This window comes from Oncorhynchus kisutch, linkage group LG27 (assembly GCF_002021735.2).
Source record: "Oncorhynchus kisutch isolate 150728-3 linkage group LG27, Okis_V2, whole genome shotgun sequence".
NCBI classification, from domain to species: domain Eukaryota; kingdom Metazoa; phylum Chordata; class Actinopteri; order Salmoniformes; family Salmonidae; genus Oncorhynchus; species Oncorhynchus kisutch.
The window spans coordinates 4,004,115-4,076,203 of NC_034200.2; the positions used below are offsets into that span (position 1 = coordinate 4,004,115).

General features: G+C 43.9%; 2 protein-coding genes across 2 annotated transcripts; both read left to right on the forward strand.

Annotated features, from left to right (window-relative positions):
- Nucleotides 1-9,391: 9,391 nt before the first annotated feature.
- On the forward strand, nucleotides 9,392-29,493 carry eeig2a (EEIG family member 2a). Its single transcript, XM_020462930.2, has 11 exons — nucleotides 9,392-9,801; nucleotides 13,644-13,764; nucleotides 14,033-14,062; nucleotides 17,035-17,151; nucleotides 18,735-18,781; nucleotides 21,085-21,197; nucleotides 21,370-21,465; nucleotides 21,664-21,907; nucleotides 22,272-22,408; nucleotides 25,743-25,806; nucleotides 26,020-29,493. The coding sequence occupies exons 1-11, from the start codon at nucleotides 9,656-9,658 to the stop codon at nucleotides 26,060-26,062; spliced, it is 1,158 nt and encodes a 385-aa protein (XP_020318519.1). The 5' UTR covers nucleotides 9,392-9,655; the 3' UTR covers nucleotides 26,063-29,493.
- Nucleotides 29,494-33,399: 3,906 nt separating this feature from the next.
- On the forward strand, nucleotides 33,400-48,850 carry LOC109871681 (pre-mRNA-splicing factor 38B-like). The gene is made up of 6 exons (XM_020462643.2): nucleotides 33,400-33,928; nucleotides 34,518-34,586; nucleotides 41,663-41,814; nucleotides 44,894-44,954; nucleotides 47,462-47,679; nucleotides 47,766-48,850. The coding sequence occupies exons 1-6, from the start codon at nucleotides 33,704-33,706 to the stop codon at nucleotides 48,460-48,462; spliced, it is 1,422 nt and encodes a 473-aa protein (XP_020318232.1). The 5' UTR covers nucleotides 33,400-33,703; the 3' UTR covers nucleotides 48,463-48,850.
- The last annotated feature ends 23,239 nt before the right edge of the window (nucleotides 48,851-72,089 follow it).

A 72,089-nucleotide genomic window follows, 5' to 3' on the forward strand; every position in this document is an offset into this window, starting at 1 on the left:
AGTCCCTCCTGCAGCAAAGCACCCCCCACAACATGATGCTGCCACCACCATGCTTCACGGTTGGGATGGTGTTCTTTGGCTTGCAAGCCTCGCCCTTTTTCCACCAAACATAACGATGGTCATTATGGCCAAGCAGTTCTATTTTTGTTTCATCAGACCAGAGGACATTTCTCCAAAAAGTACGATCTTTGTCCCCATGTGCAGTTGCATACGGTAACCTGGCCTTTTTATGGTGGTTTTGGAGCAGTGGCTTCTTCCTTGCTGTGCTACCTTTCAGGTTGTCGATATAGGACTCATTTTACTGTTGATATAGATACTTTTGTATCTATATCTTCCAGCATCTTCACAGGGTCCTTTTGTTGTTGTTCTGGGATTGATCTGCACTTTTCGCACCAAAGTACGTTCATCTCTAAGAGACCGAACATCTCCTTCCTGAGCGGTATGACGGCTGCTTGGTTCCATGGTGTTTATACTTGCGTACTATTGTTTGTACAGATGAACCTGTTACCTTCAGGCATTTGAAAATTGTTCCCAATGATGAACCAGACTTGTGGACGCCTACAATATTTTTCTGAGGTCTAAGCTGATTTCTTTTCATTTCCCCATGATGTCAAGCAAAGAGCCACTGAGTTTGAAGGTAGGCCTTGAAATACATCCACAGGTACACCTCCAATTTACTCAAATGATGTCAATTAGCCTATCAGAAGCTTCTAAAGCCATTACATCATTTTCTGGAATTTTCCAAGCTGTTTAAAGGCACAGTCAACTTAGTGTATGTAAACTTCTGACCCACTGGAATTGTGATACAGTGAGTTATAAGTGAAATAATCTATCTGTAAACAATTGTTGGAAATGCACAAAGTAGATGTCCTAACCGTCTTGCCAAAACTATAGTTTGTTAACAAGAAATGTGTGGAGTGGTTGAAAAACAAGTTTTAATGACTCCAACCTATGTGTATGTAAACTTCTGACTTCAACTGTAAGTGCTCTCTCTACAAGCAAATATGTATCCCATGTAAAGTGTATTGCATTGGGGGCTATGGAGGGGGCAGAGTGAAAAGCTAGCAGCAGGCCGTGTGACACAGTCCTCCCCCAAAATCTAACATTATTTGGTTAGTAGAGACCCAACTGAGTATTTCCCACCCCAGTTGATACGAGACAGGTTTTTTCTTTACAAACCAATAAGTATCCCATATACAGTGTATTGCATTGCAGTGAATGGAGTGGGCAGAGTAAGGACCCACCAGCACTGTGAATTAAACCCTTTGCCCAGCACAAGAGACCGATTTACATCATGACTCTATTTAGAGTAATTCCAATAACATATATTTGTATATTATTAAAAGTGTACTTTAAATATAGCCTACACATTGGCTTTCAACATACCAGTAAAATACATAAAGTTATCAATTTATTTGTTAAAAGGTGGTAGCAATGCTGTGAAAAAAACTGGTACTGCACTAGATTACTAAATTCCCAATTTAGCGTATCTTTGCAGGGAGATTCTTATTTGAGATAAAATGTAGTCGCGATCGTGCTACCAGCATAACATCCTGCTGCTTGGAGAACGGTAATTTAGAAGACACGCAAAGGCTGAGGGTTGGCACACCGCTTTATGTAGTGAGAGCCCCTGGCTGTGCAGTGCAATAAGTAGGCTAATAACCTGTCAACGTTAATAACGTGTTTTATAACTAAGGTGGCCTTTACAATAGCTTGCACTGTGCAGGATGCGGTTACTTTGTTAGGGGCGTTGGCTTGGTGGTCTGGATTGAGCAGAGACCTTTTATTTTAAAACATGTAGGTGTCAAATTTCTAGCTGCCTTTCACGCTTTGAAAATATTGCTCACTAGGTGGCGTTTTATGCTTGGATCGCCTTAGATAGACTGAAGCTGGAACCTCCAATGACAGAACATGGATTCACTGTAGTAAATATTCTGTAGGCTTTGAAATGGATAGGCTAATGAAGTAGATATTTTTTTGTCATTTTACGTCATTATTTACAATGACTTTACATTGTTCTTCCGGACTAATTGTACACTCTATTTTCTGTGATTTGGACCCACAATCCACATAACCCTCAAATAGAGTGGGCCAACAATACAAATGTAAACAATTGAGCAAATGTATCATAGGTGTTTTGGTAATGATAAGGTAAGACAGTTGTACTAAACTCAGCAAGGTGTTATTCTTTAAATTCAAAGGACATGCACTACCGTTCAAAAGTTTACTCAGTAAAAAAAGAAACGTCCTCTCACGACAAAACCTTGACTCGTCATAGACAAGCACTTTTTGCCAGTCCTGTCTGGTCCAGCGACGGCAAGGCACTACAGAGGGTAGTGCGTATGGCCCAGTATATCACTGGGGCCAGGCTCACTGCCATCCAGGACCTCTATACCAGGCGGTGTCAGAGGAAGTCCCTTAAAATGTTCAAAGACTTCAGACACCGATGCACCAAATCTGGAACCAACAGGACTCTGAACAGCTTCGACACCCAAGCTATAAGACTGCTAAATATTTAACCAATAGCTACCCAGACTATCCGCATGTATCCTTTTTGCACTCACTCTTTTGACTCACCACATGTCCTTGGTTTTGAGAGAAAAGCACATTTTTTGTCCATTACAAATAACATCAAATTTATCAAAAATACAGTGTAGACATTGTTAATGTTGTAAATGACAATTGTAGCTGGAAACGGCTGATTTTTAATGGAATATCAACATAGGTGAACAGAGGCCCGTTGTGTTAGCTAGTCCAAGTTAATCATTTTAAAAGGCTAGTTGATCATTAGAAAACCCTTTTGCAATTATGTTAGCACAGCTAACAGAACAGCTGTTGTTCTGATTAAAGAAGCAATACAACTGGCCTTCTTCCGACTAGTTGAGTATCTGGAGTATCAGCATTTGTGGGTTCAATTACAGGCTCAAAATGGCCAGAAACAAATACCTTTCTTCTGAAACTCATCAGTCTATTCTTGTTCTGAGAAATGAAGGCTATTCCATGCGAGAAATTGCCAAGAAACTGAAGATCTCGTACAATGCTGTGTACTACTTCCTTCACAGAACAGTGCAAACTGGTTGTAACCAGAATAGAAAGAGTGGGAGGCCCCGGTACACAACTGAGCAAGAGGACAAGTACATTAGAGTGTCTAGTTTGAGAAACAGACGCCTCACAAGTCCTCAACTGGCAGCTTCATTAAATAGTACCCCCAAAACACCAGTCTCAACGTCAACAGTGAAGAGGCGACTCCAGGATGCTGGCCTTCTCGGCAGACTTGCAAAAAAAAAGCCATATCTCAGACTGGCCAATAAAAATAAAATAATAAGATGGGCAAAAGAACACAGACACTGGACAGAGGAACTCTGCCTAGAAGGCCAGCATCCCTTTCAAATCAAATCAAATGTATTTATATAGCCATTCGTACATCAGCTGATATCTCAAAGTGCTGTACAGAAACCCAGCCTAAAAGCCCAAACAGCAAGCAATGCAGGTGTAGAAGCACGGTGGCTAGGAAAAACTCCCTAGAAAGGCCAAAACCTAGGAAGAAACCTAGAGAGGAACCAGGCTATGAGGGGTGGCCAGTCCTCTTCTGGCTGTGCCGGGTGGAGATTATAACAGAACATGGCCAAGATGTTCAAATGTTCATAAATGACCATCATGGTCGAATAATAATAATCACAGGCAGAACAGTTGAAACTGGAGCAGCAGAACGGCCAGGTGGACTGGGGACAGCAAGGAGTCATCATGCCAGGTAGTCCTGAGGCATGGTCCTAGGGCTCAGGTCCTGCCAGAGAGAAAGAAAGAGAGAAAGAGAGAATTAGAGAGAGCATACTTAAATTCACACAGGACACCGGATAAGACAGGAGAAGTACTCCAAATATAACAAACTGACCCTAGCCCCCTGACACATAAACTACTGCAGCATAAATACTGGAGGCTGAGACAGGAGGGGTCAGGAGACACTGTGGCCCCATCCGATGATACCCCCGGACAGGGCCAAACAGGAAGGATATAACCCCACCCACTTTGCCAAAGCACAGCCCCCACACCACTAGAGGGATATCTTCAACTACCAACTTACCATCAGACAAGGCCGAGTATAGCCCACAAAGATCTCCGCCACGGCACAACCCAAGGGGGGTGCCAACCCAGACAGGAAGATCACATCAGTGACTCAACCCACTCAAGTGACACACGCCTCCTAGGGACGGCATGAAAGAGCACCAGTAAGCCAGTGACTCAGCTCCTGTAATAGGGTTAGAGGCAGAGAATCCCAGTGGAAAGAGGGGAACCGGCCAGGCAGAGACAGCAAGGGCGGTTTGTTGCTCCCGAGCCTTTCCGTTCACCTTCACACTCCTGGGTCAGACTACATTCAATCATACAAAGACTCGATCAGGGACAGGTTGAAAATGTCAATGAAGACACTTGCCAGTTGGTCAGCGCATGCTCGGAGTACACGTCCTGGTAATCCATCTGGCCCTGCGGCCTTGTGAATGTTGACCTGTTTAAAGGTCTTACTCACATCAGCTACACAGAGCGTGATCACACAGTCGTCCGGAACAGCTGACACTTTCACGCATGCTTCAGTGTTGCTTGCCTCGAAGCAAGCATAGAAGTTATTTAGCTCGTCTGGTAGGCTCGTGTCACTAGGCAGCTCGCGGCTGTGCTTCTCTTTGTAGCCCTGCCACATCCGACGAGTGGTGTAGTACAATTCAATCTTAGTCCTGTATTGACACTTTGCCTGTTTGATGGTTCGTTGGAGGGCATAGCAGGATTTCTATTAAGGGTCCGGGTTAGAGTCCCGCCGCTCCTTGAAAGTGGCAGCTCTACCCTTTAACTCAGTATGGATGTTGCCTGTAATCCATGGCTTCTGGTTGGGGTATGTACGTACAGTCACTGTGCGACGTCATCGATGCTCTTATTGATGAAGCCAGTGACTGATGTGGTGTACTACTCAATGCCATCTGAAGAATACCAGAACATATTCCAATCTGTGTTAGGATAACAGTCCTGTAGCTTAGCATCTGTGTCATCTGACCACTTCCTTATTGAACGAGTCACTGGTACTCCCTGCTTTTAGTTTTTGCTTGTAAGCAGGAATCAGGAGGATAGAGTTATGGTCAGATTTGCCAAATGGAGGGCGAACCAAAGTTTCTCTGCATTAAAGTCCCTGGCCACTAGGAGCACCGCCTCTGGTTGAGCATTTTCTTGTTTGCTTAAGGCCTTATACATCTCAATGAGTGCCGTCTTAGTGCCGGCATTGGTTTGTGGTAAATAGAGAGCTACGAAAAATATAGATGAACACTCTCTTGGTAAATAGTGTTGACACGGCTTCTGCCGAAGTCGATGCCTGTCCTTGTTCGGGCAGTGCTCGGCGGTCGACGTCACCGGTCTTCTAGCCATCATTGATCCATTTTTTATTTTCCATTGGTTTTGTCTTCCTACACACCTGGTTTCAATCCCATTCATTACCTGTTGTGTATTTAACCCTCTGTTTCCCCTCATGTCTTTGTCAGAGATTGTTCATTATTGTTTGGTGTTGTTTGTATTAGGGCGTGACGGGTCCTCGTAGCCACTTTGTTTTGTTTATTTTTTCATGGTTTTGGAGTTATGTTTTTTAAAAGTTATTAAACTACTCCATTTTACCAAGTTTGATTCTCCTGCACCTGACTTCCTTTCCACCTACAGTGTATACACACGCCTATGACAGAATCCTTGACGCAAATATGAAGTCAGCAGAAGGTACCCCGGCCATGGAGGTGGAGGAGCGCGTCCAGGAACATACTGAGAGGATTTACCATCTGAGCGCCACCATGGATCGCGTTGTCCAGAATATGGACCGCTGGGAGAAACCAGGAGTTTTTCCGGCGCCTCCGCCAGCACAACCGGGGTCTATCGAGGGAAAGAGTCATAATTCCCATAATAACTACAACCTAAAACTTCTTACCTGGGAATATTGAAGACTCATGTAAAAAGGAACCACCAGCTTTCATAGTGTAATGAAACAGCAGGGAGCAGGTCTCGAACCCTCGACCTTCTAGCCCGAGGTCCGGCGTGCTACATGCTTTTGCGGCAGAGTCGATTTCCGCGCTTATAAACCCAGGGTCGTTACAATATGTTCTCATGTTCTGAGCAAGGAACTGAAACGTTAGCTTTCTTACATAGCACATATTGCACATTTACTTTCTTCTCCAACACTTTGTTTTTGCATTATTTAAACCAAATTTAACATGTTTCATTATTTACTTGAGGCTAAATTGATTTTGTTGATGTATTATATTAAGTCAAACTAAGTGTTCATTCAGTATTGTTGTCATTGTCATTATTACAAAAAAGAAAAATCGGCCAATTAATCGGTATCAGCTTTTTTGGTCCTCCAATAATTGGTATCGGTGTTGAAAAATCATAATCGGTCGACCTCTAGTTTGTAGTACATCATAAAGCAGGTCTTGTCTTATGTGAGCTAAAGGACTGCAGACTCATTAACACTGCACATGAATCAGAGCAAATAACTAATCGGTCTGGCTTCCTCCACCTACTGCAAGGCCAACAGTATGGCCATCTGCTCCGCCGTATATACAGCCAGAGGATCTGTAATACGTTTCCTGATTGCCACCCCACATTCCTGCACTACAAATGCTGACCCAGTACGTTCTGTCCTTTGATCTTTTGAACAATCTGTGTAAATGGTCACAAAATCCTGATATACAGTATCCAGACATCTATTAAACAAATCAGATGGATCAACACCCTCCCTATCTTTCTTTAGTCTCTCCAACACATCTAGATTAACTACTGGAGGCAGGAGAAGCCAAGGTGGATTTCCGCCCTGAACTACTACTTCTTCTTTGGTGGGGTTTATCGGTGGCAACATCAAACGTTATGGTGCATTACCGCCACCTACTGTACTGGAGTGTGGGCCAGAGACAGGGAGAAACTAAATCCTACCTGCCAGCCCTGTTGCTCTTAAAAAAAGATAAAATATTTGAGACTATATCTAATGACTTTCTACTCAATATACTCTTTAAAAAAAAAAAAATCCTGTATCCCTTTCTCCCTCATTATAGATCTCAGCCTCTCTTTCCCTCTGATACTGCCCCCACTAACACTGTTCTCACCCAGTTATTCATACCATTCACATCCCCTCTCATATCCACCCGAGCCATCACCTGCTCACTCAGCTCCTGAAACTGATCCCACTTTGCCCTTCCAAACACCCACCTGTCTACTCCATCCACTGACACTTCCTCCTCCCCCCAGCCTACTGTGCATACTATACCTCCCACTCACAGATTCCTGCCATCGCACTAGATACCAGAGTGAGGACCAAGGCAGACTCTTTCCCTGTGGCCACATCAAACCTGGTCCCTCTGCCATCATTCTGGCACACCAGATCTTTAATTTCTATCAGATTTTCCATCAGTTGCCCATTTCCATCCATCTGTTCCCCTCCAGCGCGTGTTGTGGGCATTAAAATCCCCACACCACAATACCTTGCTTATATTCTTGCCCTCAACCCTCTCCAGCACTTCAAGATCCAATATGACAGGGATTATAGTAGTTCACTACAACTAGCACCAATCCTCTGAATCACACCTCCACCACCACATATTCCTGTTCAATACCTTCGCCTAGCATCCTGTAGGGAAGTCCTTGCTTTATTAAGGTGACCCCCACCAACACATCTCTGTCCCTCCAAACCACTATATATCCCTGTATGATAAACTCCACATTCGATTTGAGCCATGTTTCCTGCACACAAATCACATCAGGCTTGGCTTGCATATCTACAATGAACTGCTTGAACTCCTGCTCATTAGCCAACAGGCTTTGAGCATTCCATTGTAGTATTACCACTATAACTAAGATCCAGTAATGCATGACTCCACCCTCAGCTGACTGAGATAATCTCAAACCTCTTTCATGTCAAACCTTTCATCCTCAGATGTCTCCCAGCAGCTTCCACTATTAGCTGAATCCTCTCTGTTTTAGACTCTACTTTAGCAGTGCTATTGATAGCTCCTGCTATGAGCGTCACCAGCTTTCTCTTATCTATGTATACCATATCGCCTCCTACCTGCCCCGTAATCCCCGGTTTAGATGCTCCTAACCCTCTCTCCCTTGGACCTGCATCTCCCTGTACCTGGAGCACCCTCACTTCCTCAACATGACACCCTTCTCTCCACTCCACAATATGAGCACTCCCACAGCTGCAGCACTTTGGTTGTACACCCTCCCCACACTTCCCATACTCATGCTCCCCTCCACACCTGGCACACCTCTTTTTCTCTTTACAGGCTGTTGCCACATGCCCAAACCTCTGGCAGTTATAACACCTTAAAGGCTTCGATATATAAGCCCTCACATAATAATTACTATATGATTGTGGACTTCAGGAAACAGCAGAAGGAGTACACCCCTATCCACAGCAGAAGGAGTACACCCCTATCCACATCGACGGGACAGCAGTGGAGAAGGTGGAAAGTTTAAGTTCCTCGGCGTACGCATCATGGACAAACTGAAATGGTCCACCCACACAGACAGTGTGGTGAAGAAGGCGCAACAGCAACTCTTCAACTTCCGGAGGCTGAAGAAATTTGGCTTGTCACGTCAAACCCTCACAAACCTTTACAGATTCACAATTGAGAGCATCCTGGCAGGCTGCATCACCGCCTGGTACGGCAACTGCACCACCCACAAACGCAAGGCTCTCCAGAGGGTGGTGCGGTCTGTACAAAGCATCACCGGGTGTAAACTACCTGCCCTCCAGGACACCTACAGCATCCGATGTCTCAGGAAGGCAAACCATATCATCAAGGACAACAACCACCCGAGCATCTGCCTGTACACCCAACAACCATACAAAAGGCGAGGTCAGTACAGGTGCATCAAAGCTGGGACCAAGAGACTGAAAAACAGCTTCTATCAGACTGTTAAACAGCCATCACTAACACAGAGAGACTGCTGCCTACATACAAACTTGACATAATTGTAATAAATTGATCACAAGTCACTTTAATAATGTTTACATATCTTGCATCACTCATCTCATATGTATATACTGTATTTTATACCATCTATTGCATCTTACCTATGCCACTGTCATTGCTCATCCATATATTTATATGTATATATTCTTATTTAATTTCTTTACTTAGATTTGTGTGTATTAGGTAGCTGTTGTGGAATTGTTAGATTACATGTTAGATATTGCTGCACTGTCGGGAACTAAAAGCAGAAGCATTTCGCTACACTCGCAATAACATCTGCTAACCATGTGTATGTGACCAATAAAATGAGATTTGATATCCGATGGTCATTTATTTGTCAGTATCCGGTTCTAGAAGTGCAACAGAGTAGACCGGTAATCTACCCTAACTCCACCCCTCGTTACTTGCATTCTTTGAACATGCACTAGAACGCCTCCTCTCAAATGGTCGCTTGTCGCTTTAGTGTTAACACTCACTGCGCCGTGTCGCTCTGCTACTCATCAACCCTAGATATAGGTACGGGGGCGAGAAGTATTTGAACTCAACGTCAAACGCTAAATGAACTCAGACAGCCAGTGACAAGTGGGAGAAGTGACAGTCAAGAAGCTCGACCTTTGGCTAGCTATATATACTATTATAATTAGGCACCAAGTTACTTTAGCATAATGTCGTTCATTATGATGAAGAAAAAGAAATTCAAATTTAAGGTAGATTTCGAGTTGGACGAACTATCTTCTGTTCCCTTTGTTAACGGGGTCCTGTTCTGCAAAGTACGACTGCTAGACCGTGGCTTTACAGAAGAGTCCTCTCGGTAAGAACGCCTTTCCTATTTTAAGCAGCGTACGGAGGTGAGAGCGACAACTGCTGGCAGTAGTGGCATTGTTAGCCAGATACAGCTAGCAGCTATAGTTAGCTAACTAACTTCACCCGCTAGCTAGCTAGCTTAGTCACGAAGACAGTGGGGTGCATGTGAATAATGTGCTGTGTGTAAGTTAATAGCTAACAATGTCTCCATGTATTAACGTTATTCAATATGTAGCCTAGTATTTCTAACTGTGTGTTATTTTGATGTAGTTTCCATGGTAACTCGTCTGCCATCTTGTTCTGACTGAGTGATTGACACAGCAAAACACCCTCAGTCACGAGGCCCACTGTTAAACATGGCTTGCTTCTTCTGTCATATCTGACATTTTATGTAGCCTACCTTAAAACGTCTGGCAACTTAAGGTCAGTATTAACGTTCGCTAGATTCCATTTCCCACTCTGAAATGCCAAGGAAAAGGAATGGATTTGCTTATCATTTTGTTAAAACCGATATTCCAATATCTCCTAGTTTAGACTGGCTAGGGTCGTATTGATCAGACTAGTTGCAAAAACTTGGAAATCATTCATCCCCAATCCAACCCTGTTTTCATGGTACATTTGGAGATTTTACATTTGAGATGTTACGCATAGTGAACTCTATAACAAACACACATTCAACACTTTGCTGGAAAATGTATATTTTTCTTACAAGCAACATGTTTCAAGAATCCCATCATATGAGACTTTTTAAAGGGTGTCCCATACATTTCCTAAAACCTCATTATTCCACTCAACATCAGTTGATGCAACAAGAACTACTTGCTCTCCAAGGATCCAGAGCCATTGAGATGGCTAGACATAGTCTAAAAACTAGTTAAGAATCAGTTAAAGATTGGATCAGTCAAGTCACGTTTAACAGCGTCTAACTCATTTCTCTCATGTTATCCATTTGTCTCATGTTACCCATTCACCATTCCTTCCTGTTTAGACTCTGGAACATCCCCTCCTCAGAATTCAGGATAGGACTTTGTCTGTGGCATTTGAACACAGACTTGTTTTCCCTAGAGAGAACCGATCTAACAGCTCCAACGGATTCTTGTGGTATTTTAAGAGATTTGCATGTCAAGCCACTCAACCGCACTGAGTAGGACTGCACTTAAATGAGTCAGTCACTGGAAAGTAGTGGACACAACTGCAGCACGTGCTAGCTCTTAATGTTCGACTCGGTTGGCATTCCCAGAGGAACTGCCTGCATGTGTCCAATTATGTAAATGTACCATACTGTACGTAGCCATGACTCAAGCCATTGTCTTGCTATTTTTAACCCGTGAAGAGGTTTTGATTGAGTATCTTGTTTGAGAAACATGGTTTTTCTGCTCTATTAATATAAGTTTCCTTAGGCTCATTGGAACACACACACTGACAGGCCATCAGCCTCCTCAGTCACTGAATGTGTGATTGAGTTGAAAGAATGGAGAAGGCAGCACTGAGTGATGTGATTATTTAAAAGCCTTTTTACTAGAATACCTGTCTGCTTTGGTCGACAGCCGATGTCTGTTCGACCGCTTCTTGAACTCTCTAATGTTCTATGAGGGTAGTCTAACCGTTACCCAGTTGAGAACTTTGTGTGTGTGAATTCTGAAAGTATTCAGACCCATTGACTTCTAAAATGGATTAAAAAATAACATTCTTACCCCATAATGACAAAGCGAAAACAGGTTTTTAGAAGTTCAAACAGAAGTACCTTATTTACATAAGTATTCAGACCCTTTGCTATGAGACTTGAAATTGATCTCTGCTGCATCCTGTTTCCATTGATCATCCTTGAGATGTTTCTACAACTTGATTGGAGTCCACCTGTGGTAAATTCAATTGATTGCATATAATTAGGAAAGCCACACACCTGTTTATATAAGGTCCCACAGTTGACAGTGCATGTCAGAGCAAATACCAAGCCATGAGGTCAAAGGAATTGTCCATAGAGCTCCAAGACAGGATTGTGTCGTGGCACAGATCTGGGGAAGAGTACCAAAACATTTATGCACCATTGAAGGTCCTCCAAGAACAAAGTGGCCTCCATCGTTCTTAAATGGAAGTTTGGAACCCCCAAAACTCTTCCTAGAGCTGGCTGCACGGCCAAACTGAGAAATCGGGGGAGAAGGTCTTTGGTCAGGGAGGTGACCAAGAACCTGATGGTCACTCTGACAGAGCTCCAGAGTTCCTCTGTGGAGATGAGAGAATTGACAGTCTCATCATTACTTTAAGACATGAAGGTCAGTCAATCCAGAAAATGTTACGTTTCTTCCAAGTGCAGTTGCAAAAACCATCAAGCGCTATGATGAAACTGTCTCTCATGAGGACCGCCACAGTAAAGGAAGACCCGGAGTTACCTCTGCTGCAGAGGATAAGTTTGTTAGAGTTAACTGCATGTCAAATTGCAGCCCAAATAAATGCTTCAGAGTTCAAGTAACGGACACATCTCAACATCAACTGTTCAGAGGAGACTGCATGAATCAGGCCTTCGTGGTTGAATTGCTACTAAGAAACCACTACTAAAGGACACCAATAAGAAGAAAAGACTTGCTTGGGCCAAGAACTACAAGCAAAGGCCATTAGACCGGTGGAAATCTGTCCTTTGGTCTCATGAGTCCAAATGTGAGATTTTTGGTTCCATCTGCCGTGTCTTTGTGAGATGCAGAGTAGGTGACCAGATGATCTCCGCATGTGTGGTTCCCACCGTGAAGCATGGAAGAGGAGGTGTGGGTGTGCTTTGCTGGTGACACTGTCTGTGATTTATTTAGAATTCAAGGCACACTTAACCAGCATTGCTACCACAGCATTCTGCAGCAATACACCATCCCATCTGATTTGCGCTTAGTGGGACTATCAATGTTTTTCAACAGACAATGACTCAAAACAAACCTCCAGGCTGTGTAAGGGCTATTTTACCAAGAAGGGGAGTGATGGAGTGCTGCATCAGATGACCTGGCATCCACAATCACCCGACCTCAACCCAATTGAGATGGTTTGGGATGAGTTGGACTGCAGAGTGAAGGAAAATCAGCCAACAAAACAAGTGCTCAGCATTATGTGGGAACTCCTTCAAGACTTTTGGAAAAGCATTCCAGATGAAGCTGGTTGAGAGAATGCCAAGAGTGTGCAAAGCTGTCATCGAGGCAAAGGGTGGCTACTTTGAAGAATATAAAATATATTTTGATATGTTTAGCACTTTTTTTGGTTACTACATGATTCCATATATGTTATTTAATATATTTGTCTTCACTATTATTCTACAATGTCGAAAATAGTAAAAATCAAGAAAAACCTTTGAGTAGGTGTCCAAACTTTTGAATGGTACATATGCCATTCAGTAGATGCTTTTATCCAAAGCGAAATAGTCATGCGTGAATACAAAGTTTTTTTTCACCTGCATTAATGCTGAAGCACCTTACATATCACTTGCTCTAAAGAGCCAATGCATAGTGTTCTTCATTCCTGGAGCCTACATCTGTCACTGAGGGGCCAGAAGCGCAGAACACTGCCATCACATTTCAAAATCTATAATTCACTTAGCCTAGCCTATATCTATTTATGTGAGACTAATCCATAGGAAGGGAAAGAGCATGGGGAAGTTTGTTATTTTTACTTCAAGGCTTTTATGTTCCATGTCTCATCTCTCGCACACAGGATCTTCTCATTGACTGTGTTCTTTGTTGACAGCCTAGATTTATCTTAGCCATTAATCAGATCAAGGGATGAATGTGTACTGTACCTAAACATTCCAATCAACTGTCACACAGTTCTGTTTTTTGTTGTTGATTGTACTGCTACTAACTTTGTCTTCTCCAGGGAGCAGGTCCAGGCTAACTGTGTGCGCTGGAGGAAGAGGTTCTCTTTCCTGTGTAAGATGAGTGCCAACGCTGGGACAGGAGTACTGGACCCCTGTGTGTGTCGGGTGTCTGTGCGCAAGGTACAGGACTCACTACAACAATGCTGCCAAAGTTATGTGAATGCGAGGTCAAGTTAAATTGATGACAAGAATAGGTATACTACTGGTAGGTATACTAATAGGTCTAACTGCTAAAATATGTCTACCACTTGGTCAACTACAGGCTGTCAAGATGTCAATCACTCTTAAGACTATTGCTACAAAATCTGTGTTTTGAGATCGAATGTGGAGATGTACTTGTAGCACACAAGGATTGTTTGATGGATAACACATTTTTTTGTCATTTTAGGAAATGAAGGGTGGAAAGACCTTTGCCAAGGTAATCTTTTTGCTTTTGAATTCAGTCAATGACCATCTTGGCATGCTGACATTTTAAAGTAGATACATAACAGAGCATTCTTATCATAATGCAAATTCTAGTTAGTCATTCACCGCCTGAAAGTAACTTGCCCATTGTTAGTAAAGGTGAGGTTAAAGAGGATAGTTAGCCTGTTACTGCGAACTTCCGTCTTTGGTTACTGATTGCTGTTTAACACTTATCTGTCCTTAAGCAGTCATTAATCCTTATATGGCAATAACTAAAGAATGACGTCACTACCGCATGACTCATTCTTAAAAGGGAAGTACATTGAAAGTAGGGCTGTTGCGGTGACCGTATTACTGCCACACCGGCGATCACTTGTCAGTAACACAAGAAAATGACATAACGATGGTGAGGCTATTACAGGGGGTACTGGTACCGAGTCAATGTGCGGGGGTACAGGTTAGTTGAGGTCATTTGTTAAGTAACTATGCATACTATAGATAACAAACAGTGAGTAGCAGCAGTGTAAAAAAACAGGGAGGGGGATGTCAATGTAAACAGTCTAGGTGGCCATGTGATTAATTGTTCAGCAGTCTTATGGCTTGGGGGTAGAAGCTGTTAAGGAGCCCCTTGGTCCAAGGGGATGATGCTGTTGGTGGTCATTAGTAGCCTACCAAACTTGCTAACTGCCTGGTACTCAGCACTCTATTGTCCCTCTAATCACTCTGACATCAATGCAAATGTGATCGGAAAATCTAATCAAACAATTCATGATAGTCCATGAGCACATTGTGCAACATTTCAATAGGCTATGCAATTGCATTAGAAAACAGAGTGATGGCCTCTACTAAATAGAGGAGGCTCCCATCAGCTCTCTATAGACTAGGCCTACTATATGTATTTCTCAACTTTCCTAATATTAAGCACATTGCTTATATTTACAACAGTATCATAGCCTACCTAACTGGCATGAAAATGAACCTCGGCAAAAGAGTCCACTATTCGCTATTTAAGTGCATAGATGACGTGCATTTTTTTCATGCTGCCCTTGTTTCGAGACAGGTACATGATAATGGTCTGTTCTAAATCAAAACAAATTTCACACATATTATTTAGTGCAAGATTAAATCAGGAATAGTCTGAGTGACAATATTAGCCTATTACGTGTGAATTATATATCATTACTTGTGAATGATACCCAGCATATCAAATTGCCATTACATGCATAATCGCATTTGCGGTCACTTTTGATTATGGTGTTTTCCCGCTAATAGAACATTCGCGCTCTTTTAAGAGACACTGACCACTACTAACTACAGCTGGGTTAGACAGACCCCTACAACAGCATGGCTAGTGCCATGTGCGCATTGCTGCGCTTATAATATGAAGAAATAGCATAATAATTTATCAACATTTTAAGCTAGTGTTCTGATCTGTTGCATCAGCCACATTGTGTAAAACATTTTTTTTTAATGCTAGTGGTTGTATTAATTTGGGATTTATTGTGTCCCCACAACTGTCCCCAGACTGTTTGGAATATTTATTTCTCTCACAGAATAGGTCTCACAGAATATTTATTTCTCTCACAGAATAGGTCTCACAGAATATTTATTTCTCTCACAGAATAGGTCAACTACTATGGTGATAGTAGATTGACATAGGCTAGGACTTTTGCTATTCGTTAGGCCTACTCAACTTGTTGGCTGACAAAGTAAATGTTGACAGTTTTTCCAATATTTTTTTTTTTTTTTTTAACCTTTTTACTAGGCAAGTCAGTTAAGAACAAATTCTTATTTTCAATGACAGTCACAATTTGTCAAGCACTTGATAATGCCTCAAATTTCACGGTGGCATCCCCTTTGAGGCCGTAACATCTTCAACATCCGCAATATCTTCAATATGCACCTCGGAATTGGATAAGGACGTGCGCAGTTACCTTCCCAATGTGTCTGTCTTCACTTGTAGCCTGTGAGAAAGACCCAGTCACGTGATGGAGATGTGAGTGAGAGGCTATTCGGAGCGCGCAGTGCTTGGGGTGAAGAGCACAACACAGCACTCCGGGCCAAGGGCACAACGGCCACTAGCCGCAAAAGGCATGGATTTTTTTTCTTTCGTTTTTAGGTTGCGTTGCGGCCACAAAGGGGATGCCACCGTGAAATTTGAGGCATTATCAAGTGCTTGAAAAATTGTGAATGAGAGACTAATGAAGTGTGTACAGCCTGCACAAAGAAACAATGCAGAGCTCATGCCTTTCAAGCTATTTTTTTCAAATCATCATTAGTCGCGTCATGCAGCCTTACAATGTATTAAAAATCAAAACATAGAGCCTAATGTTTATGGAACAACTAAAGTTGCTCCTATATGCTTCATTTAGAGTTATTAATGATCTATTTCTTTGTTAACCGCTCAACACAGAATAGCCGCATGTGCGCACTCCCTCAAATCGTTTGGGGAAAATGTTTATTTTATTCAGATTTGTTCAATTGTATTCTTTAAACTATAAAATTACGTAAAATAATGCCACAGAATTGTAAGCAAATCTTGCTTACTATATAACTAGTATAGCCCACAGATTTGGCATAGCCACATCAGAACCTAACATAAGGACAACTCACGAGTATACTATTCTGTAAATCTTTTTATCCTGCTTCTTTAGACCTAAAATAAATAATGGATTTATTGTGAAGGTGTAGGCTATATTACATGGATGTACTAGACTTTTTTTAAATGTAGATGTTCCAAAGGTCTACATCAGTAGGCTATGCGTGGAAGCCAGGAGGTGCTAAATGTGTTAACGGTCAATTACCAGGAGTTATTTGCTTGACAATCACCGGCTGCCGAATGTAATGGTTAAAGACCACTACAATAGCTTCTTACAGATGTGATTGTTAGAAACAGAGTGCTCTGTATTAGAACTCTATGGAACTGAGGCTCTGTTGAAAAGCGGTACCATAAACCTGAAAAGATCTGTTCTCTCTATTCTGCAGCTGGGTTTTGCTGACCTGAACCTGTCAGAGTTTGCTGGCTCTGGCAGAACGACGCGCCGATGCCTACTAGAGGGTTACGACACCAAGAACTCCAGACAGGACAACTCTATACTCAAGGTACACTTCGGTACAGTTAGACAGGCCTCCAAAACATCTACTGTATAGGACGTGTGTATGACACTGGAGTCTGTCCTCCTCTGCCATAGTCCACTTGGCTCTGTCCTATCACTCTAGAATGAGGAGCCCTACTTGTCTACACAAGGATCACTGCTCTTAACTCTTGATTCTAGCCATCCGGGATCGTGAACACAGCCTCAAGCTCATTACCATAACGCAACGTTAACTATTCATGAAAATCGCAAATTAAATTAAATGAATATGCTAGCTCTCAAGCTTAGCCTTTTGTTAACAACACTGTCATCTCAGATTTTCAAAATATGCTTCTCAACCATAGCAAAACAAGCATTTGTGTAACAGCTAGCGTAGCTAGCGTAGCATTTAGCGTTAGCATCAGCAGGCAACATTTTCACAAAAACCAGGAAAGCATTCAAATAAATCATTTACCTTTGAAGAACTTCGGAAGTTTTCAATGAGGAGACTCTCAGTTAGATAGCAAATGCTCAGTTTTTCCTGAAAGATGATTTGTTTAGGAGAAATCGCTCCGTTTGGTGCGTCACGTTTGGCTACCAAAAAAATAAAATAATTCAGTCATGAAAACGCCGAACTTTTTTCCAAATTAACTCCATAATATCGACTGAAACATGGTAAACGTTGTTTAGAATCAATCCTCAAGGTGTTTTCACATATCTCTTCATGATATATCGTTCGTGGAAGCCTCCTCTCAATCACTGGATGACTGCGTGCAGCTTGTAGATTACGCACCAATTTAGACAAAGGACACCGGGTGGACCCCTGGTAAATGTAGTCTCTTATGGCCAATCTTCCAATGATATGCCTACAAATACGTCACAATGCTGCAGACACCTTGGAGAAACGACAGAAAGGGCAGGCTCAGTCCTGGCGCATTCACAGTCTCCGAATGGAGACAATGGAAAACAGAGTGTCAAATTCTGCTCATTTCCTGTTTGAAGTTTCATCTTGGTTTCGCCTGTAGCATGAGTTCTGTGGCACTCACAGATAATATCTTTGCAGTTTTGGAAACGTCCGAGTGTTTTCTTTCCAAAGCTGTCAATTATATGCATATGCACGTTTTTTTATCCATAAATTAAAAGAGCGCCCCCTATATCCAAGAAGGACTGGATAGATGAAAGAAATACACGGATTAGCCTACACAACGTCAGCTATCCAGTCTTACTAATGAGTGTTCATGAGGGAGAGGAGACCAGGAAGGGAACCATGTGAGAGTATTGGGTCATAGCCAACATACCCAAGTATTGGCACACATTGGGAGTAAGCGCATGGTTAGCTATCACCCTCCTCTGCCCCCTAGTCACCATTCAGGATTAGAGCAGTTGCATCATTAGAATACCTAACATGTACGTGAAGACAGGCACCTCTGAGCCTGTGATATTGGAGAAGTACCTGTGTCATGAATGTATATTGTACATGCTTCGGGTAGAATTTGTACTTCGACACAGGTCTAGGATCACTTCATCCTATTTCATAGGGCCTGTGGATGTGTATGAGCCGTGCTGCCATTTTTTGGGGGGCTGACATTGTTTTTGTCACCTCTGTCACAGGTTGTCATTAGTACACTGCTCATGTCTGGGGACCCCTGCTTTAAAACGTAAGTGCACCTTTCATTACCGTCTTTGTCCAGCCTTCTGGTGGGTTGCATCACAAAACATCTTTTTGGACTTCACTGATTTTGGATCAGTGGTACAACTGCAGGATTAGCTTATTGGAAATTAATGCAGTTTTGGCCCATTATTCAGTAAAGGTAAGTAGGAAACATTGATGTGACAGACCGACAGACAGAAGTCTGCATCTGGCCAGACCACAGACACACAGAGCAAACCACCAACCTACATATGCATTCAGCATCCTGTCTCTGAGTACACCCAGACACGGCTGCTATCTCTGGCTTTATGAAACAGAGTCACAGAAACACAGGGGGTTAATTACCGTCCCGTGTTTGTAAAAGTTCAAGCGTTGGCACAGTTTCCTCAGCACCACATGAACAATTTGAAGTCAAGTTATACTTGTGGACTCAAATCAAACCAACCTCTCCTGTTGAAAATGAATAGCAAGAGTTCTATTGTTTTGATATGATAAGAGAACTTCCTCACAGATTGTCTGTTAGAAAGGACTGATTTGAGCATGACGTGCCCACACACTCCTGGCAGCGCCTTTACTTTGGACACCCTCGTAAACAAACACACACACTGCATCACACTCTACTGCACCACCCCAGTGCTCTCTCTTCGGAACACGTCGCTCTATTGTCTGAATCCCACAGGAAACCGAATGGAATATAACGTTTACAGAGCCTTTATATTTCACCATGGAGGAGGGGGTGAAAATGGACTTAGAATCAGTCCTCACTAATGCAGTGAGTGTGGGAGTGTGGGAGGGTTGCCTTGGCCAATGCCTCTGATGACACAGTGGAGAGATTCTGGGAGAAAGCTTTCATGCAATCATGAAGTGCTGGTGTGCCTCAGTGTTCCTCTGTGTTTCCCACAGAGTGTGTCTGTCTTTTACTGAGCTTTCCTCCTACAGAATGTGACTCACACACAATGTGTGTGTTGGGAGTACATTTTGCCAATAACAGCTAGTTTTAATGTATTTTGTCTGTAATGTATTTTTTGTTATAATTCGGACACCAGTAAGACTAGCTGTCGCCATTGGCGTCGACTAATGGGGATCCAAATAAATAAATAAATAATCTTTATTGGTCTATTATTAACCAATTTACCACCCGGAGCCCCTGCACATTGACTCTGTATATAGCCTCGCTATTGTTATTTCACTGCTGTGCTATTTTTTTTTACTTGACACGTATTTTTCTTAAAACTGCATTATTGGTTAGGGGTGTGTAAGTAAGAATTTCACCGTAAGGTCTACACCAGTTGTATTCAGCATTTCACTGTGAGGGCTACACCTGTTGTATTCAGCATTTCACTGTGAGGTCTACACCTGTTATATTCAGCATTTCACTGTGAGGTCTACACCTGTTGTATTCAGCATTTCACTGTGAGGTCTACACCTGTTGTATTCAGCATTTCACTGTGAGGGCTACACCTGTTGTATTCAGCATTTCACTGTGAGGTCTACACCTGTTGTATTCAGCATTTCACTGTGAGGTCTACACCTGTTGTATTCAGTGCATGTGACAAAGAAGATTTGATGTGGTGGCAAGCTGAAACTTCCGCCCGTGCAAACAGGCTGAATTAGAAGGTCCTGTGTAGATAGTTGCTGGTTGAAAATACAATCAGGAAATAACACTGATACATTTTTTTTCTCACACTTTTACAGTGTTAGTTTCTATCAGCAAGAACAGAATTTTGACTGCACTGGTCCTTTGACTAACTTTGTCTCCTTCCAGTGTCTCTCTTTAAATGTCTCTCCCACTCTCTTCTTCTCCCTCACTTTCACGGTCTCTGTCTCTTGTATATCATTTGGTCTCTGGTATGTAATGTGAGTCCACCCCCTCTCCAATCTTGAGTTAGACCCGTTCATCTAAGAAATAAAAGAAGTGAGACCTGGTGCTTTCCTGTGTTGTGAAAGTGGGGTTATTAAAGATGAATGTGAAGCTCCGCTAAACTGATATACGGCTCATAAAATCCTCTTGCTAACAGATCAGCACTTCTGATAGGATATGATTCACATGTTCCATTTCCACAGAAGAACTTTGCATTCACAAAAAAGTGGCTTTCAATGGCTATGCCAATTATGGCTTTAGATGTTACATTAACATGTATTCAATTCAGCCACTGACTTTGAAATAACCATTTGGACAAACAAATTAAAGACTCAAACCAATCAGCAACCATGCATGGTAGGGAGTAGTGGGTTTGGAACAGATGGTGTTTGTAAAGCAGCTGATCGAGTCAGTGAAAGCAGTTGATGTGACTGACAATGTCCCTGCAGGCCACCGTCCACGGCCATGAAACTGGGCCTTCAGCAGGCTGAGGCAGAGTGTCTCCACGAAGACAGGAAGGGAGGGGACACACACACACAAACACCCTGCCTCGCCGTCCCAGGTACACACACACACACACACACCCAAACACACACATACCTCCCGCCGGCTCTGTACACAACACTTTGATTTACAAGGATTGCAGGATTAAACCCTGTTAATCAGTAATCATTAGTGCTAATGTTGTGTATTGACGTTGTCAAAATATTGTACTGCTGTTCTCTCCTGCTCAGAGCCCCCAGGGAAGTGTGCATCTGTTCCTGATGAACTGGGAGCATGTGGCCATTCTAGAACGTCCAGCTACGCCAGCCAACAGTCCAAAGTCTCAGGTAGCTAGTAGCTACACGCCTCGTCTGAACCAAATGCGGATGAGAAAAGGCTATGACTTGTGTCATGAACTAAATAAGATATGAACAGTAGGCATGAATGTCTGAAAAGCTATAGCTTGCTGTCAAAGTTATGGTTCTTGTTGTGAAATCTGTGTCTCTGTTGTGTGGAGGGTAACATTACCTACTCGTTCCCCATAGGCTACAGCACAGGTCACTCGCGCTCTTCCAGCCTATCAGAGCTCACACACAAGAGGAACCCCTCAGCAGGCTCCGCCTCGACGGGCATTGCAAGCATTCCTGAACCCAGAGAGGACCGGGGGACTGAGAGGGGGGAGAAGGAGGCCCACTCTACACCCCCGGTCTCTGTCACCTGTGCCTACTTCCCCGTGCCTGAATATCCCCCCACCCCCGCAAAGAGCTCGGCCTCCGAGCGACTGAGCAGGTAATATTCACATACTTTGTTGAAAGATCAGAGATGAGTATCGCAATGTAATCAACAGGAGTCTTTCTTTCCATCTCATCCACCAGTGCTTTTTTTACCCCTTACGTGTGTGTGTGTGCCTTAGGCATCTGATGAAGCAGAACTCAGTGGAGTCTCAGCTGAAGAGAGTGGATTTTTTTTGTCTTACGTGTGTGTGCCTTAGGCATCTGATGAAGCAGAACTCAGTGGAGTCTCAGCTGAAGAGAGTGGATGTTTTTGTTTTTTACGTGTGTGTTTGCCTTAGGCATCTGATGAAGCAGAACTCAGTGGAGTCTCAGCTGAAGAGAGTGGATATTTTTGTTTTTTACGTGTGTGTTTGCCTTAGGCATCTGATGAAGCAGAACTCAGTGGAGTGTCAGCTGAAGAGAGTGGATGCTACCCGGGTGGATGCGGACGACGTTGTGGATAAGATCCTCCAGAGCCAGGACTTCAGCCACGGTCTACTGGACTCCAGCACTGAGGGTACGCTCACAAGCCCTGGCTTTAATTCAGAGGGATAGGTTTAGGCTTAGTTCATTGGGGAATTGGCAGTCTTTACCAAGGATCACCTTCAGTGCTTGGTTGTCTCCACCAAGTCTGTCCACAAACAGTTTGATTAGCTTGTTTTAAGCATTAAACTTTCAAATAGCTCTTTGTTGACTGTTGCTGGGTGTTATCGTCCACCATCAGCACCGGCCTGTACCCTACCTGCCCTAAGCTCTCTTCTGGCCCCTTACACTAAGTCTGAATTTGTCCTAAGAGGTGACCTAAACTGGGACATGCTTAAACCACCTGACCAAGTCCTAAAGCAATGGGACTCCCTAAATCTTTCTCAGATTATTACCAATCCCACAAGGTCTGACTCCAAACACCCAGAAAAGGATACTCTCCTTGAAGTTATCCTCACAAATCATCCTGATGGGTATCAGTCTGGTGGTTTCCGTAATGACCTTAGTGATCACTGCTTTACAGCCTGCTTTACAGCCTGTCCCGATTTGTCATAGATGCTTGCTACAAAACTATAATGATCAAGCCTTCCTTCATGAACTGGCCTCTGTAAATTGGTATAGAATCAGCTTGATTCCCTCTGTCGAAGACACTTGAACCTTCTTTTTTGATATTTTCAATGTTATTGTTAACAAGAATTATAAACCGGTTCAGCCCCTGGTTCGACCGTGATCTTGCAGAGTTACTCCACCTCAAGAATTCCATTTGGCGAAAGGCACGGCACACGGCAAATGAGAAATAAGTGTGCTCAAAGTTTGGATGGCCAAAGTTAGTTACTTTAAGGAGCAGTTCTCTCATTGTGGGTCTAACCCCAAGAAGTTCTGGTAAACGGTTGAAGACCTGGAGAGTAAACCCTCCTCCTCACAGCTGCCCATGTCCCTTAATTTTTGATGATGTGGTTGTTACTGACAAGAAGCACATGGCTGAGCTCTTTAATCACCACTTCATTAAAGTCAAGTTTCCTCTTTGACTCAGCCATGCCTCCTTGCCCGTCCAACATTTTCTCATCTCGCACCCCTTCTAATGCGTCTAGCCCTGATGCTCATCCCTCTTTTTCCCCTGCCCCGCTACAAAGTTTCTCCCTGCAGGCGGTCACTGAGTCTGAGGTGCTAAAGGAGCTCCTTAAACTTGACCCCCCAAAAACATCTGGGTCAGATGGTTTAGACCCTTTCTTCTTTAAGGTTTCTGCCTCTATCATCACCAAGCCTATCTCTGACCTTTTTAACCTGTTTCTCCTCTCTGGGGAGGTTCCCATTGCTTGGAAGGCAGCCACTGTTCGTCCTTTATTTAAACGGGGAGATCAAGCTGATCCTAACTGTTATAGGCCTATTTCTTTTTGACCTGTTTATCAAAAGTGTTGGAAAAACTTGTCAATAATCAACTAACTGGCTTTCTTGAGGTCTATTATTCTCTTTGGTATGCAATCTGGTTTCCACTCAGGTTATGGATGTGTCACTGCAACCTTAAAGGTCCTCAATGATGTCACCATTGCCCTTGATTCCAAGCAATGTTGTGCTGCTACTTAGTCTAAGCTTTTGATACGGTAAACCACTCCATTCTTGTGGGCCGGCTAAGGCATATTGGTGTGTCTGAGGGGTCTTTGGCCTGGTTTGCTAACTACCTCTCAAAGAGTGCAGTGTATAAAGTCTGAACATCTGCTGTCTCAGCCACTGCCTGTCACCAAGGGAGTACCCCAAGGCTCGATCCTAGGCCCCACGCTCTTCTCAATTTACATCAACACATAGCTCAGGCAGTAGGAAGCTCTCTCATCCATTTATATGCAGATTATACAATCTTATACTCCGCAGGCCCCTGCCCGCATTCTGTGTTAAATGCGCTACAACAAAGCTTTCTTAGTGTCCAACAAGCTTTCTCTGCCCCTTAACCTTATTCTGAACATCTCCAAAACAAAGGTCATGTGGTTTGGTAAGAAGAATGCCCCTCTCCCCACTGGTATGATTACTACCTCTGAGGGTTTAGAGAGCTTAAGGTAGTCACCTCATACAAATACTTGGGAGTATGGCTAGACGGTACACTGTCCTTCTCTCAGCACCAGTCTCAACGTCAACCGTGACGAGGCCAGCATCCCGGAGTCGCCTCTTCACTGTTGATGTTGAGACTGGTGTTTTGCAGGTACTATTTAATGAAGCTGCCAGTTGAGGCATTTCTCAAACTAGACACTCTAATGTACTTGTCCTCTTGCTCAGTTGTGCACCGGGGCCTCCCACTCCTTATATTCTGGTTAGGGACAGTTTGCTCTGTTCTGTGAAGGGAGTAGTACACAGCGTTGTATGAGATCTTTCTCAGAACAAGAATAGACTGATGAGTTTCAGAAGAAAGGTCTTCGTTTCTGGCCATTTTGAGCCTGTAATCGAACCCACAAATGCTGATGCTCCAGATACTCAACTAGTCTGAAGAAGGCCAGTTGTATTGCTTCTTTAATCAGCACAACAGTTTTCAGCTATGCTAACATAATTGCAAAAGGGTTTTCTAATGATCAATTAGCCTTTTAAAATTATAAACTTGGATTAGCTAACACAACGTGCCATTGGAACACAGGAGTGATGGTTGCAGATAATGGGCCTCTGTACACCTATGTAGATATTCCATTACAAATCAGCCTTTTGCAGCTACAATAGTCATTTACAACATTAACAATGTCTACACTGTTTCTGATCAATTTGATGTTATTTTAATAGACAAAAAATTTGCTTTTCTTTCAAAATCAAGGACATTTCTAAGTGACCCCAAACTTTTGATAGGTAGTGTGTGTGTATATAAAATAATAACATCTCTCACGTTTAGGACAGACACTTCAGAACAAACTTCCTTTAGATTTTTCTTGGGGGTGGGTCTCTCTGTTCCATGTAGTGAATCTGTTGTTCAATGCGTTTGTATGGGCAGTAAGGCCAAATCAGATTTTCCATAAAATAATAATAATAAAAATAATAATTGTTTTTCAATACATCAAGGGGTCTTAAAATTTGAAATCAATTAGCAAAATGATCCTTGGTATGACCTTCTTAAAACAATTCATTATAGTTTAGTAGAAACCCCCTCCCCTGGTTTAGACATGGATTAGACTAATGGGTTAACAGATTACTATATTTGCCATTTTCAAGTAACACATTTCTAGTTCTTTGCTGCTAAAGCAAAGTCCCTCTATGCCATGCCTCTTTCTCATCATGAATAACACTCTTGTCAATAACCACTTATTTTTAGATGGCTCATTGTTGGTTCCTAAGCAATTTTCGCAGCACTGCGACCTTGCGTTGATTGACAGTAACTTACTTGTTTTTGCGTGTTACAGAGGAGGGGCTCAAGCTGTTTGTTGGTCCTGGTGGAAGCACGGCGCTGGGCAGCCAACACACCAGGTTGGTGACATCATTACCTAATGCGTCAGAAATAGAATGACACAACAGGCACTGTCACTGATATTTCACCTTTTTTTTAACTGCACGAGGGCCAATCGATAGTTAAAGAATATTTGTTGGTTGTGAAGAGTTGTTCAGTAATTCCCTTTCACTTGTTTGTGTGAGTTTTGGCTGGTGAGATAACATGTGTTTATGTCTGGTGTTCTCTTTCAGGGTTGGGGCTGGGCCCTACGAGCAGGTGGTGATCAAACGCTAGCCCCCAGGGGGAGCGGACATGTGAGACTGCTTCCCCTAGGTTTAAAGGAAAAAGGTGACCTGAGGTTCATGTCAGCTTGTTTTTGAGAAGAAAGAGGAGGATATACAGTACATTCGGCAAGTGTTCAGCCCTTTCCTTTTCGCACGTTATAGCCTTATTCTAATGTATTAAATTACATGTTTTCCTCATCAATCTACAAACAATACCCCATAATGACAAAGTGAAAACAGGTTTTTAAAAAACAGAAATACCTTACCTACTGAATACCTTAAATATTCATACCCTGGCCTCCCGAGTGGTCCAGTGGTCTAAGGCGCTGTGCCACTAGAGATTCTGGGTTAGAGTCCAGGCTCTGTCGCAGCCGACCGCGACCGGGAGACCCACGGGGCGGCGCACACTTGGCCCAGCGTCGTCCGGGTTAGGGGAGAGTTCGCCGGCAGGGATGTCTTTGTCCCATCGCGCACTCTGACACATTGGTGTGGCTGGCTTCCGGTTTAAGTGGGCATTGTGTCAAGAAGCAGTGCGGCTTGGTTGGATTGTGTTTCGGAGGGCGCACAGTTCTCGAACTTCGCCTCTCCCGAGTCCGTACGGGAGTTGCAGCGATGAGACATGACTGTAACTACCAATTGGATACCAAGAAATTGGGGAGAAAAAAGTCATGCCCTTTGCTATGAGACTCGAACTTAATCTCAGGTGCCTCCTGTTTCCATTGATCATCCTTGAGATATTTATAGAACTTGGTTGGTCCACCTGTGGTAAATTCAATTGGACATGATTTGGAAAGGCACACACCTGTCTATATAAGGTCCCACAGTTGACCGTGCATGTCAGATCAAAAAACCAAGCCATGATGTCGAAAGGATTGTCCGTAAAGCTCAGAGACAGGATTGTGTTGAGGCACAGATCTGGGGAAGTGAACCAGAAGATGTCTGCAGCATTGAAGGTTCCCAAGAACACAGTAGCCTCCATCATTCTTCAATGGAAGAAGTTTGGAACCACCAAGACTCTTCCTAGAGCTGTCCTCCCGGCCAACTGAGCAATTGGGGAGAAGGGCCAGACTCCCCCTTTGTGGTGAAGTGGCCAGAGGGAAGAATGCTTCTCAGTAAAAGGCACATGACAGCCCGCTTGGAGTTTGCCAAAATGCACCTAAAGGACTCTCAGACAATGAGAAACAAGATTCTCTGGTCTGATGAAACCAAGATTAAACTCTTTGGCCTTAATGCCAAGCATCACGTCTCGAGGAAACCTGGCACCATCCCTACGGTAAAGCATGGTGGTGGTGGTGGCAGCATCATGCTGTCGGGATGTTTTTTAGTGGCAGGGACTGGGAGACTAGTCAGAATCGAGGGAAAGATAAACGGAGAAAAGTACAGAGATCCTTCATGAAAACCTGCTCCAGAGCGCTCAGGACCTCAGACTGGGGTGAAGGTTCACCTTCCAACAGGACAACAACCCTAAGCACACAGCCAAGACAACCCAGGAGTAGCTTCGGGACAAGTCTCTGAATATCCTTGAGTGGCCCAGCCAGAGCCCGGACTTGAACCCAATCGAACATCTCTGGAGAGTCCTGAAAATAGCTGGGCAGCGACTCTCCCAATCCAAACTGATATCGCTTGAGAGGATCTGCTGAGAAGAATGGGAGAAACTCCACAAATACAGGTGTGCCAAGTTTGTAGTGTCATACCCAAGAAGATACGAGGCTGTAATCGCTGCGAAAGGTCCTTCAACAAAGGGTCTGAATACTTATGTAAATATATTTGTCATTATGGGATATTGTGTGTAGATTGATGAGGGGAAAAAATGATTTAATCAATTTTAGCGTAAGGCTGTAACAAAGTCTAAAACGTCAAGGGGTCTGAATCATTTCCGAATGCACTGTATGGACTAGAGTGGAGCAGTATAATGTTCTCTCTACCCAGAGGGGGTAGTGTTTCAATCCTGCAGGCCTTATGTAACATTTTTAGATAGGTAGGAGAATACTGTGCTCTTACAACAAAAAGGGCTTGTGATTTTTTAATGGAAGTCAAATGGTTCTAGGTTATTACTCTGGGAGGTATGTTGTAATTTACAGTTTTATGTTGCTGCTTGACATGTTCACTGTGTAAAATGTGCAGGGGGTGTAGTGGAGGACGCAAGTAAACAAAGTTGACCCAGCAATTTTTTGGGGGTGCAACAGTTTACCTACCTTTTGCGGAAAAATGCATTGAAAGTATAGGGAGGGATCAGTTTATCAACAATTTTTTTTTTAACAAATGTGTAGTGTTCCACACGTGCGCACACAGGTGTTTTAACTGACAAAATGTGATAATTTCCCACAATAACCTTAACTGACTAAAGAACTACACACACACAGGTTGTGTGATGTCATCAACCTACAGGTGCCTGATTCTGTCGTATGAACAAAGAGGAACTGACAGTATGTTTAGCTATACATGACGACTCGAGCCGGGAATTAAGATTCTATGAGCAGCGGAATTACATATGGTGCCAGATGGTGAGGGAGAGGGAGGAGTGTTAACATCAGTTGCAGTTGACGATGTCCTTGTAACTGGATTAGTTACTAGACAGACCTGTAGGTTGGTGTTTAGGTGTTGAATCCTCAGCAAAAGGGTTATATAGTAGCTTCACTATGATCCCAATATTGACAACAGTTCACTTGCTTTGATTTACCAAATTGTATTTGGAGAGGCCTCCTTGTGCAGACATCAAATCAGATGTTTATTTTTTTCAGAAAGCTTATTTTGATTCTGTAGTAGTAAGTAGGAGGGAAAACTGATTTAGGGACAGTGAACCTTTTGTTGATATTTTGCTCGTGGAAAGTGGGGCCCGGTTAGGTTAATTCAAGGAAAGCTGGAGTCAGTCAAGTACAGTGATCCAACCAGGATGCTAGAGTTCTGACAAGCATCTGCAAGGCCAAATGTGACCTTTTGTTTAGTGCCTTGTTGAAATATTGTTTGTGGAGTTTATGTCCATGATGCAGTATGGTAAGTGTTGCCTCATTCAACCTCACATTCAATTAGCAGACCAGTTGTTGTATTTGTGTATGTTGATACTGTCTGCATTTTATCGGTATTAATACAGATTAGAGAAGAGAAAAAAAATGTATTCTGATTTTCATAATGTTACATTTTTTAATGACTTTCTTATTTGTCTATTTTACCACGATGAAACCTTTTTATAGCATGTCTTTATGATGTTAGTGTACTACTTTGTTAGTTGCTTTTCTGGTTATTTCTGTAGATTGATGTTGCAAGTGCTGGTTCCACATTGTTTAATTTTCTAAATGTTGGTAGATGGTTATTTCAATACTGTATCCCAATTCACAAACACATGCTGTTGTACTGTAAAGTACTCTGTAAAAGAATAACAAATAATTTCCTTGCACGTATCCAGTGTATGTGACAATAAAACATCTTAATCAAACAATTCCATTTATTTAGTAAACAATGGTTTTTTTGCTCAATAGTGTTCTTTGTCTTTCCTCTGCTAAACTGTTGCCTACTCTTCCTTCCCAGCTACAAAAAAATACAATTAAAGTTTATTGATTGCGTACACAGATTTGCAGATGTTCTAGTAGGTGAAGTGCTTATGTTACTAGCTCCGACAGAGCAGTAGAATGCTTATGTTACTAGCTCTGACAGAGCAGCAGAATGCTTGTGTTACTAGCTCCGACAGAGCAGCAGAATGCTTATGTTACTAGCTCCAACAGGGCAGTAGAATGCTTATGTTACTAGCTCTGACAGAGCAGCAGAATGCTTGTGTTACTAGCTCCAACAGGGCAGTAGAATGCTTATGTTACTAGCTCTGACAGAGCAGCAGAATGCTTATGTTACTAGCTCTGACAGAGCAGCAGAATGCTTATGTTACTAGCTCTGACAGGGCAGTAGAATGCTTATGTTACTAGCTCTGACAGAGCAGCAGAATGCTTGTGTTACTAGCTCCAACAGGGCAGCAGAATGCTTATGTTACTAGCTCCAACAGGGCAGTAGAATGCTTATGTTACTAGCTCTGACAGAGCAGCAGAATGCTTGTGTTACTAGCTCTGACAGAGCAGCAGAATGCTTGTGTTACTAGCTCTGACAGAGCAGCAGAATGCTTGTGTTACTAGCTCTGACAGAGCAGCAGAATGCTTGTGTTACTAGCTCTGACAGAGCAGCAGAATGCTTGTGTTACTAGCTCTGACAGAGCAGCAGAATGCTTGTGTTACTAGCTCTGACAGAGCAGCAGAATGCTTGTGTTACTAGCTCTGACAGAGCAGCAGAATGCTTATGTTACTAGCTCTGACAGAGCAGCAGAATGCTTGTGTTACTAGCTCTGACAGAGCAGTAGAATGCTTGTGTTACTAGCTCTGACAGAGCAGCAGAATGCTTGTGTTACTAGCTCTGACAGAGCAGTAGAATGCTTATGTTACTAGCTCCAACAGGGCAGTAGAATGCTTATGTTACTAGCTCCAACAGGGCAGTAGAATGCTTGTGTTACTAGCTCTGACAGAGCAGCAGAATGCTTGTGTTACTAGCTCTGACAGAGTAGCAGAATGCTTGTGTTACTAGCTCCAACAGGGCAGTAGAATGCTTATGTTACTAGCTCTGACAGAGCAGCAGAATGCTTGTGTTACTAGCTCTGACAGAGCAGCAGAATGCTTATGTTACTAGCTCTGACAGAGCAGCAGAATGCTTATGTTACTAGCTCCAACAGGGCAGTAGAATGTCTAGCGAATACAATACTAATACACAAATAATCTAAAAAAAGAACAATCCAAAGTACATATATTACAGTGAGAATACAGAATATAAATAGGTGGTATTTATGGACATAATTTTGTAAAGAAAATTAGTTTGCACAGTAGTAGGTAGATTAGGAGGAGCTATGTTGAGAATACAGTTTATAAATGCACAGAGTAAACAGTCCTGGAGGGCAGGCAGCATGCCCCCTGTGTTGCGTTGGGCTGAACGCAGAGCCATTCTGTTGAGGGCATTCCGACAGAATGCTCTCAATGGTGCATCAGGAGTTTGTGAGGGTCTTAGGGGCCTTGCTGAATTTCTTCAGCCACCTGAGGATAGAAGAGGTGCTGTTGCGCCTTCTTCACCACACTGTCGGTTGGGGTGAGACCATTTCAGGTCCTCACTGATGTGCACGCCAAGAAACATAAAGCTTTTGACCCCCTGCTGTGTCCCCATCGATGTGGATGGTGGCGGGCTCCCTCTTCTGACTCCTGTAGTCCATGATCAGTTCCTCTGTTTTTATATTGAGAGGTTATTTTCCTGTCACCACTCTGCCAGGGCTCTAACCTCCTCCCTGTAGGTTGTTGTCCTTGTTGGTAATCAGGCATACCACTGTCGTGACATCAGCAAACTTGATGATTGAGTTGGAGGCGTGCGTAGCCACACAGTCCTGGGTGAACAGGGAGTACAGGAGTGGGCTGAGCACACAACCCTGTGGGGCTCCCGTGTTGAGGATCAGTGTGGCTGACGTGTTGTTGCCTAGCCTCATCACCTGGGGTCAGCCCATCAGGAAGTATAGTTGCACAGGGAGGAGTTCAGACCCAGGTCCCCTTGATGGATACACACAACACAATACCACAGATGGCTCAAGTTTTAAGGGAGAGTGCAATTGGTATGCTGACTGCAGGAATGTCCACCAGAGCTGTTGCCAGATAATTGAATGTTAATTAGTATGTCAAACCGGTCTCACAACCACAGTCCACGTGTAACCACGCCAGCCCAGGACATCCACATCTGGCTTCTTCACCTGCAGGATCATCGGAAGGGGTGCTGATGAGTATTTCTGTCTGTAATAAAGCCCTTTTGTGGGGAAAAACAAATTCTGGCCCACCCATGGTTGTGCCCCTGCCCAATCGTGAAATCCATAGATTAGGGCCTAATTTATTTATTTAAATTGACGGATTTCCTTATATGAACTGTAACTCAGTAATATTTTTGTTCATATACATGATTTAGATGTTTTACCAGATGTGATGTGTATACAAGAAACATGGTTTAAACCTCAGTTCGATTATATTATACCTGGGTTTATATCTGAGAAGTGATAGAGTGCTTGGGTGGTGGGTGTGCTACATTTACCAAAGAAGGTGTAGCACATAGAGTGATTAATGGTTTCAAAGATCATGATTGTGTGACGGTGGAGATGTGTAGAGAAGGGGGTGTTATCACATTGTTTAATTACTGTAATCCTTGTAAACCCAATTCTGTGTGTGAATTAGACATAGTTGTGAAATCCAGTTCAGGTGATAAGGAGATATGGTGTGTAGATTTCAATGCGCGTATCAGCTTGTGAGGTAGCACTGCCACGGATGCCAATGGTTTAATGGTTGAAGATTTTATGGAGCGGAGGGGACTAGTTTGTCTAAATTATAGTCGGGGGACATGGGTAAATATGACTAGAGGTACATCATGTTTAGATCGTACATTGACGTCCTCCATTTCTGGTATTTGTGAGTGGGATGTGAAGATACAATCCACAATTGGCATTAATCATTTCACAGTTATGTGCAGCATAGACTTTGATGAATGTTTTCAGAAAAGGGAACTGGTTTCCCTGATCGTGATAATGCTTTTAAAACTTCCAAGAATAATTTTACATTTGATAGCATGATAGTCTTTCAGAGAAAGATAGCGTTGGCTTGGAAAGTCATTAAGAATGCAAAGAAAGGTGCACGGCGGGAATTCTGTTCTTCTATAGGAAGGGAAACAATTGGGGGATGTGTGGAAATTGTTAAAGAGGATGATGGCTCGAATCCCCTTGCTGACAAGGTAAAACTCTGTCGTTCTGCCCCTGAGCGAGGCAGTTGTTCCCCGGGCCAGGAAGACGTGGATGTCGATTATGGCAGCCCCCCGCACCTCTGATTCAGAGGGGTTGGGTTAAATGCGGAAGACACATTTCCCTGTAATGGCTGTATGGTAGAGGAAAAAATGTAACATATATGATTATGATTTTGTGAAATGTGTGACGTAGAAAGGGAGAGTTTGTTTGACAGGGTCAGAGAGGTTGGACGGGAATGGGGAGTGGGTGACATTTTGTGTGGGGGTGATGGGAGTCGTGAGGTTTGTAGGGAATGATTTGATTTTATCAGAAATTCAGGGTTAGTTTTAAGATGATAATAATATAGTGGTATAAATCAGTGGAGGCTGCTGAGGGGAGAATGGCTCATGGCTGGAACGGAGTATATGGAATGGCATCAAACCATGTGTACCGTCCTCACCAATTAAAGGTGTCACAACCTGCTGTGGTATGGATACAGTGGCTCGTGACCGGCCTCACACTCCTCCAGTACAGTAGGTGGCGATGTAAGCAGCTGTCAGTTGGTTGCGATCCGGCAATAAAGGCTTAAGAAGAAGGCGCACGGCGTTAGTTTGTCGTTGCATTTTACTGGCAGCGGTTGTTACGTTCACATTTCTTGTCGAAGAACCTCGGCTAGCCAGACATATAGTTATAAAAGTAGGGTTTGGCGGTCTAAAATCGTGCACTAGGTTATTGTAGTAAATAGTTTATTTACCGTGACTATTGAAGGTTTCATATCGCGTTTTAATGGCGTTGTAGTCGGAAGCATCTATTGTGTAAGAAAGCTAACGTTAGCGGCTAATTTCCCGCATTGTTGAATCGACAGCGTGGGATCCTCGCATTATGGCCAACAGCACTGTCGCCGCGAACCAACAGCAACCACAGGCCGTGAGCAGGATTGGCCCTAACGCTGGAAAACATGGCAACAACTTGCCTCTCTGGGGCAACGAAAAGACTATGAACTTGAACCCTATGGTCCTCACCAACGTTCTCTCATCTCCATATTTCAAAGTGCAGCTGTATGAATTGAAAACATACCATGAGGTGGTGGATGAGATCTATTTCAAGGTAACGTCTGGACCCATGCTACAAGGCTGGCTAACGTTAGCTAGCTAACCTTGGTTAGCTTCATAGCTAGCTGTTTGAATTTTTTTTTTTAAAGGGAAATGGCTCGCTAAATTATCAATTGTCAGGTAACGTTAACTAACTTTGGCCTAACTTGTTTTAATGTTTCAGTATGTAACTATCTCAATGTTAATTCCACAGCTAAACGGACACGTTTCTTTTCATGTTCTGTTGACACATTTGAGCGGTTAGCTAACGTTAGTTAGTGTTAGCTATATTTAGCTAGAACAATCCCCAGTAATTGGGAATATTGTGTGGAAGTAACGTTAAAGTAGTTAACTACACTTTCTAGACAAACCTAGCTTACGTTAGCGAGACCGACTAGCTAAATATCCAAAGTTAGATTACATAACACATCAAGTTATGTTGACTAGTGAGCGGTAATAATTGCATGACCATACAACGCCATAAACCTATTTGCATGTGGTGAGATTTGTCACTTATGGCTTAACTTTGAGGCAGCCAACAAATGGCGTAGCCAACGCCACAATGATTTTTGCATCATTGAGTCACCATGTTATTTTCTCACTAGGTTACTCATGTTGAGCCCTGGGAGAAAGGCAGTAGGAAGACTGCCGGACAGACTGGAATGTGCGGAGGGGTAAGTTAGAAAGTACGTGCCTTTTGCCTAACCGTGTTTCTATCTCTCTGATGCTTCCTGGGTTATTTCTGCAGCTGAGAGTAAAATCCATGCAAGTTCCACCCTGACCAGAGAAGCTAATCTCTGCCAACTCAGGTTCATAAGTGCATCACTTACCCTGTTTCTGAGCTGTTCACGGGTGCACCTCAGCTACGCTCAAAGTCCTAAACGATATCATAACCGCCATCGATGAAAAGACAGTACTGTGCAGTCGTCTTCATTGACCTGGCCAAGGCTTTTGACTCTTATCGGCAGACTCCACAGCCTTGGTTTCTCTGACTGTCTCGCCTTGTTCACTAACTGCTTCTCAGATAGTGTTCATTGTGTCACATCGGAGGACCTGTTGTCCGGACCTCTGGCAGTCTCTATGGGGGTGACACAGGGCTGACTCTTTTCTCTGTATATATCAATGATGTCGCTCTTGCTGTGGGTGATTCTCTGGTACACCTCTACACACCTCGTCTGTATACATCTGGCCCTTCTTTGAACAATGTGTTAACAAACCTCCAAACGAGCCACAATGCCATACAACGCTACTTCCATGAGCTCCAATTGCTCTTGAATGCTTGTAAAACAAAGTGCGTGCTCTACAACCGATCGCCGCCCACACCCTCCCGCCCGACTAGCATCACTACTCTGGACGGATCTGACTTAGAATAAATATGTGGACAACTACAAATACCTAGGTGTCTGGCTAGACTGTAAACTCTCTATCCAGACTCACATTAAGCATCTCTACAAAATTATATCTAGAATCTGCTTCCTATTTTGCCACAAAGCCTCCGTCACTCATGCTGCCAAACATATCCTCGTAAAACGGACTATTCTACCGATCCTTTACTTCGGTGACGTCATTTACAAAATATCCCCCAACACTCTACTCAGCACGTTGGATGTAGTCTATCACAGTGCCACCTGTTTTGTCACCAAAGCCCCATATGCTACCCACCACTGCGGCCTGTATGCTCTCGTCGGCTGGTCCTCGCTACATATTCGTCGCCAGACCCACTGGCTCCAGGTCATAAGTCTTTGCTCGGTAAAGCTCCGCCTTCTCAGCTCACTGGTCACCATAACACCCACCCGTAGCACGCGCTCCAGCAGGTATATCTCACTGGTCATCCCTAAAGCCAACACCTCATTTGTCTGCTTTTTCTTCCTGTTCTCTGCTGCCAATGACTGGAACGAATTGCAAAAATCACTGAAGCTGGAGACTCGTATCTCTCACTAACGTTAAGCGCCAGCTGTCAGAGCAGCTTACTGATCACTGGAGCCATACACAGCCAATCTGTAAATTATCCATCCAAATACCTACCTCATCACCATATTTGTTTTTCTGCTCTTTTGCACACCATTATTTCTACTTGCACATCCTCATCTGCACATCTATCACTAGTTTTAATTGCTAAATTGTAATTACTTTACCACTATGGCCTATTTATTGCCTTACCCCCTTACTTCATTTCCAACACTATACAGATTTTTAAATTGTTATTGACTGTACATTTGTTTATCCCATGTGTAATTCTGTGTTTTTTGTCACACTGCTTTGCTTTATCTTGGCCAGGTCGCAGTTGTAAATGAGAACTTGTTCTCAACTGGCCTACCAGTGTGTTACGCATTTAATCCAACCTCTCTGAATCAGGGAGGTGCGGGGTCTTAATTGACGTCCACGTCAGCGGCGCCCGGTGAGCAGTTGTTGCTGGTTAACTGCCTTGCTCAAGGTCTTTCCACCTTGCCGGCTCTGGGATTTTAACCAGCAAACTTTTGGTTACTGGCCCAACAGTGTATCCAACTCGGGCCCATCCAGAAAAGATCAGGAGTAATGGATTGTGGTCATTAGTTATTTGCCACATTTCTACGCTAAACTTGCCTGGTCCCAACCATCCTCCTCCTGCTGACTGCAGATTCTGACATTAAGTTGCTGGTGATATGTAAAACGTGGAATCTGCAACTTTTCTCATGTGGCATAACGATTGACTATTTCTACCGATCTGCGTGTCGGTTATGGTTTTCATATGCACATTTTTGTGGAACAGCTTCGTTTAATTTGTCTTAAACCACATCACAATGATTGAGAATCAAAATGTCTATCCAAATCAATATTAAAATGAATCAAACCTAAAAAGCAACTTCTATTGCCAACCATGTAAAAATGGCCTACATAAAGCCAACAAATTAACATTGCAGCCTGGAGGTATAAAATATCTGGATAAACATGAATATCCTATAAATCAGAGGCATGGCCTGTCTGCCATGAACTTGAAACATTGTATCAACTATTAACTTGGGTCTTGCCAGAGCTCACTAGCAAACTAACTTCTGGGTCCTACGTTTCCCACGCCAGTAAGCTCGGGACAGATGCAGCTGTAGGCTCAGGTAGGCCTATTTTATGACATTCCCACTGGATGAGAGCATGCCATTTTTTTTTTTCGAAGGAGAGCGAGCTGGAGCGATTTGCAGATATATTGAGGAACTATTTTACGTCTATTGAAAATGACAACATTTGGTTTGCTTGCTGTTTGAGGTGAAGAAAACATTACTTTGAGAAGCGCCACAGCTCATTAGTGGTGGTGAGTTAAGCTAATCAGAAATACTATTAGATTCCCAAATGGGCACATTTGCATGCAGGCCAGGTAGCCTATAGGCCTACTTCTATGTGTAATCATTGACAGGAGTGTGCCAAACACAAGACACTGACCTAATTAACTCAAATGTAATGAAATAAACCAAAACTTGTTTCTCACAAGTGTAGCATAGGTTGTGTGCTCTGCAAACATGTCCTCCAACAATAACTGGTAAAAGACTGGAATAATATATTGAATGCATTAGCAGAGATTACCGTAACCAAACAAACATTGTAGATGAGGAATTAATGGTAAATGGTAAATGTACTACTGGTGTTATATGGAATTGATAGACTAACAAGCAAACACAAACAGTTCACAGAATGAAGTTACGGAACAATTAATGTGCGCAAATTGGCAGGAGAGCACATTCTGGAGAGAGACTTGAGTTGTGACGTTTCCCTTATTCTTGGGCTGTGCCATCCCTGCATCCTCCGCAATGGATTAGTTCATTGAGATGAGCGTAAATAAGACTGTCTCGAGTTCCATAAATATATATTTTCTGCTGCTCGACAAAAAAGATCTGTCATCCAACAGCCTAACGGCCAAACAATCGACCAGTTGACTAATTGGGGTCAGCCCTAAATTTAACCAACGTTAAGTAACCTAAAATCCCTCTGCACTAGTGGAAATAAAATTGCCCCAGCAGTTTTGAATTGGACTATTGTTGGCATCCGTGCTAAAGTTTTTTTTTTTTACGGTATAAATTCAACTGACCTATGTTGTATGCTAAAAAATCGGGCAATTATTTTAACCTAATACAATTGCTCAGAATAAGGTTTTTAACAGTAATGCCATTGGGTATAAATGATTGGCACCCCTATTTTGAATAACTCACCATGTGAGGATAATGGCACTGAGCTTTTTTCTAAAATGTTTTATGAGTTTGGAGAACACATTGGGAGGGATCTTAATCCATTCCTTCATACATAATCTTTCATTGATATCATTTGTCATCTTCAATTAAAACCACAGGTTTTCAACCGGGTTGAAGTCTGGAGACTGATGTCCACTGCAAAATGTTGATTGTTGTCAATTAATATGGATGTAACTATTCACCTGATACGCATCAAGTATGAATGCCCTAACCTCTGCAGGGGCACACGGCACTTCTTTCTCCAGAATGCACTCCTGCCAGTTTGTGCACATTCATTGTTTCATAATTGATTTGTGTGAATTGTTTGATTGTTTGTGTATTTCAATTCCCCTTTGCATATATCACCAGTAGTACATTTACCCTTAATTTCTAATCTACAGTGTTTGGTTACGTTAATTTCTGTTAATGCATTCAAATTATAATTCCCTCTTACCGTTTTCATTGGTGGAGTGGACACGTTGTTTGCAAGAGCGCACAAGTTATGCAACACTTGTGAGAAACAGGTTTTTGATTTATTTCATTCCATTTGTGAGTTTTGTCAATTTAATCAATGTCTCCTGTCTTTTTACATCAACTGAGAATGACAATAGTTCCTCAATGTATTAGAAAATTCTTTCCAGTTCTCTCCTTTTCATAACCACTGTGTTAAAGGGACAAATGTCATACTCTGGTCCAGTGGAAACTTAATTAAAATAGCCCTACCTGACTACTTGTTCAGTGCTTGGACTGAAATAGGTTTGGGTGCTGGTACTGTTTATTTTTAGGTGCAGGAGCTCCACTATATTCTGTAAGAGGAACAGGAGCTCAAGCAGTAGAAAATGTGAGGTGTCGGGTGCTCTGCTCCGGTGAGCTCCTGCCCAAGTCAAGCACTGCTTCTTATCCCTTTCACAAATAGCCTACAGCTGTCTGTCCCGAGCTTACTGGCAAGGGAAAGTCTGAGTGCCCAGAATATTTTATACAATTTCGCTAGCTGCTACTTCTGACCAGACCCAAATTAGCAGTTGATACTAGAGGTCGACCGATTTTAATCGGAATGGCCGATTTAATTGGGGCCGATTTCAAGTGTTCATAACAATCGGAAATCTTTTTTTTTTTTTGTGCGCCGATAAAAAAAAAAACACCTTTATTTAACTAGGTATGTCAGTTAAGAACACATTCTTATTTTCAATGACTGTCTAGGAACGGTTGGTTAACTGCCTAGTTCAGGGGCAGAAAGACAGTTTCACATTGTCAGCTCGGGGGATCCAATCTTGCAACCTTTACAGTTAACTAGTCCAACGCAATAACGACCTGCTTCTCTCGTTGCACTCCACAAGGAGACTGCATGTTACGCAAATGCAGTAAGCCAAGTTAAGTTGCTAGCTAGCATTAAACTTACATTATAGAAAACAATCAATCATAATCACTAGTTAACTACAAATTGTTGATAATGTTACTAGATATTATCTAGTGTCCTGTGTTGCATATAATCTGACTGAGCATACAAGTATCTGACTGAGCGATGGTAGGCAGAAGCAGGCGTGTAAACATTCATTCAAACAGCACTTTCGTGTGTTTTGCCAGCAGCTCTTCGTTGTGCGTCAAGCATTGCGCTGTTTATGACCTCAAGCCTATCAACTCCCGAGATGAGGCTGGTGTGACCGACGTGAAATGGCTGGCTAGTTAGTGTGCGCTAATAGCGTTTCAAACTTCACTCGCTCTGAGCCTTGGGCCGGTTGTTTCCCTTGCTCTGCACGGGTAACGCTGCTTCGATGTGGTGGCTGTTGTCGTTGTGTTGCTGGTTTGAGCCCAGGGAGGAGCGAGGAGAGGGACAGAAGCTATACTGTTACACTGGCAATACTAAAGTGCCTATAAGAACATCCAATAGTCAAAGGTTAATGAAATACAAATAGTTTATAGAGTCCTATAATTCCTATAACTACAACCTAAAACTTCTTACCTGCATTATTTAAACCAAATTGAACATGTTTCATTATCTACTTGAGGCTACATTTATTTTATTGATGTATTATATTAAGTCAAACTAAGTGTTCATTCAGTATTGTTGTCATTATTACAAATACTTTTTTATTTTAAATCAGCTGATTTAATCGGTATCGGCTGTTTTGGTCCTACAATAATTGGTATCGGCATTGAAAAATCATAATCAGTCGACCTCTAGTTGATACAATGTTTCAAGTTCGTTGCCGACAGGCCATGAATGTGTTTGTTAAAAAAATACCCCAAAAATGACATCAAACTGAATTGCATCAATTCGTTCCCCTAATCAAACCGTATCATATCAGAGCCCATGTATCTAGATGGGTATTGAATCATTCATAAAGGAGAACTGCACATCCCTATCAATTAACCACTTAATGGATTTTCATGTGTGCTTGGGATTGTTTTGTTGGAAGATTCACTTGTGACCATGTTCAGCCTCCTGGCAGAGGCAACCAGGTTTTTAATTCAAGTAGACCCATACGATCAAAGCTACACCACCATATTTTACAGTAGGGTTTGGTCTTTTCTGCACAGTCATCTTTCTTTCGATGCCAAAACCCCAACACTGGTGTGTGTTGCCAATGAGCTCTCTTTTCATGTCATCCAACAAATGTTAACTGGAGTTTGCTAAGCTGCATTGGGACTTGGATTGGATCCGGTGCTATGGCCAGATGACATGAAAATTGAACTCTTTGGCCACGCACACCAGTAGTGGGTTTGGCAGTGAAAGAAAGATGCATATGAAGAAAATAACCCCATACACATGCAGAAAATAACGTCTTGCCTCTACCAGGAGGTTGAAACTTGGCAGCAAATTGATCATCCAGAAAGACAATGACCCCAAGCACGCAACAAAATCGATCAAGAAATTAATTGACCACAAATCAGTCTCCCATTGAAAACCTGTGGTTTGAATTGAAGGCCGTCCATAAGCAAAGATGAAGGATATCAAGGATCTGGAAAGATTCTGTATGGAAGAATATCTAAGACCCCCCCCCCCCCCACTGTGTTCTCCAATCTCAGAACATTTTTTAAAAAGCTGTGCGGTTATCCTGGCAAGGTGAGCTTTTGGATGGTATTGACACTGGGGTGCCAATCTTTTTGTAATGGTATGAGTATAAGATATAATCTCCCAATGTTTTGGGTGCATATAAAATAGATCTATTTGAATTGATTTTGATTTGTTGCTCATCTTTATCAAGGGGGTCAATAATTTGACCTGGCTACATATACACATCAAAAGTCAGCTTGAAAGTTGGCATTTAGAAATATTACAATGAAAACCTACTTTTAATCTGCATTGTTCAAGACATGGCATATGGAGGTGTAGTGAGATACCCAGTGGGCTGGACAGTTCTCTTATCACTCATCTTGAAAAAAGTACAACTACAAGTCTGTAGTTGAACGCAAGCAACACATTTAACTTAGCTGTGGAGTAGGGCTGTGTTAAACTGATAATGGCTCACCCCAAAACTTCGAGGTGAACTTGAGATGTTAAGGAACACTGCTCCCAAAAAGAACATGTCTGACTCGTGAACCTCTGTTGTCCTCAGGTGCGGGGAGTCGGGACCGGCGGTATTGTGTCCACAGCCTTCTGCCTGCTGTATAAACTGTTTACCATCAAGATGACCCGTAAACAGGTGATGGGACTGATCACTCACAACGACTCACCCTACATCAGAGCACTTGGCTTTATGTACATAAGGTACAACTGTTTTTAATGTTGGTTTATGTAAAAATATGTTTACACAGAAGGATAGGACCCATTGCATCTATTTATGGCTGCAAATACATTTCAATCACCCTACCTTAGTGTTGCAACCTGTTTCTGAAACGTTCAGCAGTCATTTTGCGGTGTTTAGTTGCATGCATATACTTAACCATCGCGTCATTGTATCTGTCTCATTATGGCTTCTGTGAGATGCAGCGCCATTGAGGCCATCCCCACTTTGATGAAGTCAATTTTCTTCTACTACTATGAGTTGGCAAACAAACTGAAAGGGTGCCCGCTGCCACCTAGAGTGTAGTATTTGAACAGGGGTAACGCCAACGTTGGTCATTTACTGTCCCTGAAATGGGAAACGTGTCTTTGCCATAGATGAATAGGGCAAACTTTTTATATCATTTTCTGACACCCGACAGTAACACTATGGCACCAGTTGAGTAGCTGTATAAACCCCTCTGCAAGCCTGTTTGGATGATGGTTCCAAGGCGATACTTATTTAAATAAGAGAATAAGGTGTATAGATATCACACCATTAAAAGACAGTGGGGTGATATTCCCCGAATACTCCTGCCTCCTGAAGCCACATGTTTGACATGGGGGACAACTAACTTTATGATAATATGTTAGCAGTGAATGTAGAAGCAGTAGTCATTTTTCATACTTTGATCTGGTTTTATCCAAATGTCTCAAATCACATGATTTTGACTGTTCATGACCTTTAACCCTGAGCCTACAATTTCTGTGCCCTGCTGAAATTCAAATGAACATAATAAAAAAATCCCCATCAGTCTGTTTAACCTGTAGTGACACCCCATCCCGGGGCTGTTGTCATCATCTGACACTAATTAGCATAACGCAACGGACATAAATCTTCCTAGAAAATCTTCCTAGTCATGAAAATCACAAGTGAAATATATTGGAACGCAGCTTAGCCTTTTGTTAATCACCCGGTCATCTCAGATTTTCAAAATATGCTTTACAGCCAACGCTAGACAAGCATTTGTAAGTTTATCATAGCCTAGCATAGCATTATGCCTTGCTAGCAGCAGGCAACCTTGTCACGGAAATCAGAAAAGCAATCCAATTAAATCGTTTACCTTTGAACTTCGGATGTTTTCACTCATGAGACTCCCAGGTAGACAGCCAAAGTCAATTTTTTTCCCCAAAATATTATTTTTGTAGGCGAAATAGCTCCGTTTGTTCTTCATGTTAGGCTGAGAAATCGCCTGGAAATTGCGGTCACCACAACGCTGAAAAATATTCCAAATTAGCTCCATAATATCGACAGAAACATGGCAAACGTTTAGAATCCATCCTCAAGGTGTTTTTCTAATATCTATTTGATAATATATCCGTTGGGACAATTCGTTTTTCACTAGGACCGATTGGAGTAATGGCTACCTCTGTATTTTATGCGAGAATCTCTCTGAGCCACCATGTGACCATTTACGCAATGTGGCCACCTACGGCTATTCTTCAACATAAGTGCGTAAAACTACGTCACAATGCTGTAGACACCTTGGGAATACGTAGAAGGCGTAAGCTCGTTGGTGGTACATTCACAGCTGAATAGGGAGTCGTTGGAACGCAGCGCTTTCAAAACCTGGGTCACTTCTGGATTGGATTTTTCTCAGGCTTTCGCCTGCAACACCAGTTCTGTTATACTCACAGACAATATCTTTACAGTTTTGGAAACGTTAGTGTTTTCTATCCAAAGCTGTCAATTATATGCATATTCTAGCATCAAAATATCCCGTTTTAAAACCGGAACGTTTTTTCCCCAAAAATGAAAATACTGCCCTCTAACACCAAGAGGTTAAGCTAGTGATATCGTCTCAATCCACAGAATCAGCCAATATCGCCCTTTCACATCTGCTCTGAAAGGTGGCAAAGCTAGAGCAGTGTGTCAGACCAATCGGTCTTCTCACAAACCTAGAACGTCGGAACGGTTTTTCCTACAAAGTATTATAACCACTCTATTGAAAGACGAGACCGTTTTGCTCTAGGATGCGCACAAGACTCGTCTGAAGTCGGTACATCCTCTCTTGTCAACTTCTGTCTTCAGTGTCTGAACGGTTTGGGATACACACTAATATGACCCCTATGTGGACAGCTGATACTTTCACAAACACCATGGTGTTCACCGTTTTGCTCTAGGCAACCCACAAACCTTAGCAAGCCTCGAGTCGTCTGAAGGTCACCGGTACCAGGAAAAAAAATGAAGTTTCATGCCTAAAGAGGATACATACATTTTATTTTTATGTACACCTACTCATGCATGGGTTTTTCTTTTGACTATTTTCTACATTGTAGAATAATAGTGAAGACATCAAAACTATGGAATCACGTAGTAACCAAAAAGTGTTACAATTCAAAATAGATTTTATATTTGAGGTTCTTCATATAGCCATCCTTTGCCTTGACAGCTTTGCACACTCTTGGCATTCGCTCAACCAGCTTTGAGGTAGTCATCTGGAATGCATTTCGAGTAACAGGTGTACCTTGTTAAAAGTTAAGTAGTGGAATTTATTTCCTTAATGCATTTGAGCCAATCAGTTGTGTTGTGACAAGGTCGGGGTGGTATACAGAAGATGGATAAAAATCTGACCTTCAGCAAGGCCGTTGACCCACTTCCCCGGCAGCCGATGACGTGGATGTTGATTAAGGCAGGGTTAAATGCGGAAGACACATTTCAGTTGAATGCATTGTTGTACAACTGACCAAGTGTCCCCCTTTCTCTTACCTGTCCTTTCCTGGAATGGTGAGTTACTTTTGATCAAATCTGATTCACATCCAACACTATACAGTTATCAAAAAGGAGGACCAAGGCACTCCATGTAATTAGAATGTACATGCCATACAAATAAAGACATCTTTTTGATGACCAATTTACTCCTTTTCTGTCTACCAAAACCCACTGTGTACCTTAGCAGTAATTTCCTTCTCCTTTTTTTCTATCTAGTTTTAGATGGTTAACAGGCGCTAGTCCAAAACATGGACATGTGTTATTCGATGGGATGTTCATAAGTACATGCTCATGGTGTGTTTGTTTATGCAGATACACCCAGCCCCCTGCAGACCTGGTGGACTGGTATGATGGTTTCCTGGATGATGAGGAGGTATGTCCACACGGGTAATACTTTCATGTTTCTCTACCTTTCACTAACTAGTCTGGCATGATCCAAACTGTTGTCTCAGTTCTCTCCTCGTTGTGATGCTCAGAGCTGATTTTTCACCTTTGCCTTCATTTGGCTTAATTGCCCCCCCCCCCTAGTCCCTCTCCCCAAAGTTGGGTAACTAGGTAATTCACTCTGCTGTGCTGTCTGTCAGGGTAAGTATATTTGACCGTAGTCAAATTCCGTTTACATCTGGGCATGCCTTTTAGTTATCAGGACTTATTGCACAAAACAAATGTACAAAACTTGACCACTACTCCGAAATGTATAACATGGTTCCTCCCTGGTCCTACCACTTCACAGATCACTTTCTGTTTTGTCAAAAATTACAATTACAATTTTATTAGAAAATATACCTTTAACACATCAATCCTTTGCTTTGTTTTCTTCTCACTGACACACACACACACACACACACACACACACACACACACACACACACACACGTCTACTTAGCACAATTTAATAATTTCCTGGGGAGAATCTTGTAATAGATTTATCTTCTCTGTGCACCTTCAATTGGCTGGATAGTGTTTGGCAGACTGTGCATCCAGGCCTACTTTCTTGTTCTGATGCAGTATTTTAACCTTACATCCTCTGACAACCTACCTAACTGGCTAATTCCCATGTTCTCTTCTTTAGATGCCCCTTGTGCAGCAGGTGAATTGGATAATGTATCTCTCAGCACTGTTGGTTTGCGTGTGTGAGTGCAAAACGGATGTTCAGTTCTCTACCCATTCAAACCTGGTCTATCTCTGGTGTGCACCTACCTACTTATCTACCTCCTCCACTCTGTACTTGCACTGTGGCCAATGTCTCCCTGGACTGTCGAGGAAGGAGGAAGCACAACTCTTGAAACCTTTCTTCACTGTCCACGGATCTATCTCCATTGTTTAAAGTCGTTTTCTCTCCTTGTTTCACCTCCACCTTTACTCATTTTAATGCTAGTGCAGATGGTGGATAAGAGAAGAGGAAGCCACTTTAGACTATTGAGATGCACCCCAGGTTCTGTTATTTTGACAGCATACACAATATATACAAAAGTATGTGAACACCCCTTAAAATTAGCCGATTCGGCTATTTCAGCTTCACCCGTTGCCGACAGTATAAAATCGAGCACACAGCCATGCAATCTCCATAGACAGTGACAGTAGAATGGCCCGTACCGAAGAGCAAAGTGGCAGGCCACACAAGCTCACAGAACAGGACCGCTGAGTGCTGCTGCGTGTAAAAATCGTCTGTCTTCTGTTGCAACACTCACTACCGAGTTCTAAACGGCCTCTGGAAGCCACGTCGGAACAATAACTGTTCGTTGGGAGCTTCGTGGGTTTCCATGGCCGAGCAGCCGCAAGCCTTAGATCACTATGCTCAATGCCAAGCGTCAGCTGGAGTGGTGTAAAGCTCACCGCCATTGGACTCTGGGGCAGTGGAAACGGGTTCTCTGGGGGTGATGAATCACACTACACCATCTGGCAGTCCGACGGAAGAATCTGATTATGGCCGATACCAGGAGAACACTACCTACCTGACTGCATACTGCCAACTAAAGTTTTTGTGGTGCTGTTTTTCATGGTTCAGGCTAGGCCCCTTAGTGAAGGGAATCTTAACGCTACAGCATACAATGATATTCTAGACGATTCTATGCTTCCAACTTTGTGGCAACAGTTTGAAAGGCCCTTTCCTGTTTCAGCATGACAATGTCCACGTGCACATAGTGAGGTCCATACAGAAATGGTTTGTCGAAATCGGAAGAACTTGACTAACCTGCTCAGAGCCCTGACCTCAACCCCATCGAACACCTTTAGGATTAATTGGAAAACCGACTGCGTGCCAGGTCTAATCGCCCGACCTCACTAATGCTCTTGTGGCTGAATGGAAGAAAGTCCCCACAACATCTAGTGGAAAGCCTTCCCAGAAGAATGGAGGCTCTTATAGCAACAAAGGGGGACCAACTCTATTTTAATGCCCATGATGTTGGAGTAAGATGTTTGAGCAGGTGTCCACATACTTTTGGTGATATAGTGTATCATTGTAAGAGAGCTCAGTCTAAGTACAGACTCTTGAGGACAGCCAGACAGATTAGATGACAGCAACTATTTTTCCATTTCCCTACTATTATTTCCTATAGTATCAGGCACTAAGCTACATTTGTATGCAAACACATGATAATGATTCGTATGTGCGCATATTAAGCTTGATGAAAACAGAGGTGAAGGTTCAGTACATGGTCATCACAAATTATATTTTCTTTCTAATTGAGTAATGGAGGTTAAAAAGCAGGGACTAGGAAGATAAACCTGTAAATCGCTCTGGATAAGTGTCTGCTAAATGCCAAACATTTAAATGAATAAGATTCTAAATACAATCAATGCCTTTTGTACTTCAGTTTGCATCTGTTAATAAGGTTCTGAATACCCCCCCCCCCCCCCCCCCCCTCCCCATGTTCTCAGGAGCTGGATGTGAAGGCTGGAGGTGGCTGCGTTATGACAATCGGAGAGATGGTCCGGTCGTTCCTCACCAAGCTGGAGTGGTTCTCCACTCTCTTTCCACGCATCCCGGTGCCCGTGCAGAAGCTGATCGACACGCAGATGAAGGCAAGGCCCCGGAAGGTTCCTGAGAAGGTAGAGGAGCCGGAGGAACCGCCAGCGGAGGGCCGTAGACGCTCCAGGTAGTAAATGTGCAGCCATTACAGATAATATTGTGTTGATAACATCTGTCTTAATGCAGCTGAAATGTTGGCTTGTTTCTGGTCAGGAGCCCCAGACCTACCCCAAGCCCCAGGAGGACTCCTAAACGGTCGAGGAGCCGGAGCCACCACCGCGAACGAGAGCGCCACGGCCCTAGCTTCGACCGTGAGCTGGAGAGGGAACGCGACCGCCAGAGGAAAGAGCGGGACTCTGGGGACGGGAAAGGAGAAGAGAGGGAGAGGCGTCGGTCCCGCAGCGCAGACCGTACCCAGGAGCGCCGGGAACGTCGCAGGAGCCGCAGCGGGAGCCGGGAACGCAAGGGAGAGCAGAAAGACAGGGAGAAAGATGGGCAGGGGGGTGTGGAGAATGACAGGAGGAAGGACAGGGAGTACCATAAAGATGGGGGCAGCGAGAGGGAGAGGTCCAAGGACAAGAGGAGCAAGGGAGAGGCGGAGGACAGGAGACAAAAAGAAGAGAGAGATGAGAGGAGGGGTCACAGGGAGGAGAGGAAGGCCAAGCGCTCCAGTCGGAGTGCAAGCAGGGAAAGGAGACACAAGAAGTCCATAAAGCGACAAGTCCAAGAGAGCAGAGGTGGGGAGGAGAAGGAGAAGCGTAGGAAGAAGCAGTGCAGCCGGGAGGGGGAGCAGCGCTCTCACAAACACAGCCGCAGTAAAGAGCGGAGCCATCGGCCACGTGAGCCCAGCAACGGGAAAGACCACGGGAAACACGGGGAGTGTAAAATGAGCCAGAGCACAGAGCGATGAGTGAACTCGTGCTGAGCCCCCCTAGCGCAATTCACAACTCTCCCGCCATCCTTTCTCTTCCTTCCATTTTTTTTTACTTGATCATGTATTCTGTCACTTGTTTTAAAACAACAACAAAAAGCACCTGGACTTGTCTTTGGCCATCGTAACTTTGTGAAAATCTTTCTCTCTGCCTTATCATCCCTTTCTAGACCAGCGTTACTCTTCTCTCTACTGTAGTAATTTCAGTCTATGGTACTTTGGTTTTCTTTGCTTTGCTTTGTACATATGGATCTGAGAATGTTTTTAATCCTACAGAGCAGCCTCCCAAGGGGAGTTTGTACTCCGCACCGAGCCGTGCTGTATTTGGCATTTTGTTTTCTAATAAAACTACTTTTATGAAAGAGAATTCTGATTGTAGTTTTGTAGATACTGTAATTCCCAACGCAGACCACTACAAATCTAACAGGCTTCACTGTGCAGCAAACATCACTTCCTCCACTCTCCCTGTTTGTACCACTGCTCAAACGTTACAACATACAAACCCGTTGAGCTATTGAAAAGGTTCTGATTCAATCGGCACCATTGGCAACATTTTAATCAGTGAGTGAGTTTCTGGCACGATCTCTTAAGCAATTACTCAGTACACCCAAATGTAGTAATTACCCTGAGTAGACGTTATGAAGAGCGTCATGACCCATTGTGCATCGCCCCAGTCAGAAATGAACTGTAAGTACTATATCTACATCAATGAAAGGGGATTATCCGAGTAACTTAATTTGTATATTTTTTTAAACAATGTTTGAAACAAGTCAACAGGGAACATGTCCCCCACGAATGATGCAGCGCTCTCCTTCATGACTAACAAATTTCAGTTGTGTGACCACAGATGATACATTATGTTAGAGCTGCCATATCTGTTTAATGAAAATGTCTTTAAGTGGAAGGCAGTTAGCCTGGGTACCAGTCCAGGGCTTGACATTCAAGTAAATTTGCCAGTGGCACATCGGACCAGTACAGTGAGAACTGCTGGCCTGAATGAGAATTAGTGGCGAGGGTCAAGATCACAGGAAAGCAAGTTTCAATCGTGAGTGATTTTCATTTGCAGTCTGGGAAAATACCTTCTATAGCCAACCATAAAAGCTGATCTAAAAACCATGTAACCCCCCCCCCCCCCCTCAATGTAATATTCCCATCCAGAAATGAGCCCAATAACATATTGGAGTGCTATTTTAGCAATAAGCATCAACACCAGTCTGGTGCAGCATGGCTAAAGCATGGGGTTGCTTCTCTGCATTATTTACCCCAAGGGCTAGATCAGGAACTCTAAATGTGATTTTGTTGCTAGTTTGTCCTAAAATAGTGATAAAAAAAAAAAAATGCTTCTAAATAGTGTAATTGTGTGAATTGGGCGTTTCTAGGATTTTAAGACAATGGGGGCTTAGCCCAACACCAGTAGGGGGTCTGGGGGCATTCTCCCCCAGCAAAGAAAAAGGAATTTCAACAAGTAAATGCATGAATTTAGTGCACCTTAAGATGAACATTGAGATATTTTTCAGATAACTTGCCCCTTCCCAACTGCCACAGCAGACACTGCCAGGTACTCAGAGTTGATACCTCTACTCTGGAACATGTACAGTTGTAGTCCGAAGTTTACATACGCACCAACAAATATTAACATTTCACATCAATGATTTAGCCGGTGGTAATTCGTGGAATAGACCCTGGCTGGAATACGGTTTTAACCATTCAGGATTAGAAACACGCATTATCTGGATCCCAGTGCTTGGTAAAGTCTTGTTCCTCAGAACTCACCCAATCCCGTCTATGACAGAGTGAAAAGGAGGCCTCTACAGAACACAAATATTTTAAAACATGCATCTCTGGGGGAAAATTACAAATTAAAGAATGGTCTGTTATTTATTAGTGTTTTACTGATACAAACTTGTCTTGTGTGACTTAGTCATACAGCACTGGTTAGATGTCAGTCATCACTCAGCAAAAGGCCTTTCACTCAGTCAGAGTCTGGATATTCTGACCTTCCAAAAGAGTTGCAAAAAAACTAGCAGGTTGAGGCAGCAGTGAATGAGGTGGCGAGGGCAGAACAGCCAGAAAGTCAAAGTGAAGCAGCAGGGTTGCTGGTAGATAACTAGCTGGTCTCCCTCAGCATAATTGTTTGCTAATGCTAATAAACTAGAGCTCAACATCCTTACGCTATTGGGTGTCAGAGTTATTTAACAGTATATTTAGTGAATGGGCAAGCTAAGGATGCTGATATAAGGCATGATATTAAGTGTTTATTTAGTGTATACATTAGTGTTTATTTCTAGAGAGTGAATTTGATGGGTTTTGTTTCTGACTTGCCTAGTTAAATAAAGGTTGAATAAAAAATACAAAATCTGTAGCTGTCTTGGCTGGCTATTCACTAGGGTAGCTACTGGCTAGCTATCTGAGACCAAAGAGATGAGAGAACGTTTTTCTGACTGAAGCACATATCTTCTGACAGTCACAGAGTGCCCCCCTGTGGACTGAAGCTGAACTTTACTCCAACATTAACCCTGTTTAACATCAGAAATGTTGTTGTGGTAGAATTGACTCAATTATATTATTCATAGAGGTCTTATAATCTATTCCATTCTACATGCCCATTATTAAATTGGTAAAATATTTAATTGAGTTTTTATTTTTATTACTCTTTTATTCACTTAGCTATTTAATTGTAATTTGGGGGGGGGGGGGGGGGTTCTAGAGGTTAACCTGCAAGCAAGCATTTCATTTCACTGTATACTTACTCCATGTATATATGAAAAATAAACCAAGTTTAACTTGAAATTAGAAGGGAAGGCGTCAGCCAGAAAGACAGGGGAAAAGTTGACAAGCTTTGTGGTTAGATTGTGGGTGAACAAAACATTGAAAATACATAAGACTTAGGTTATATAATGTTCTGTAATCAAAACATTGAAAATACATAGGCCCTTAGGTTATATAATGTTCTGTAATCAAAACATTGAAAGTACATAAGACTTAGGTTATATAATGTTCTGTAATCAAAACATTGAAAATACATAAGACTTAGGTTATATAATGTTCTGTAATCAAAACATTGAAAATACATAGGTCTTAGGTTATATAATGTTCTGTAATCAAAACATTGAAAATACATAAGACTTAGGTTATATAATGTTCTGTAATCAAAACATTGAAAATACATAAGACTTAGGTTATATAATGTTCTGTAATCAAAACATTGAAAATACATAAGACTTAGGTTATATAATGTTCTGTAATCAAAACATTGAAAATACATAAGACTTAGGTTATATAATGTTCTGTAATCAAAACATTGAAAATACATAAGACTTAGGTTATATAATGTTCTGTAATCAAAACATTGAAAATACATAAGACTTAGGTTATATAATGTTCTGTAATCAAAACATTGAAAATACATAAGACTTAGGTTATATAATGTTCTGTAATCAAAACATTGAAAATACATAGGCCCTTAGGTTATATAATGTTCTGTAATCAAAACATTGAAAATACATAGGCCCTTAAGGGGGTGGTCCGCCCAGGTCTTACCTACTCTTAATGCCACGCTAACCAAATACAGGGGGTGGTCCGCCCAGGTCTTACCTATTCTTAATGCCACGCTAACCAAATACAGGGGGTGGTCCGCCCAGGTCTTACCTATTCTTAATGCCACGCTAACCAAATACAGGGGGTGGTCCGCCCAGGTCTTACCTATTCTTAATGCCACGCTAACCAAATACAGGGGGTCTTACCTATTCTTAATGCCACGCTAACCAAATACAGGGGGTGGTCCGCCCAGGTCTTACCTATTCTTAATGCCACGCTAACCAAATACAGGGGGTGGTCCGCCCAGGTCTTACCTATTCTTAATGCCACGCTAACCAAATACAGGGGGTGGTCCGCCCAGGTCTTACCTATTCTTAATGCCACGCTAACCAAATACAGGGGGTGGTCCGCCCAGGTCTTACCTATTCTTAATGCCACGCTAACCAAATACAGGGGGTGGTCCGCCCAGGTCTTACCTATTCTTAATGCCACGCTAACCAAATACAGGGGGTGGTCCGCCCAGGTCTTACCTATTCTTAATGCCACGCTAACCAAATACAGGGGGTGGTCCGCCCAGGTCTTACCTATTCTTAATGCCACGCTATCCAAATACAGGGGGTGGTCCGCCCAGGTCTTACCTATTCTTAATGCCACGCTAACCAAATACAGGGGGTGGTCCGCCCAGGTCTTACCTATTCTTAGCACCACCTGGCGCACTAACCAAAATACAGGGGGTGGTCCTCCCAGGTCTTACCTATTCTTAGCACCACCTGGCGCACTAACCAAAATACAGGGGGTGGTCCTCCCAGGTCTTACCTATTTTTAGCACCACCTGGCGCGCTAACCAAAATACAGGGGGTGGTCCGCCCAGGTGTTACCTATTCTTAGCACCACCTGGCGCGCTAACCAAAATACAGGGGGTGGTCCGCCCAGGTGTTACCTATTCTTAGCACCACCTGGCGCGCTAACCAAAATACAGGGGGTGGTCCGCCCAGGTCTTACCTATTCTTAGCACCACCTGGCGCGCTAACCAAAATACAGGGGGTGGTCCGCCCAGGTCTTACCTATTCTTAATGCCACGCTAACCAAATACAGGGGGTGGTCCGCCCAGGTCTTACCTATTCTTAATGCCACGCTAACCAAATACAGGGGGTGGTCCGCCCAGGTGTTACCTATTCTTAGCACCACCTGGCGCGCTAACCAAAATACAGGGGGTGGTCCGCCCAGGTCTTACCTATTCTTAATGCCACGCTAACCAAATACAGGGGGTGGTCCGCCCAGGTCTTACCTATTCTTAATGCCACGCTAACCAAATACAGGGGGTGGTCCGCCCAGGTCTTACCTATTCTTAATGCCACGCTAACCAAATACAGGGGGTGGTCCGCCCAGGTCTTACCTATTCTTAATGTCACGCTAACCAAATACAGGGGGTGGTCCGCCCAGGTCTTACCTATTCTTAGCACCACCTGGCGCACTAACCAAAATACAGCGGGTGGTCCTCCCAGGTCTTACCTATTCTTAGCACCACCTGGCGCACTAACCAAAATACAGGGGGTGGTCCTCCCAGGTCTTACCTATTCTTAATGCCACGCTAACCAAATACAGGGGGTGGTCCACCCAGGTCTTACCTATTCTTAGCACCACCTGGCGCACTAACCAAAATACAGGGGGTGGTCCTCCCAGGTCTTACCTATTCTTAGCACCACCTGGCGCACTAACCAAAATACAGGGGGTGGTCCTCCCAGGTCTTACCTATTTTTAGCACCACCTGGCGCGCTAACCAAAATACAGGGGGTGGTCCGCCCAGGTGTTACCTATTCTTAGCACCACCTGGCGCGCTAACCAAAATACAGGGGTTGGTCCACCCAGGTCTTACCTATTCTTAGCACCACCTGGCGCGCTAACCAAAATACAGGGGGTGGTCCGCCCAGGTGTTACCTATTCTTAGCACCACCTGGCGCGCTAACCAAAATACATGGGGTGGTCCGCCCAGGTCTTACCTATTCTTAGCACCACCTGGCGCGCTAACCAAAATACAGGGGGTGGTCCGCCCAGGTCTTACCTATTCTTAGCACCACCTGGCGCGCTAACCAAAATACAGGGGTGGTCCACCCAGGTCTTACCTATTCTTAGCACCACCTGGCACGCTAACCAAAATACAGGGGGTGGTCCTCCCAGGTCTTACCTATTCTTAGCACCACCTGGCACGCTAACCAAAATACAGGGGGTGGTCCTCCCAGGTCTTACCTATTTTTAGCACCACCTGGCGCGCTAACCAAAATACAGGGGGTGGTCCGCCCAGGTGTTACCTATTCTTAGCACCACCTGGCGCGCTAACCAAAATACAGGGGGTGGTCCGCCCAGGTCTTACCTATTCTTAGCACCACCTGGCGCGCTAACCAAAATACAGGGGGTGGTCCGCCCAGGTGTTACCTATTCTTAGCACCACCTGGCGCGCTAACCAAAATACAGGGGGTGGTCCGCCCAGGTCTTACCTATTCTTAGCACCACCTGGCGCGCTAACCAAAATACAGGGGGTGGTCCGCCCAGGTCTTACCTATTCTTAGCACCACCTGGCGCGCTAACCAAAATACAGGGGGTGGTCCGCCCAGGTCTTACCTATTCTTAGCACCACCTGGCGCGCTAACCAAAATACAGGGGTGGTCCACCCAGGTCTTACCTATTCTTAGCACCACCTGGCACGCTAACCAAAATACAGGGGGTGGTCCACCCAGGTCTTACCTATTCTGAATGCCACACTAACCAAAATACAGGGGGTGGTCCACCCAGGTCTTACCTATTCTTAGTGCCACCTGGCACGCTAACCAAAATACAGGGGGTGGTCCGCCCAGGTCTTACCTATTCTTAGCACCACCTGGCACGCTAACCAAAATACAGGGGGTGGTCCACCCAGGTCTTATCTATTCTTAATGCCACACTAACCAAAATACAGGGGGTGGTCCACCCAGGTCTTACCTATTCTTAGTGCCACCTGGCACGCTAACCAAAATACAGGGGGTGGTCCGCCCAGGTCTTACCTATTCTTAGCGCCACCTGGCGCGCTAACCAAAATACAGGAGGTGGTCCGCCCAAGTCTTACCTATTCTTAGCACCACCTGGCGCGCTAACCAAAATACAGGGGGTGGTCCGCCCAGGTCTTACCTATTCTTAATGCCACGCTAACCAAATACAGGGGGTGGTCCGCCCAGGTCTTACCTATTCTTAATGCCACGCTAACCAAATACAGGGGGTGGTCCGCCCAGGTCTTACCTATTCTTAATGCCACGCTATCCAAATACAGGGGGTGGTCCGCCCAGGTCTTACCTATTCTTAATGCCACGCTAACCAAATACAGGGGGTGGTCCGCCCAGGTCTTACCTATTCTTAGCACCACCTGGCGCACTAACCAAAATACAGGGGGTGGTCCTCCCAGGTCTTACCTATTCTTAGCACCACCTGGCGCACTAACCAAAATACAGGGGGTGGTCCACCCAGGTCTTACCTATTCTTAGTGCCACCTGGCACGCTAACCAAAATACAGGGGGTGGTCCGCCCAGGTCTTACCTATTCTTAGCACCACCTGGCACGCTAACCAAAATACAGGGGGTGGTCCACCCAGGTCTTATCTATTCTTAATGCCACACTAACCAAAATACAGGGGGTGGTCCACCCAGGTCTTACCTATTCTTAGTGCCACCTGGCACGCTAACCAAAATACAGGGGGTGGTCCGCCCAGGTCTTACCTATTCTTAGCGCCACCTGGCGCGCTAACCAAAATACAGGAGGTGGTCCGCCCAAGTCTTACCTATTCTTAGCACCACCTGGCGCGCTAACCAAAATACAGGGGGTGGTCCGCCCAGGTCTTACCTATTCTTAATGCCACGCTAACCAAATACAGGGGGTGGTCCGCCCAGGTCTTACCTATTCTTAATGCCACGCTAACCAAATACAGGGGGTGGTCCGCCCAGGTCTTACCTATTCTTAATGCCACGCTATCCAAATACAGGGGGTGGTCCGCCCAGGTCTTACCTATTCTTAATGCCACGCTAACCAAATACAGGGGGTGGTCCGCCCAGGTCTTACCTATTCTTAGCACCACCTGGCGCACTAACCAAAATACAGGGGGTGGTCCTCCCAGGTCTTACCTATTCTTAGCACCACCTGGCGCACTAACCAAAATACAGGGGGTGGTCCTCCCAGGTCTTACCTATTTTTAGCACCACCTGGCGCGCTAACCAAAATACAGGGGGTGGTCCGCCCAGGTGTTACCTATTCTTAGCACCACCTGGCGCGCTAACCAAAATACAGGGGGTGGTCCGCCCAGGTGTTACCTATTCTTAGCACCACCTGGCGCGCTAACCAAAATACAGGGGGTGGTCCGCCCAGGTCTTACCTATTCTTAGCACCACCTGGCGCGCTAACCAAAATACAGGGGGTGGTCCGCCCAGGTCTTACCTATTCTTAATGCCACGCTAACCAAATACAGGGGGTGGTCCGCCCAGGTCTTACCTATTCTTAATGCCACGCTAACCAAATACAGGGGGTGGTCCGCCCAGGTGTTACCTATTCTTAGCACCACCTGGCGCGCTAACCAAAATACAGGGGGTGGTCCGCCCAGGTCTTACCTATTCTTAATGCCACGCTAACCAAATACAGGGGGTGGTCCGCCCAGGTCTTACCTATTCTTAATGCCACGCTAACCAAATACAGGGGGTGGTCCGCCCAGGTCTTACCTATTCTTAATGCCACGCTAACCAAATACAGGGGGTGGTCCGCCCAGGTCTTACCTATTCTTAATGTCACGCTAACCAAATACAGGGGGTGGTCCGCCCAGGTCTTACCTATTCTTAGCACCACCTGGCGCACTAACCAAAATACAGCGGGTGGTCCTCCCAGGTCTTACCTATTCTTAGCACCACCTGGCGCACTAACCAAAATACAGGGGGTGGTCCTCCCAGGTCTTACCTATTCTTAATGCCACGCTAACCAAATACAGGGGGTGGTCCACCCAGGTCTTACCTATTCTTAGCACCACCTGGCGCACTAACCAAAATACAGGGGGTGGTCCTCCCAGGTCTTACCTATTCTTAGCACCACCTGGCGCACTAACCAAAATACAGGGGGTGGTCCTCCCAGGTCTTACCTATTTTTAGCACCACCTGGCGCGCTAACCAAAATACAGGGGGTGGTCCGCCCAGGTGTTACCTATTCTTAGCACCACCTGGCGCGCTAACCAAAATACAGGGGTTGGTCCACCCAGGTCTTACCTATTCTTAGCACCACCTGGCGCGCTAACCAAAATACAGGGGGTGGTCCGCCCAGGTGTTACCTATTCTTAGCACCACCTGGCGCGCTAACCAAAATACATGGGGTGGTCCGCCCAGGTCTTACCTATTCTTAGCACCACCTGGCGCGCTAACCAAAATACAGGGGGTGGTCCGCCCAGGTCTTACCTATTCTTAGCACCACCTGGCGCGCTAACCAAAATACAGGGGTGGTCCACCCAGGTCTTACCTATTCTTAGCACCACCTGGCACGCTAACCAAAATACAGGGGGTGGTCCTCCCAGGTCTTACCTATTCTTAGCACCACCTGGCACGCTAACCAAAATACAGGGGGTGGTCCTCCCAGGTCTTACCTATTTTTAGCACCACCTGGCGCGCTAACCAAAATACAGGGGGTGGTCCGCCCAGGTGTTACCTATTCTTAGCACCACCTGGCGCGCTAACCAAAATACAGGGGGTGGTCCGCCCAGGTCTTACCTATTCTTAGCACCACCTGGCGCGCTAACCAAAATACAGGGGGTGGTCCGCCCAGGTGTTACCTATTCTTAGCACCACCTGGCGCGCTAACCAAAATACAGGGGGTGGTCCGCCCAGGTCTTACCTATTCTTAGCACCACCTGGCGCGCTAACCAAAATACAGGGGGTGGTCCGCCCAGGTCTTACCTATTCTTAGCACCACCTGGCGCGCTAACCAAAATACAGGGGGTGGTCCGCCCAGGTCTTACCTATTCTTAGCACCACCTGGCGCGCTAACCAAAATACAGGGGTGGTCCACCCAGGTCTTACCTATTCTTAGCACCACCTGGCACGCTAACCAAAATACAGGGGGTGGTCCACCCAGGTCTTACCTATTCTGAATGCCACACTAACCAAAATACAGGGGGTGGTCCACCCAGGTCTTACCTATTCTTAGTGCCACCTGGCACGCTAACCAAAATACAGGGGGTGGTCCGCCCAGGTCTTACCTATTCTTAGCACCACCTGGCACGCTAACCAAAATACAGGGGGTGGTCCACCCAGGTCTTATCTATTCTTAATGCCACACTAACCAAAATACAGGGGGTGGTCCACCCAGGTCTTACCTATTCTTAGTGCCACCTGGCACGCTAACCAAAATACAGGGGGTGGTCCGCCCAGGTCTTACCTATTCTTAGCGCCACCTGGCGCGCTAACCAAAATACAGGAGGTGGTCCGCCCAAGTCTTACCTATTCTTAGCACCACCTGGCGCGCTAACCAAAATACAGGGGGTGGTCCGCCCAGGTCTTACCTATTCTTAGCACCACCTGGCGCGCTAACCAAAATACAGGGGGTCGTCCACCCATGTCTTACCTATTCTTAGCACCACCTGGCGCGCTAACCAAAATACAGGGGGTCGTCCACCCAGGTCTTACCTATTCTTAGCACCACCTGGCGCGCTAACCAAAATACAGGGGGTCGCCCACCCAGGTCTTACCTATTCTTAGCACCACCTGGCGCGCTAATTAAAATACAGGGGGTGACCGCCCAGGTCTTACCTTTTCTTAATGCCACGCTAACCAAAATACAGGGGGCGGTCTGCCCAGGTCTTACCTAGTGTGCATAGACGGAGTAGATACTACGGTATATGTATGCCCACAGGCCTCTTGCCTAAACACTCCCTATGTGCCTTCCCCCCCTGGGAACAAATGAAACAGAATAAATCACCAAACTTAGTGAACAATTTGAATAAACCAAAAACACTAGTTATTATGGTATACACATACAGTGCCTTGCGAAAGTATTCGGCCCCCTTGAACTTTGCGACCTTTTGACACATTTCAGGCTTCAAACATAAAGATATAAAACTGTATTTTTTTGTGAAGAATCAACAACAAGTGGGACACAATCATGAAGTGGAATGACATTTATTGGATATTTCAAACTTTTTTAACAAATCAAAAACATTATTCAGCCCCCTTAAGTTAATACTTTGTAGCGCCACCTTTTGCTGCGATTACAGCTGTAAGTCGCTTGGGGTATGTCTCTATCAGTTTTGCACATCGAGAGACTGACATTTTTTCCCTAGGCTATATGAATATAAAGAGACATGAGACAAACATGACAGATGAGAAGCTACATAGCCCCTAGGCTATATGAATATAAAGAGACATGAGACAAACATGACAGATGAGAAGCTACATAGCCCCTAGGCTATATGAATATAAAGAGACATGAGACAAACATGACAGATGAGAAGCTACATAGCCCCTAGGCCATATGAATATAAAGAAGCAATGAGACAGAAAAAGACCTGTTGAATTGAGTAAGTTGTAAGACGTCTATGATTCATTTAATTTCATCCATTCTACCAGCTGATGTGAGATGTTTTTATTACAGAACATTATATAACTTAAGGACCTATGTATTTTCACCCCCTGTATCTCAAAGAAGTGTAAGGTTATGTCTTGGTTTGGGAAAACAGATTTTGGATCAGCTCAGCTACCTGAACAGGTATATGAACCTGGACAGGAATATGTATCTAATCAGGTGCATATATCCGACAGGTAAATATCTGAACGGGTGCATATACACTACCGTTCAAAAGTTTGGGGTCACTTAGAAATGTCCTTGTTTTCCATGAAAACATACATATAATGAGTTGCAAAATGAATTAGGAAATATAGTCAAGACATTGACAAGGTTATAAATGATGATTTTTTATTGAAATAATATATTATTTTTTTAACCTTTATTTAACCAGGCAAGTCAGTTAAGACTTTGACAGTGTGTCCCCCACTGTTGACAGACATGACACTGAGGGTGTAGTCTGTGTATGGCTGCAACTGCAGCACCGTGCCTGGGGAGCTGGTCACCATGGTCTCGGAAAAGAATTCTCCCACCTCAAACTTGGCCTGCAGGATGTAGCCACTAGCCCCAAACATCTCAGTGAACTCCATGGCGGTGCTGTTGCTCTGCTTGGAGTAGGCCTGCTCGGTGGTTGGTACCTCAGGGCCTGGTGGTTAGAGAAGAGTGGTCACGCACACATATGCACACATCGTCATCAGATTCAGAAGCATTATCTTTCTTGTTTTACAATATACTTTATAATATACTGTATATATCTACAGTTGAAGTCGGAAGTTCACATACACTTAGGTTGGAGTCATTAAAACTTGTTTTTTAAACCACACCACAAATTTCTTGTTAAGAAACTATAGTTTTGGCAAGTCGGTTAGGACATCTACTTTGTGGATGACACAAGTCATTTTTCCAACAATTGTTTACAGACAGATTATTTAACTTATAATTCACTGTATCACAATTCCAGTGGGTCAGAAGTTTACATACACTAAGTTGACTGTGCCTTTAAACAGCTTGGAAAATTCCAGAAAATGATGTCATGGATTTAGAAGCTTCTGATAGGCTAATTGACATAATTTGAGTCAATTGGAGGTGTACCTGTGGATGTATTTCAAGGCCTACCTTCAAACTCAGTGCCTCTTCACTTGACATCATGGAAAAATTTAAAGAAATCAGCCAAGACCTCAGAAAAAAATTGTAGACCTCCACAAGTCTGGTTCATCCTTGGGAGCAATTTCCAAACGCCTGAAGGTAACATGTTCATCTGTATAAACAATAGTATGCAAGTATAAACACCATGGAACCACACAGCCGTCCTACTGCTCAGGAAGGAGACGCGTTCTGTCTCCTAGAGATGAAGGTACCAGACTACGGTTTCCAACTGTACATGGGGACAAAGATCGTACGTTTTGGAGAAATGTCCTCTGGTCTGATGAAACAAAAACTGTTTGGCCATAATGACCATCATTATGTTTGGAGGAAAAAGGGGGAGGCTTGCAAGCCGAAGAACACCATCCCAACCGTGAAGCACAGGGGTGGCAGAATCATGTTTGGTGGTGCTTGCTGCGGGAGGGACTGGTGCACTTCATAAAATAGAATGAAGACATCAGTCATCTCAAGACATCAGTCAGGAAGTTAAAGCTTGGTCGCAAATGGGTCTTCCAAATGGAAAATGACCCCAAGCATACTTCCAAAGTTGTGGCAAAATGGTTAAGGACAACAAAGTCAAGGTATTGGAGTGGCCATCACAAAGCCCTGACCTCAATCCCATAGAAAATGTGTGGGCAGAACTGAAAAAGCGTGTGGGAGCAAGGAGGCCTTCAAACCTGACTCAGTTACACCATCTCTGTCAGGAGGATTGAGCCAAAATTCACCCAACTTATTGTGGGAAGCTTGTGGAAGGCTGCCTGAAACATTTGACCCAAGTTAAACAATTTAAAGGCAATGCTACCAAATACTAATTGAGTGTATGTCAATTTCTGACCCACTGGGGATGTGATGAAATAAATAAAAGCTGAAATAAATCATTCTCTCTACTATTATTCGGACATTTCACATTCCAAAAATAAAGCAGTGATCCTAACTGACCTAAGACAGGGAATTTTTACTCTGATTAAATGTCAGGAATTGTGAAAAACTGAGGTTCAATGTATTTGGCTAAGGTGTTTGTAAACTTCTGACTTCAAGTGTATATATATATTGAGACAGTTTGGAAATCAGAAGGGGATACAGGTAGGTGGTAGCAACAGTGAGGGTTGAACCACGGTCTCTGGTAGGGCATAGTATAATGTGACTTGTGCCGGGGAGTGTTACCACCAGTGCTATTCATAAAATATGACGGAATAGAATAAAGACGCCTGTCATTTGTTCTCTCGCCATGTCCATTATGCACATACGTCCATTAGGCGTGCATACAGTAGCCTACATACATGAGCTCCTCTCCAACTCTGCGCAGCCAGGACGTTGCCGGTGTTATCCATGGCCTCGACCCGCATGTTGTACACCGTATTGGGGGAGAGAGAATTGACAGAGCCCATTACGGAGTTCTCGCGGAACTGGGCGAAGATGGACGGTTCAGGAGAGTTCTTTGGCGCCGGAGTAACGACTCCATCGCATCGTCATACTTTTTGTGGTCACTTGGAACATAGAGAATGTTATGTTAGCAAAGTGGGGAAAGAACAGAAATCACTTAATACATTTTAGGCTTATTATTTGCGTTTATGTAATATCTTGTAAACACATGTATTTGAAGCTCTATGGTGTAATTCCCTACCAACGCAAATCGTTTGGTGCTCCCGAGTGGCGCAGCGGAGTCACTACATAAACCCTGGTTCGAATCCAGGCTGTATCACAACCGACCGTGATGGGGAGTCCCATAGGGCGGCGCGCAATTGGCCCAGCATCGTCCTAGTTTGGCTGGTGTAGGCTCTCTGTCACTGTCAAATCATTTGAGACATGTTGGTTGAATTCTGTAATGTACTGCCCATTTAATATTTTTTCTCTCCTGTGCATGCGAATTTGGTGAGCTGGAGAGTCGGGTTTGTGGGGGCACGGGACGCAGGGACGCAGGTGATATCGGTCGAGAGGGAGGAGCGGTAGGAACACAATAGTTGTTGTTGAGTTTAAACTGTATTTTTATATGTCAAAATACGATTTGGTTTGAGCAGAAATTATTACCTTATTATTACCTACTAAAAAGTATAGTTAAAAAGGGTAGTCTTGAATTTACTGGATTCAACTGCCGCTGTGCTGAATTGAGGCTCCAGTCGTTTGTAGCCTAGATTTCTCCAGATCAGGAGCTGGAGTGGATGGCTTGGTCAGAGATAATCTGGGGACTTCTGTGAAGCTGGACATCGTTTCTTGGTTGCATGCAGGGCATTTTGTATTGCATGTGTTGTTGTGCATTTTATGTATTTGTATGTGTATCATATAATACATTCTAGTATGTCTCTGGACTCTTGGTATTTTTTGTGTTTCCCTTACCGAGTTGTCATACCACATTTTTTATTTACAGATATTTCCTTTTCACCATATTTTCCAGAGCCTCAACCAACCGTTGCCCCCCGCACATTGACTCTGTACCGGTACCCCCCTGTATATAGTCTCTCTATTGTTATTATACTGCTGCTCTTTAGGGGCTCGTAAGTAAACATTTCACTGTAAGGTCTACACCTGTTGTATTTGGAGCATGTGACTAACAACATTTGATTTCATTTGATTTCAGAGGGTTACATTTTTGGGGCCTCTGTCTGGGATGTTATTCAGTTGTTTTCCTTGAATGATACTGGTGTATTGTGTATACTTGTTAACCAAAAGTGTTAACCTAAACCAGATGTTGTAGGGATACCTGGAGAGGTTGGTCCCTGGCCTGTGCATCACCTGCATCTGCTGCTGAGGGGGAAGATTGTTACTGATGTTAAAGGCCTGATAAGTCCCTCCCCTGCTGTTGATCTCAACACTGAGTTGTTTAGTGCCGTTAGCCGTTGGTGAAGAAATGTCACTGTGTACCTACTAATATGCAAGGTTACTGCAAGCTACGCATGTTTTCTGGTGTGAAGCCTACTCCCAGTGGAGAAGAGGAGTATGATGCTTGGGCTGAGCAGACCACTCATCTGCTGGATGAATGGCAGTGTACTGAAAATGTGAAGAAGCAGAGAATAGTTGAAAGACTAAAGGGTCCTGTTGCTGACATTGGGAATCCCACTGCTACTGTTTACATGAATGGTCTTGAAACTGCATTCGGCAACACAGAGTGCATCCGATCTGATGGAAAGGTTCAGAAGCACGTTCCAGAATGAGGGAGAGAAGCTGTACATATGTGCTGAGATTAAACAAACTGCTGCGCAGCGTGTTTCGCAAAGGAGGAATTCAACTGTCTGAGATGAATCGCAAACACACTGAACAGAATGCGAGAGGTGCACTGTCACACAACATGGTTGCTCTTCGCATACGGATGACCTTCAAGCTGTGTGAGCCACCTGCCTTCTCAGAGCGGCTTTCCGAGGTAAGGGAGGAGGAAGATATGATTCAAGACAGGAATGTTCCCACAAGTGTTGTGATGTCAGCAGCTGTCACTACAGCAGCTGTCACTACAGTTGCTGCTGCAACCATAGAATCTAACAGTGACATTGAGTTGCTGAGAAAAGGAATGAGTGGCTTGAAAACTGAGATGACTTGTCTTAGGTCCACTGCTGTCACCACAGGGATGCCTGACACATCCACTCAGAAGTCAGATTCCACTGTCAATGTCAGAAAGAAGAATGCTGATCCATTTCAAGGTCCTACCAAGGATGAAGGTAGACCTGGTTTCTTCTGCTATAAATGCGGAGAGGATAGACACTTCAAACAAGACTGTGAGGGCGAAGAAAACTTGAAGAAAGTCAACAGGCATCTGCCAGGTCAATGGGGAACCACAGAGGGACCCAGTAAAGGCCTGACTTCCCGATGAAGATACGTTCCACCAAGTGCAACAAGAAACGTCAAGAAGTAAAAGGCATACTACCTACCGGTTTAGTGGGCCATAGTGCTGTTGTCCCTGTACAGATTGAAGGCATCTATGCTAAAGCATTTTTAGATAGTGGGACTCAGATTACTCTACTCTACAGGTTATTTCACCACAAGTGCTTGACACATCTGCCATTAAAACAAATGAAAAACTTGAAGATTTGGGGCCTTAGCTTAGAGCAATACTCCTATGATGGCTATCAGTCACTCAAGTTTTACTTTTCAGGATCAGTAAGAGTGTAGCAGAGACCATTGAAGAGCTTATGTTGGTATGTCCAGACCCGTCCATGAAAGGTAATATCTATCCTGGTTGGTACGGACACTGCTGTGGTGAGAAGGCTGATCACGGCCTGTGTAGAGAAAGGAGGTAAAGATTTGATCAAAATCGTCTATCCTTGGTTGCAACACTCACTACCGAGTTCCAAACTGCCTCTGGAAGCAACGTCAGCACAATAACTGTTCGTCTGGAGCTTCATAAAATGGGTTTCCATGGCCGAGTAGCCGCACATAATTCTAAGATCACCATGTGCAATGCCAAGCGCCGGCTGGAGTGGTGTAAAGCTCGCTTCCATTGGACTCTGGAGCATCATCTGGCAGTCCGACGGACAAATCTGGGTTTGGCGGATGCCAGGAGAACACTACCTGCCTGAATGTATAGTGCCAACTGTAAAGTTTGGTGGAGGAAGAATAATGGTCTGAGGCTGTTTTCATGGTTCGGGCTAGGCCCCTTAGTTCCAGTGAAGGAAAATCTTAACGCTACAGCATACGATGACATTCTAGTTTTTGTTTTTGTTTTATTGTATTGCTCCATATACATTTTTCTTTTCTTTTTTTATATAAGAAACTTACTCGCTGTCTCTTAATCATTCACACTATTTATATGTCTATACATAAGACATTTGGATCACAATATGGATTTTCTGAAAAGTCTGGATGTTACATTTGCCTCCGTGCCAGGGGAAATTGTAACATTAGATGGGGTCAAAAGTAACACCGAAAATATAAACCAAATAAACAAATGTAACTTCAAAAGCATTCACGTTTAAGAAATGTAAGTATTTTTATGAAAGCCAACACTATTTACAGTAACACCACTGTTTGAGCCATTCAGTTCCTGTCTTCAATAGTCTGATGGTGCCCAGAACATACAGGACGGCTAGGTAGCCTAGTGGTTAGAGCATCGGGCCAGTAACCGAAAGGTTAAAAATCTGTCGTTGTTCCCCCGAACAAGGCAGTCAACCCACTGTTCCTATGCCGTCATTGTAAATAAGAATTTGTTCTTAACCGACTTGCCTAGTTAAATACAAATATCCGTTTACAACTTATTTGGCACTCTACCCCAAAGCTATTTAAAGTTAGTATTTGTATAATTAATATAATCTTGAAGTTAAAATCACTTGTTTTTATCATTTGGCTGCTTGGCTGAGAGTAATTCGAACACTGCGCTACAATTGCCCCCAACCCTAGTAGTCACGACAAAACCTAATGTGCTAAGCAAGAGACAACAGTAGTGACATGTCAATGTTCGCCAACATATAGTGATGACAATATGCTCGTTTGAATTCTTGGACATTAATGCTCGGGACACTATAAAAAATATACCGCCGATGGACAAAACTACTCTCAGCCCTATAAAACAAATATTTGCCCATAAAATGCAAATAGTGAGATACAGTATTTGGCTGAAACGTTTCAAGCAAAGAGAGAACCAAATTGAGTGAGTTTCATCACTAGCTTGTGTCTGTTTGGAGAAATTCAAGGTGCCCCCGATCTCCCCTACCGAATGTTGGTGAGTTGGATATCCGGTTGTATAATGTTAAAACGATTATTGCATGGCTCTGTATAACAGTGGATAATGTCCTGTTGTCCTGGAGCTGAGCACCTGCCTGTACACTCTTAGAAAAAAGAGTTCCGAAAGGGTTTTTCAGCTGTCCCCATAATAGAACCCTTTTGGGTTCCAGGTAGAACCCTCTGTGGAAAGGGTCCTACATGGAACCCAAACAGGTTCTTCAAAGGGTTTTCCTATGAGGACAGCTGAAAAACCCTTTCAGGTTCTAGATCACACCTTTTTTTTCTAAAAGTGTACAACCAAGGGTGTACAATAAACCGGAGATTCGGTCCAGTTACAGTACATTGTTGGGTGCTACTCTACGCCTCCTGTGAGTATTAATGAGAATGGGATACTGGCTACTGTATAGCCCAGGCTAGCCTACAAGCAAGCTAATAGCTCAACAAAACTCTATAGTAAAAGCATGACACTATGCTTTAGTTTATCCCATACAGAGTCCTTATAGGGGCTATAATTTATTTGTTTCACCAGATTGAGGCCAGCTACTCAGATGCTCACTTCAAGATAAACAGATCTTCAAGTCATTTGACATGAATGTCCGGAAATCCTCTAATTATCTCTCAAATCTAGTCCATCATACCCCTTGAAAGAGACCATCATATCCTAAAGGGGAGTTTTTCTCCCTCGAGCATTGATGTTTGATGTATCTGGGATGAAACAGAACTGATAGTTCATTTGACCGAAGAAACCACTTTTCCGTCAATCGGTCAATTTAGGACCAATGTATGTACAGTGCCTTGCGAAAGTATTCGGCCCCCTTGAACTTTGCGACCTTTTGCCACATTTCAGGCTTCAAACATAAAGATATAAAACTGTATTTTTTTGTGAAGAATAAACAACAAGTGGGACACAATCATGAAGTGGAACGACATTTATTGGATATTTCAAACTTTTTTAACAAATCAAAAACTGAAAAATTGGGTGTGCAAAATTATTCAGCCCCTTTACTTTCAGTGCAGCAAACTCTCTCCAGAAGTTCAGTGAGGATCTCTGAATGATCCAATGTTGACCTAAATGACTAATGATGATAAATACAATCCACCAAACATGGTGGTGGCAGCATCATGGTTTGGGCCTGCTTTTCTTCAAATCAAATCAAATCAAATTGTATTTGTCACATACACATGGTTAGCAGATGTTAATGCGAGTGTAGCGAAATGCTTGTGCTTCTAGTTCCGACAATGCAGTAATAACGAACAAGTAATCTAACTAACAATTCCAAAAAAACTACTGTCTTATACACAGTGTAAGGGGATAAGGAATATGTACATAAGGATATATGAATGAGTGATGGTACAGAGCAGCATAGGCAAGATACAGTAGATGATATCGAGTACAGTATAACATATGAGATGAGTATGTAAACAAAGTGGCATAGTTAAAGTGGCTAGTGATACATGTATTACATAAGGATGCAGTCGATATAGGTATGCATATGAGATGAATAATGTAGGGTAAGTAACATTATATAAGGTAGCATTGTTTAAAGTGGCTAGTGATATATTTACATCATTTCCCATCAATTCCCATTATTAAAGTGGCTGGAGTTGAGTCAGTGTCATTGACAGTGTGTTGGCAGCAGCCACTCAATGTTAGTGGTGGCTGTTTAACAGTCTGATGGCCTTGAGATAGAAGCTGTTTTTCAGTCTCTCGGTCCCAGCTTTGATGCACCTGTACTGACCTCGCCTTCTGGATGACCGCGGGGTGAACAGGCAGTGGCTCGGGTGGTTGATGTCCTTGATGATCTTTATGGCCTTCCTGTAGCATCGGGTGGTGTAGGTGTCCTGGAGGGCAGGTAGTTTGCCCCCGGTGATGCGTTGTGCAGACCTCACTACCCTCTGGAGAGCCTTACGGTTGAGGGCGGTGCAGTTGCCATACCAGGCGGTGATAAGGCCGCCAGGATGCTCTCGATTGTGCATCTGTAGAAGTTTGTGAGTGCTTTTGGTGACAAGCCGAATTTCTTCAGCCTCCTGAGGTTGAAGAGGCGCTGCTGCGCCTTCTTCACGATGCTGTCTGTGTGAGTGGACCAATTCAGTTTGTCTGTGATGTGTATGCCAAGGAACTTAAAACTTGCTACCCTCTCCACTACTGTTCCATCGATGTGGATAGGGGGGTGTTCCCTCTGCTGTTTCCTGAAGTCCACAATCATCTCCTTAGTTTTGTTGACGTTGAGTGTGAGGTTATTTTCCTGACACCACACTCCGAGGGCCCTCGCCTCCTCCCTGTAGGCCGTCTCGTCGTTGTTGGTAATCAAGCCTACCACTGTTGTGTCGTCCGCAAACTTGATGATTGAGTTGGAGACGTGTGTGGCCACGCAGTCGTGGGTAAACAGGGAGTACAGGAGAGGGCTCAGAACGCACCCTTGTGGGGCCCCAGTGTTGAGGATCAGCGGGGAGGAGATGTTGTTGCCTACCCTCACCACCTGGGGGCGGCCCGTCAGGAAGTCCAGTACCCAGTTGCACAGGGCGGGGTCGAGACCCAGGGTCTCGAGCTTGATGACGAGCTTGGAGGGTACTATGGTGTTGAATGCCGAGCTGTAGTCGATGAACAGCATTCTCACATAGGTATTCCTCTTGTCCAGATGGGTTAGGGCAGTGTGCAGTGTGGTTGAGATTGCATCGTCTGTGGACCTATTTGGGCGGTAAGCAAATTGGAGTGGGTTTAGGGTGTCAGGTAGGGTGGAGGTGATATGGTCCTTGACTAGTCTCTCAAAGCACTTCATGATGACGGATGTGAGTGCTACGGGGCGGTAGTCGTTTAGCTCAGTTACCTTAGCTTTCTTGGGAACAGGAACAATGGTGGCCCTCTTGAAGCATGTGGGAACAGCAGACTGGTATAGGGATTGATTGAATATGTCCGTAAACACACCGGCCAGCTGGTCTGCGCATGCTCTGAGGGCGCGGCTGGGGATGCCGTCTGGGCCTGCAGCCTTGCGAGGGTTAACACGTTTAAATGTCTTACTCACCTCGGCTGCAGTGAAGGAGAGACCGCATGTTTTCGTTGCAGGCCGTGTCAGTGGCACAGTATTGTCCTCAAAGCGGGCAAAAAAGTTATTTAGTCTGCCTGGGAGCAAGACATCCTGGTCCGTGACTGGGCTGGATTTCTTCCTGTAGTCCGTGATTGACTGTAGACCCTGCCACATGCCTCTTGTGTCTGAGCCGTTGAATTGAGATTCTACTTTGTCTCTGTACTGTCGCTTAGCTTGTTTGATAGCCTTGTGGAGGGAATAGCTGCACTGTTTGTATTCGGTCATGTTACCAGACACCTTGCCCTGATTAAAAGCAGTGGTTCGCGCTTTCAGTTTCACACGAATGCTGCCATCAATCCACGGTTTCTGGTTAGGGAATGTTTTAATCGTTGCTATGGGAACGACATCTTCAACGCACGTTCTAATGAACTCGCACACCGAATCAGCGTATTCGTCAATGTTGTTATCTGACGCAATACGAAACATCTCCCAGTCCACGTGATGGAAGCAGTCTTGGAGTGTGGAGTCAGCTTGGTCAGACCAGCGTTGGACAGACCTCAGCGTGGGAGCCTCTTGTTTTAGTTTCTGTCTGTAGGCAGGGATCAACAAAATGGAGTCGGGGACAGGGAAGATGGTTAAAATTGATGGGAAGATGGATAGTAGTCTCAGGTCTTTTGCAGACTCCATCAGGGTTTCTTCCAGAATGATCCTGTATTTGGCTCCATCCATCTTCCCATCAATTTTAACCATCTTCCCTGTCCCTGCTGAAGAAAAGCAGGCCCAAACCATGAAGCTGCCACCACCATGTTTGACAGTGGGGATGGTGTGTTCAGGGTGATGAGCTGTGTTGCTTTTACGCATAACATAACGTTTTGCATTGTTGCCAAAAAGTTCAATTTTGGTTTCATCTGACCAGAGCACCTTCTTCCACATGTTTGGTGTGTCTCCCAGGTGGCTTGTGGCAAACTTTAAACAACACTTTTTATGGATATCTTTAAGAAATGGCTTTCTTCTTGCCACTCTTCCATAAAGGCCAGATTTGTGCAATATACGACTGATTGTTGTCCTATGGACAGAGTCTCCCACCTCAGCTGTAGATCTCTGCAGTTCATCCAGAGTGATCATGGGCCTCTTGGCTGCATCTCTGATCAGTCTTCTCCTTGTATGAGCTGAAAGTTTAGAGGGACGGCCAGGTCTTGGTAGATTTGCAGTGGTCTGATACTCCTTCCATTTCAATATTATCGCTTGCACAGTGCTCCTTGGGATGTTTAAAGCTTGGGAAATCTTTTTGTATCCAAATCCGGCTTTAAACTTCTTCACAACAGTATCTCGGACCTGCCTGGTGTGTTCCTTGTTCTTCATGATGCTCTCTGTGCTTTTAACGGACCTCTGAGACTATCACAGTGCAGGTGCATTTATACGGAGACTTGATTACACACAGGTGGATTGTATTTATCATCATTAGTCATTTAGGTCAACATTGGATCATTCAGAGATCCTCACTGAACTTCTGGAGAGAGTTTGCTGCACTGAAAGTAAAGGGGCTGAATAATTTTGCACGCCCAATTTTTCAGTTTTTGATTTGTTAAAAAAGTTTGAAATATCCAATAAATGTCGTTCCACTTCATGATTGTGTCCCACTTGTTGTTGATTCTTCACAACAAAATATAGGTTTATATCTTTATGTTTGAAGCCTGAAATGTGGCAAAAGGTCGCAAAGTTCAAGGGGGCCGAAAACTTTCGCAAGGCACTGTATTTAATTAGTTATTAAGCCTATATGCCACTTTCATTTCTCACGGGCCTCAGTGTGACCTATTCTACTGTAACACAGTAGGGTCTCTGGTGTTATTCACCACAGACCCCATATGTGATCTACACATTGTTGTTGTTCCATGTGTTGTTTCTAAACATCCTCTCAAAAAGAGCTGAATATATATATTTCACATGACTGGGAATACAGATATGCATCTGTTGGTCACAGACACAAAATAATAATGATAATAATTATTATTATATATATTTTTTCAATAGAGGGGACTTCCGAGTGGCGCAGTGGTCTAAGGCACTGCATCGCAGTCCAAGGCGTCACTACAGGCCTGAGTTCGATCCCAGGAGACCCATGAGGTGGCGCACAATTGGTCCAGCGTCATCTGAGTTAGGGGAGGGTTTGGCCGGCCGACCGGGATGTCCTTGACCCTTCTCGCTCCTTCGACTCCTGTGGCGGGCCGGGCGCATGCACGGTGTTTCCTCCGACACATTGGTGTGGCTGGCTTCTGGGTTAAGCTAGCAGTGTGGCTTGGCAGGGTCATGTTTCAGAGGACGCATGGCTCTCGACCGTCGCCTCTGGGCTCAGTAGGCTGAGTGAATGAGTGGGACCAGTGGGTATAGGATAGTTCTGTGTGAGTGGGACCAGTGGGCTCAGTAGGCTGAGTGAATGAGTGGGACCAGTGGGTATAGGATAGTTCTGTGTGAGTGGCACCAGTGGGCTCAGTGAAAGGATGATAGAAGGTGACTTTAACAGCAGATACAGAGGAAGGTAGAGAGGAGGGAGTGAAAGGATGATAGAACGTGACTTTAACAGCAGATACAGAGGAAGAGAAAGTAGAGAGGAGGGAGTGGAAGGATGATAGAAGGTGACTTTAA

Coding starts and splice junctions, on each gene's coding strand:
- eeig2a (XM_020462930.2), top strand. CDS start 9,656: ATGTCGTTCATTATGATGAAGAAAAAGAAATTCAAATTTAAGGTAGAT. Junction 9,802..13,643: donor TTTACAGAAGAGTCCTCTCG/GTAAGAACGCCT, acceptor TGTCTTCTCCAG/GGAGCAGGTCCAGGCTAACT. Junction 21,466..21,663: donor CCAACAGTCCAAAGTCTCAG/GTAGCTAGTAGC, acceptor CGTTCCCCATAG/GCTACAGCACAGGTCACTCG.
- LOC109871681 (XM_020462643.2), top strand. CDS start 33,704: ATGGCCAACAGCACTGTCGCCGCGAACCAACAGCAACCACAGGCCGTG. Junction 33,929..34,517: donor TGGATGAGATCTATTTCAAG/GTAACGTCTGGA, acceptor TTTTCTCACTAG/GTTACTCATGTTGAGCCCTG. Junction 44,955..47,461: donor GTTTCCTGGATGATGAGGAG/GTATGTCCACAC, acceptor CCATGTTCTCAG/GAGCTGGATGTGAAGGCTGG.